At 37.0% G+C, this 62,314-nt stretch overlaps 4 protein-coding genes across 4 annotated transcripts; all 4 read right to left on the bottom strand.

Annotated features, from left to right (window-relative positions):
- Window positions 1-21,217: 21,217 nt before the first annotated feature.
- On the bottom strand, window positions 21,218-35,402 carry LOC122089275 (homeobox-DDT domain protein RLT1-like). The gene is made up of 9 exons (XM_042658872.1): window positions 35,147-35,402; window positions 29,998-30,105; window positions 29,210-29,875; window positions 27,738-27,820; window positions 23,415-23,879; window positions 23,268-23,318; window positions 22,863-22,963; window positions 22,071-22,135; window positions 21,218-21,637 (listed from the first exon to the last, which is right to left on the bottom strand). The coding sequence occupies exons 1-9, from the start codon at window positions 35,151-35,153 to the stop codon at window positions 21,621-21,623; spliced, it is 1,563 nt and encodes a 520-aa protein (XP_042514806.1). The 5' UTR covers window positions 35,154-35,402; the 3' UTR covers window positions 21,218-21,620.
- A 4,173-nt stretch (window positions 35,403-39,575) lies between these two features.
- On the bottom strand, window positions 39,576-40,943 carry LOC122089829 (two-component response regulator ORR9-like). Its single transcript, XM_042659537.1, has 5 exons — window positions 40,554-40,943; window positions 40,331-40,431; window positions 40,157-40,234; window positions 39,965-40,035; window positions 39,576-39,828 (listed from the first exon to the last, which is right to left on the bottom strand). The coding sequence occupies exons 1-5, from the start codon at window positions 40,654-40,656 to the stop codon at window positions 39,612-39,614; spliced, it is 570 nt and encodes a 189-aa protein (XP_042515471.1). The 5' UTR covers window positions 40,657-40,943; the 3' UTR covers window positions 39,576-39,611.
- Window positions 40,944-45,564: 4,621 nt separating this feature from the next.
- LOC122088710 lies at window positions 45,565-49,261 on the bottom strand. Its single transcript, XM_042658031.1, has 3 exons — window positions 49,140-49,261; window positions 48,702-48,877; window positions 45,565-47,723 (listed from the first exon to the last, which is right to left on the bottom strand). The coding sequence occupies exons 1-3, from the start codon at window positions 49,150-49,152 to the stop codon at window positions 45,780-45,782; spliced, it is 2,133 nt and encodes a 710-aa protein (XP_042513965.1). The 5' UTR covers window positions 49,153-49,261; the 3' UTR covers window positions 45,565-45,779.
- A 6,864-nt stretch (window positions 49,262-56,125) lies between these two features.
- On the bottom strand, window positions 56,126-60,667 carry LOC122088767 (probable disease resistance RPP8-like protein 4). Its single transcript, XM_042658093.1, has 2 exons — window positions 57,104-60,667; window positions 56,126-56,376 (listed from the first exon to the last, which is right to left on the bottom strand). The coding sequence occupies exons 1-2, from the start codon at window positions 60,319-60,321 to the stop codon at window positions 56,325-56,327; spliced, it is 3,270 nt and encodes a 1,089-aa protein (XP_042514027.1). The 5' UTR covers window positions 60,322-60,667; the 3' UTR covers window positions 56,126-56,324.
- Between the last annotated feature and the right edge of the window lie 1,647 nt (window positions 60,668-62,314).

Consider the following 62,314-nt stretch of genomic DNA (forward strand, 5'->3'; position numbering starts at 1 on the left):
AATCTATATCCATATAATGACCTATCTAAAGAAATGAGATAGAAAAATAATAAATAACCAAAGCAAATGGAGAATTAAAAATTTTCATGCAAATTAACAATAATAACACAAAAACAACAAAGGTCTCTCTCTATATACCTGATAAATATGGTAGTTTGCTTTAAGTCTAATTAATAATATCACTATCACCAATAATAATCAAAGTTAGACTTAGGGCGGGTTAAGGTCGGGCTGGGTTTTCTATGCCTCAACCTAAGCCTGACCCAACCCCACACAGGGTTGGGTTGGGTTAGGTCGGGTTGGCCCTCATAGTCGGGTTAGACAGGATTCAGGCTCAGGGTGAATTAGGATGGATTTGGATCGTCAAGGCTAAACTTACACCCTTAAAAAATTTTCCTCATATGTGTAACTTCTTATGATTTCTTTTTTTCTTTTTGAAATTTCTATCTCTAAATTGTTGCCTACATTACCAGAATTTGTGATTTGATATACATATAGTCTTCAGGAAGAACCTTGAATCTTTGAAGCTCTGCCTCCTTTCTCTTCTAATAAATTTTCTAGAAAGATATTTTTTATGATTTCATGAATTCGGTTCCAGCCCACTCACCCGATTAAAAGATGGGATCACAGTTAATTCTCCCATTATACAGGTTTAATCGGTGCAACTATGAATTTTTATACTAGACATTGACAACTATTGATGATTGTACTTTTTCTTCAAGAGCCACTTGAAGGAAAACTTCCTCCATATTTATTTATGAGATCAAACTTGGACTAATTTTTAGACCAGTCTACCTTTTTTGAAATCAGTCGAAATCAACATAACCAAATCCGTATTTTAAAACCTTTATGTGAGCTTTGATGGGTTTTAATTAACTTCTGCTCATTTTGATATGTAGATTGTGCAAATAAGATACATGTGAGTGCTACACCAAACTCATCTACATACTATTCACCAAAAAAATTCTCATGCAGATAAGGATTTCTAGGTTCTCTAAATTGATCACATATATAGGCACACCATTCCAATCACTTGTAATTAAATTGTCCGGTTTGTAGTTTCTGTCAATCGAATCATTGACTGGGGAATGTATACCATTTAGATTCAATTGGAAATCCATCTGTTTAATGAGAAAATCATATTATAACCATAGTGGAGGATTAAGAAGTTGTAATTTATTTATTTATACATTTTTTAAAAAAGATCATGTTTTTTCAATGAGGATAAATCTTGTCATAAAAAAAAAAAAAAAAAAAAACTATATTTGTTATGGCAAAATGTACCCACCAATATTGACGTGACATGTGGACCTAGTTGATGGGCAAGTCCTGAACCAACCAATCTCGGAACCAAATAAGACGATCGGGAAGGGTTCAACCATCTAATAGCCGAGCTACACCTACGCTCGAGGATCGGTAGATGAGCGATCGAGCTACAACCCCATGTTATGACCACTGCCTGGATCGGGTGCGATATGGCCAACCTATGTCTATGTCGATAGGATGGCCACAGAGTGACTGAAGTATGTCCACACATATAGGTCAGAAAACCAGCATTCAAGTAGACATGCCACATTCGAGCCACCAGGAGCAATGACCGAGCTATCGAACTACAACTACATCTATGGGCATGACAGGTAGAAGAGAAGAAAGCCACCGGGAACTTAATATAAGTAGCTCGGTGACTGAGTTACTAAACCATTGACGCTCAGCCACCCTCGCTTGGTTTATCCCTGGAAAGAGAAAGCTTGTTTAATATAAGGAAATTCACTCTTAATCTAATACATAACCTCCCAACGAGGAGCGGACCTATCCTAATCAGGAAAAATCACCTACAAAGACTCCATATCTTCCCCAGAAAGAAGGAGATCTCCCTCATCATCCGAGATATAGAACTTCCTATAACTGGAATATCTACCATCTACACTCCTATGGCCCCTACTATACTCAACTCCTATCAGAATTAGGTGACTGGCCTAATTGGGAGTCTTCATGACCGCAACTCTACAGATATAAATACCAGGTAAGCTCCACTTCTTAGGGATTGAAACTTTTCTATTCTATTTGGAATTGTTGTTTGCAGAAGGATTTTACTTAGGCATCAGAGAATCTCTTGCTGAAGCAGTCCGACGCTCACTCTCTTGTGTTTGTTTTTCTGTGCAAAACATACAAGAAGCCTATTGAGATTTCTTGCTGCAACAATATTAAACAACTTTCAATGTTTTGAAAATATTTTTTTATCAATATTGTATTAAATTATTGAGAAAATTGCATTGCCACCCCCTGAACTTCGGTCCTTATTCAACGCCACCCCCTAGACTTTTCGAAAAGTCAAAGCCACCCCCTAAAAATTCAAAAAATACCAAATCGGTCCCTGCCGTTAGTCGACCGTGATAAATAAATGAAAACCGGTTAGTTTTTTTATAATATACCCAAAATACCCCCATCTCTCATCTCTCATCTCTCATCTCTCATCTCTCATCTCACTCCTCTCACTCACTCGGCCGGACAAGAAGAAGAAGACGACGACAGTACGCCACCCCCTGCAACTCGATTCTCTTCCCTCCGGTGTGCGATTCTCCCCCCTTTGGCGTGCAAAGCTCTCCCCCCTCCAGCGTCCGAACTTCTCTTCCAAGGTATGTAGGGTTTGGCTTCCTTGGTTAATCTAGGGTTTATATCCAATTCTCGATCTCTGATTGTATACTCTTCGTCGTCGGAATGGTTCATCTCAAATTCTCAATATCCTTTTGGTTTTGAAAGTTGGAGCTGTTTCTGATTCCAATTTCGGTTTTCCCAATTCCTGAAACCTTTAAATCTTAAAACGTTCATCTCTACTTTTCCATTGTTTCTTGTCTTCCCTTATAAAGAAATTGACGGTTCGTTTGGTTTCAATTTTTTGGTATTTAGGTGGATTGGTTCTGAATGTATTAGGGTTTTATCTATCGGAGTTGGGATTCTTCAGTTTTCTGAGTTGGGGAAGAAACGATGGACGAGAAAACGGATAACAGTGGTGCGAAGAAGGTCATGTTTCCTTGCGACGTTGAAGCTTTGAAGAAGTGTTTGGAGGAGAACAAGGGCGATCACCTGAAATGCCAGTCACAATTGGAAGCTTTCAGGTCTTCGTGTTCTATCAAGAAACCAACTTCGACCCCTCAACCCTCTCCCAAGCTCATACGTGGTTCCATGTCCCATCTTTGAAAACCGGAAAAAGGTGGCCTTTATGAGTGGGACTCACTAGTCCCTTACAGGGTATAGACAGAAGATTATATATGTACTTGTAATTGCAAATATGATCTTGCTCTGAAATCTATTTGGTATTCTCTGAATTCTTCCTAATCAATCCTAGATGAAAAATTAAAGAAAAATCCCCATCTCCAGTATTCAGAACCGGAAATGGGTTTAGAAGATGAAAATAAAAGAGAGGGTAATATTGTCCTCTCGCTTTGGATCGGTTTTTTAAACCGGTATGGAGCCAATAGGAAACAACCAAATGATGAATTGTTGAACTTCGGTTTCTCACGGTCGACTAACGGTAGGGACCGATTTGGAATTTTTTGAATTTTTAAGGGGTGGCTTTGACGTTTTGAAAAGTCCAGGGGGTGGCGTTGAATAAGGACCGAAGTTCAGGGGGTGGCAATGCAATTTTCTCTAAATTATTTTTCAAATAATATAAAATACAATTAAAATAAATTGCAGTTTCAGTTCACCACTTTGATGAAAGTAAGTTGGAACCTTGCTTTATTCATAACGTCTATCATTTAAGTTCATTTCAGAAGTCAATTATAATGCTGTTTAACTTCAGAAAATTATCATGGATCGAGCTTTGTTTCTTTTGTCAAGAAACAGTAAACAACAGTTGTATGCCTTATAATGGCTCCCCTTGAAGCAAACTTCAAGGAACAAGCCTTTAAGCAAGGTTGAAATGTCATATTGTAAGGCATTTGACCCTAAAGCCTTGTATACCAGGAAAGTTAACAGTCATACCCTTAAATTATCATTTATCCGATGTCTATGAAGAGATAGACCTCTTAGGTTATAATTTGTCATCATCAAGAAATTATTTTTGGTAAAGTTTTTCGGGGTTAATTCGCCAATGGAAGTTTTCATGTAGCTATAATTTAATGTATCATATGTGGAAGGATGATTTGACTAATTTGATAACTAAATTGGAAGAGTATTATCTTCCTGGTTGCATGTCAATTTTCATAGTGAAACATAATTAATTATTCTCATGTATTACCATTTTTTTCTTTTTTTATGCCGATCAATCTAGATTGGTTATCAGTAACGGTTGATGGGTAAAATAGTAAAAATTGTGTACTTTTTGTGTAAAGTAAGGGCAAAACTGATCGGTACATATTGATCCGATTTGAACCGGATCAATATCAAATCGGTATTGATCTCTAGTATCAGTAAAGACCGATATCAATACTATTATCGATACTGAAAACTAAATCCTTACTTAGAAGTTTTATAGTACCACAGTATGGCCAATTCTATCTGAGTTCAAATTTAACAATTAATCAAGGTACAATAAGATCTATGTGTCGGCAAAATTTGGAGTCCACATTCTCTGTAGTGAGCAGTGAGATGCAGTGAGTATCGGACTGCTGAGAGCATCTGAGCACACGCCTCAAGGAGTTTCTAACCATCCGATGCTCACTGCACCAGTGCAGTGCCTACAGACGATTTCAAAACCAAAATTTAGGCCCTAAATAATATGTCACACCGTATGGCCTAGATATTAAGGCCACCTAACATCTTATGGTTGGATAGACCACAAATCAGCTTTTTTTTTTTTTTCATTTGGCAAATGTTCTCCATACATTTTTTTAATTTGTACAAAAATAAAGTATTGGAGTATTTCCTAACCTAATATATGGTCATGCTTGTGATGTTTACACCTAATCTTCTATGTGTAACTAAATCAAGAGTGAGGCTCAGCTCGACGGTTTTAAAAGTGAAATAAACTAATGGGTCATGGAGTTGATAAAAATTCAAGTATTTTATATATGAAAATCCTATCAAAAACTATAATATCTCGATCTGGGTGCAAGGAAATAAAGCTGAGAAAATAAAATAAAAATTAAATCAAATCATAACATGAGTATGTAACTAACTCCAATTCTAATGTGATTATTAAATTTTCCACCCAGTTGGGTACCTCTCCACTAAACACAGGGAGTAACGAAAAGACCACCTTACCTCACAGAGAGCCGCACACCGAAGTTTTGTTACACTGAGCCAATCTCGGGGAATCTTCTGAAACTGCTCTCATCGTACGGCCATAGAAACTCACAGGAAATTGTGGAGAGGCCCTTGCACAAAGTTTCGCTCGCATCAAGGGGCTAGATTATTAAAGAATTATTTTTATAAATCTCTGACAAGACGGTCACAGAAGCTTGCGAAATTCAACACCAAAATTTTGGCGAAGTCCTTTGAACCACAACAGCTGTTCGACAAAAGGCCAAGCACATCCGCTGCAAACGGGAGCCTCAAGGCTGGCCCTTGCACCCTTGCGCTAAACTATGGCTGCACTCATGCGCGGCATAATGACACTCCCGCCTGCTGTTGGCCCACCATATGCACACACACAAAACAAAAGGCCTGGGCAGCCTTGTCATATGGCCTTAGCCGACACCCATGGCCCTTGGCGGATTGCTTGCATTGGGCACCTAGTGTCGAGAGTCGAGACCCTTTTGCTGCCCCTTTGTGTGTCAATCGGGCATGCCAGACAAGGTTGGCTGCCTTGGTGCAGCACCATGTGTCATGCACACTGGCCACATCAAATAAGCCATCTGCCAATTTGCCAACTCAATAGGCCATATCATCAGCCACAACATCAACCACCACAGCACGACCCTAACGGAGCGTACAAAAACGTTATTCAACCAAACACATCCGAACTCAATTAGGACATATTTTACACATCCAACTCATTACTACGAATCTTGGCACATCCCCGAACGAGCTCAAATATGCTGCGCTTGAGCATATCCAAAACCATCCGAAACCATCACACAAGCTATGTTGCAAAGAATGACAATAATACTGCACTGAATACAACTCCGCCAACATCAGCACCAAATGTCAACACAATAAGCTGCGGATCTTCTTGCAATTATCTAGGACTTTCTAGAAGGCTGAGTCAGCCTGATGTTATAATATGCATATAATAATATGCCAACTTCGTAAGTATGATCCCACCCTGTCCCTTATGGTTAGGGGTGTCAATTCGTGGCCTGACCCGACTAAATCGATCGGGACCGATTGTTTATAGACCGACTCGGCCCGGACCATTTATTAAACGTGTTGGGCTTGAGCCTGGACCGTTTATTAAACGTGTCGGGCTTGAGCCCGGCCCGTTTATTAAACGTGTCGGGCTTGAGCCCGGCCCGTTTATAAATTATCGGTCTCGGTTTTGCTACTTGGACCGTTGGGCGTCCGACCGAGACCGATCGAATAACACCCGATCGAGACCGGCCTATTGTGCACCGGCTTGGCCCGACCCTTTAATGATTGTAGAATACCTATTTTACCCCCCAAATTAAAGAGTAAAAACTAAAAAATAAAGACATGTTCACATTTTAAATAATGGTTATATTTTATATCATTTATTGATTTATTGTAATTTTTTTGGATTTACATGAGTGGGCCGGAATATAAGAGTACATTTTAAAGAGTGCCTGTTTAAAAAGTGGTTAAAGCCCGTTTAACATTAAACATGTCCATAGCCCGATTAAGGCCCGACTAAAGCCCGATTAAGGTAGCCCGATTATAGCCCGAGGCTGATCGACCGAATATAAAGTGTACCATGCCCTCAATAACTAAGCCCGATTAGTTAAATGGGCGGACACGGTGTAGCCTTTGAAAGTTTATAAGCCCAATTAAGCCCGACTGAAACCGAACCAGCCCGACCGGTTGACACCCCTACTTATGGTGGTTATGGTATGAACTTTACTCCTTCCAGTTATATGAAGCCAAAAACAAAAAAAAAAAGATTATTCTAGACTTTTTCTGAATGGTAGAGCATTATTCTTTGCAGCTATCACAAGCAAATAAAAATTGAGAACTGTTATATAGACTTGACAGTTTCCAATAACTATAAATAAATAATTAACCTGTTATACTCAAGCATAATCTGTCAGTAGGACTGGAGTCAGCCCTCAAAGTGGAATACAATCCGGAAATCTTAAGAGCAAGAATTAATCACCAATGCTGCATTCCAGTAAGTTGCATTATGGCTCTCCATTAATTTACTTCCATCTTTCTTTCTATATAGTTATATGTTTATTTCTTCCACTTAGTTATTCTAGTGATGAGTAGATTACAAAACTGCATTAGAAAATGACTCTTGCTTTTATACTAATCATTTCAATTAATGAGATTCTTGTGAAGATTCTTTATGGGTAAAGTTGGCATCTTAAAAATTAATATTAATAATGACACCTATACTCATATTTGAGATGTTATGACACAAGATCATCCCACGTTGTTTGTACATGTTGATGGTTTATTAATTATTTTCATCATAGTTTTAATGAAATCCAGTTTTGGAGTCTAATAATTGTATAGACCATAAATAGTTTATGCAAATGGAATAAAAAATTGTTTAATTTTGATTTCTTGAAATGACTTCTGAAATCTGTTTATACTGTTGACTATTTTGGCCCTGTTTATTCAAGTCAACAGTTAGATCTAGTTCTAATATGAGCTGATATTGACTCTTATAAATGGTACTTTTATTAGGTCATCTAGTCTTACTCTCTTATATTAGTGGGAGAATAAATTATTATCCTATTGAGGGTGATAGATGTATTATACATGTTTTATTATGTATACTACACTTGTCGTTTCATGAATTTTAAGTCAATCTGGGGTATTTTGATATTTTCTTCGATGTTATATTTATCATCTGTGACATCATGTTTCATCATGAGACACATAATTATGAGTTTTGACATCTATTTATGATTCAAAATATTACAAGTACATTGTTTAAGTAAATATTTCTTTGAATTATATGTCATATTTGTACTTATGATAAAGTTCAATTTTATCATCGAGATAAAACAGATATATTATATTTGAATCATTTAAATGAACCCATTGAAGTTTTAGTGGCTTATGGTATAAAGTCTATGAAATTATTTATACTTACTATGGATCTAAGCTCACATTACTTTCATTTATAAGGACTATTGTTATTTTGGCCTATAAATTATTTGATTCATGTGCTCTATTAGTTAATGATTTTTTTTTATTTAAAGAAATAGGTCTTTATTGTGATTGACTTTAAAGTTTATGGGCTAATATTTATGTTGGATATTAAAGTCATTTGGGTTGAAAGTTCATATTTGTATACAACTTTGTATATCTAATGAATTATGGATAAAGTAACATATTTCATGTGTTTTTTGTTATCATGAATAAATGTTATGAACTTTCATATTTAGCATGTTGTCATTATAGAAAATGTCATATTTAGATTTTTATTTATTTATGGTAATGGCTGGAAGTACAAAACTGTCATATTAAGAATGTACTCACTTTGATAACTGTTAAATTATTGTGTTATCATATTGACTATTAGGGTTTATAATGGGTTACTTTTGTTGGCTTATATTGAATATTTTATTAATTAAATACTGAAATAGTTCATCTTATTGTTTGCACCCAAAATCTAAACCCACGGGCATTTGGTAGCAATCCAAGTCTATAAGTTTTCATAATTTCAGTGATTATGCTTCCACTTAGTGGGCTAGTTACTGAGATTGTAAAATTAATATTGACTATTCAGGATGGGTTGCAGTCAAGGAGACTATATGGCGAATGATGTGTTCTTGCCACCACATGTGAGTCTTCATTTGGTCGGTTTCGCTTGATAGTGTGAGGGTGACATTTTGGCCTTCATAGCTTTGGAGGTTCTTGTCTTGCCACCACAGGTGACGGAATCTTCACAATGGTATTGTTTCGAGCGTCTCGCCTTGCATGTGAAAGATTTCACTACGTGTTGGGCGATCTTACCACCACAGGTGTGGCCCCGATGACGTCGGATCTTTTCCCAGTTTCTGTTTTCCTACAGTTATTGAAAACAATACTGGGATAAATCTGATTAATATCCCAATTAGTCAGATTTAATTATATTGTTGGAAAGTTTAATATGCCTTCTGTTCTTGCATATTGTATATTTTGGTAAATATGTATGATTATATTTGTCAGCTTTGACTTCTCAGCTATTTTTTGTTAAAAAAGTTTGAATGGTTCCAATTTTAAGGAATGGAACTAATCCTTTAATATTTCTCTGGCTATTATGATAATAAATTTTAATCTTGAATTGATGAGCCTCCTAAGCCAGTGGTTGTTAATTATGTTCAATCTAAGGTTCTTTATGAAAATGGGAGGAATCGAATAGGTCTATCTAAAGATCAGTGGAAGTAAACTCATGAATCATAAATTTCTGTAGAACTACATTATTACAAATTGTTGACTTTATATCTAAACCATTGAGGATGTTCTGTGACAACTGCGCTGCGGTTCGTTTCTCTCATAACCGTAAAGGTACTTCAGACTCTAAATACATTGATATTAAGTAATTTTTTGTCAGAGAGAAATTTCAAGAGTAACAGATTACAATGGAATAGATTGCTACAGAAAATATGATTGCAGATCATCTTACTAAGGGCTTGACTCCAAAAGTCTTTCAAAAGCATATCACTAATATGTGACTTGTTAATTCTATTGATGTATTTTATTAGTGGGAGTTTTGCTTAATATGTTTGCATTTGACTTTCAGTTTTAGTTTATACATATGATGCATTATTATTCTTCTCAAGAATATATATGCATTTTTATTATGACCATTTTTTTATATGTATACACTTATTTATTTGTCTCCTACAGAAAATTGAGGTTATATGAAGTGTATTTACCTCATTCAGTAGCTGAGGTTCCAGTCAATACACACACATCCAGTCGCTAACAAAGCCTCATTTGATTGAGGTCTAGTGCTAGTGTTGTGGGACATCCGGACCCAGTCACAATGAACTTCTTTGATTGAAGCTTGAGCGTTTGGGAGACGCTTGTAGTTAATGAGACCTTCGGTATCTGTCTCATAGGGCTCATTTGGTTTTCGAGCCAGGACTAATTTGGAAATAGACATGATGATCACTATTACATGTTATTTCCATACCACACTTTCATACTGTTCAGCCCAAGTCGGTGATGTTATGAGCACTTTGATGTGTGTAGTCTCATATCGCTTTAGATGTGATGATCAATACGATTGGGTGTTTATAATTCTCATTCGGACCAAGGCATTTGGTTTAAGGTGCACTCCATTCGACACTATTTTGTTTGTGGCCACATTCAGTTTATCTAAATCGAAAATTCGTTTTAAATAAATTTTAAAATCTAAAACTTGTGACATATGCTGCCCAAATGGGAGATTGTAAGATTTCCTATTAGGTGGGCTAGCATAGTCAAATATTTGTTTTCAAAATCGGTTTAGTGGTGTTGACTACAGATGGAGTAAACAGAAAGAATCCAATATTATTGGTAAGTGATCTCTATGGAGATATTGGATTCTATTAGCACACCTTAATGGTATGAAATATTTATTACTATGTGTGGACCTAAGGTATTGTTTCCTTAATGGGGAGGAAACCCTAATTTTATTACAGGGTTGGTCCCTACCCTCACCCCTATATATAGTTATCACTGACTATTAAATGATGCTAGCGGCCAAAAGCATAAGGAAAAAAGGGTAGACCAGACCAACATTGATCGTGTTATACGAAGAGCATACAAAAAGATATTGAGGAGTTCTTATTCTTCAGCCATGGATTCAGGTATGCCTAAAACTTGTCTTTGTAGTGTTTATCGTGCATGCTCATTGATCTCCATGAATCGATTTCGTATTTATTTTCTTTCACTCCTAACTAACATTCCAAGTTCTCAGTCATTAGCAGTGACTTCTTTCATGGCATTGAGGAAAGGGTTGAGCATCTCTGGAACATATGGGAGCTCCGATCGGTTGTTCTACTCAACCTCTTCTTTCAAATCCTTCTCATCTTCTTGGGGGACCAAAGAAGGCACATCTATAAGAAGTAGGTACAAATCATTCTATGGATTGCTTACTTGTGTTCTGACTATATTGCAGCCATTGCTCTTGGCATCCTCTCCCGCAGTATACTGTTGTTTTATGGTTGTCCTTGTTGGCAACTCGGCCACGTGGCGGTGATGACGTGGCCAGTTTGGGTGACGTGGATGAAAATGATGACATGGCAGTATCCAGTGTCACCGATGAGATAACAGAGCAGCTTGGTATGCATGGAGTGGTTTAATACATCATTAATAGGTGGTGCGGGTTTCTGGGTCAAAACTGGCAAAATTGGCCTATTTACGATCGAGGGCATTTTCGGTAATGAAAATGACATTTTTGGAAGATCGGTTCTTCATGAAAAAGATAGATTGTAATTTTCCTAGTCCAGTGCATTTGATTTCGTCACATTCCGATACCGTATGAAGAAGTTACGGCATTTATGGCAGTCAAGGGCAGTTTCGGCATTGAAGATGAATTTTTTAAAGGAAGCGTTCTACATGTAACAATACGACAAAAATACAATCTTTCCAACGGTTCTGATTTCATCGCATTCCGATTCTGTATGAGAAAGATACGTCATTGGAAAGGTGTAGGGGCATTTTGGTCTTTTTACATGGATGATTCAGATGATTGAGTCTTCTGAAAAGTCGTAGAGCATCCAGTTACGATTCTAACGCACTTCATTTCATCTCGATCGGATATCGTATGAAAAAGTTATAAGCGTTTCCGTAAAGTCGGTTCGAAAATCCAAACCGAAAATCCATCAGTTGCTCTCGGTGTTGGGTGGATTTTTCGGAATTTAATTTTGAAATTTGAAGGGCTTTTGTGTAATTTAAAGATTTTAAAGGTCTGAGTTGCAAGGGGTCTTTAAGCACTGAAACATATGGAGGCAGGGGCTTGATTGTAATAAAGAGGAGTCAAGGGAAGTGAAATGGACGGCCAAGATTCGACCACGTAGGCTTGATGCCCATCCAAAGGCTGCTGAGATTTTGGTGTGATATGGACGAGATAGATGCTTGCGCGTGGGATTTGATTGGTTAGATGCATAATTCTTGATGCACTGGCGCTACACTATATCAAGGTATATTATTGTGTTTCGCGCGTGTATAGAAGCTTTAAAAAGGATTCCGATCTTAATGATCTCATGAAATCTGATTAAAGCCATCATCGAAGATTCGGATCCAACGGTCAATATGCATTTTCACTTTTGTGAGTGGGAGACAAGCTCCCTTAAAATCCGGAAAAGCAACCAATCATAGATCGACAACTCTTCTGACGATGTCAGCGCTTACGTCATGATGACGTCATCAAGATTCAAATCTAACGGTTTGGATCTGTTGTCCGTTGGTTTAATCGGACGGCTTGGATTATAAGATCTCTTATATGAGATCTACGGTCAGATTTCGCCCCTGTTGCGCGCGCCGCCGGTGTAGCCTACGCCACTACGAAGATTCCATTTCGGGCTATCTCATTGCTCCAACTTCAAAAGGTCATAACTCCTTCATTTTAAGTCGGATTTGGGTGAACCAAGTTGCAGCTTCTTCGTTTTTTCAAGCCCTACACCATGGAAGCAAGAAAAATGGATTTTGAGTGAAAAAAGCCTACGGTTTTGGTAGGAGAAGCTTCCCCCTCTTTGTTGGTCCTTGAATGAACATACATTCTTGATGATAAATGTTCTTAGGCCATTAAAGGAGGTAAAAGAGGTGGTTGAAGTGTGTTAATGGTACATTAACTCAAAGCCAAGGAAGAAGAGAAGAAAGCAAGGATGTGTTTGCTTTGAAGAGCAAGAAGCCAAGGAGAGAGAAGGTGTGAGCACCAAACTTGTCAGTACAAGTTTCCAGTCATCCCAGGCAATCGGTTGTGAGATTCTCTAACCCTGGATTTTACATTACATATATGTATGTATGTTAGGGTTAGTTGTGGATGAATGTATACATGCTAGGTTAGTTGTGGATGAACTGTAAGCATGCTAGCTAGTTGTGGATGCATATGCTAGGCAGAGCTTGACTATAGGGCATTGATATAAGCCCAATTTAATTGTATTATTTATTGTGTGCTTAGTGGGTGCTAAGCACCGGGAGTGGGTGCTCCCGTGTAGTGGGTGCTACACATTGTATCGGCACTACGAGTGCCATCTCAGCTTCGGCTTGAGAAAATTGGGTGTGGGTGCTCCCGACTGTGGGTGCAGTCAAAAGTAGTGTATTGAGTAGGTACGAAGCCTTTACATGCACTACTCCGGGGATGTAGGCAAATTGCCGAACCTCGTAAAAATCCTGTGTTGTGGGTGTTTATTGTTTGCATTTGATATTGAAGTGCGTGGAATGTGGAATGGGTGTGCATACTTGGAAGTGCCTATGAGAGGCTGAGTGTGCATACGACTGTGTGCAAACAGGGACAGGTACATCAGGTTTTTTCTTGGCCAGACATCGGACAGGTTTTTAGGTATCGGAATTGAACTCACTGATTCACCCCCCCTCTCAGTGACTGCCGGGTTACAACATATACAACAACCCAAAGCCAACAATTTGCCACCCTTCTGGGCACCGTTTCTTCTTTTGCACCTCGGTGGTCCAGAAACTATCATTGCCTTCTCCTTAGAAGATGATGAGCTATGGTTAAGGCACTTACTTGGACTTGGAGTCCAAGGCGGCATCACCTCTTATGTCACCATCAGGTCATGGACGGCTACTCGGCTCTCATTTCTTTCACTTCTCATGTATGTTCCTGCAATTATTAAGTATGGGGAGAGGACCTGGGTTCTTAGTTCTGCAAGCAAGGAGCGCTTAAGAGACTCTATGCTTCGTCCCCCTGAAGCCAGCCCAATTTATGCCTATTTCATGGATGAATATGACTCTAAGAAGGAGGAAGGGTTTCGAGTGACCATTGGAAGTATCGAAGAAGAAGAAGAAACTCCAACAGTGGATCAATCCGGCAGTCACCACCACCATCAAACCCATAACACTACTGGCGGAGACAGCGGCAAGGATGATAGAGATGATAATGATGCCGATGAGAATTTGGTTAAAGCACATTACTTCTTGGAGATATACAAGTGTCTCTTTGCATTTCTCATCCTCAACTATGAGGATTGGGAAGAAAGCAAATCATACTTTCCAAAAATTTCTTACACAAAAGCTTTCAAACTAGTCAAAATTGAACTTGGATTTATGTTTGATGCACTTTACACCAAGAAAGCAGCAGTTTTTCTAGGTTCAGAAATCCCTATTCTGTTTTTCACTTGCTTTAACTTTAACTTCTCTTTGATAATGTCACGTTTGGGTGAACCTTGCTACCAACCATTATTCTCTGTCTTTTCAAACAAAGAAGACATTTGATTTGTATTCTATTACAATAAGGTTGAACTTTACCACTTTGGTGGATTCCATCCAATCTTACTGTAATAGTTTACAAATTCATTTCGACAACTAAAAGTGGGGTTGTTTAAGCATGAATAAAAAAATATTCATAAATAATAGCATGAACTATCATTACCAATAATAAACAAGTTCATATTCTGATATGCAAGTAATGTATGAGTTGATTTTCTTTTATTTCTTCCAATTAATAGGAAAATTATGAAAAATCATAAAACACTCATACTTGTAACTTATACAAAAAAGACCATAAAAGTTTATCAAAACTAGGTTTATAATATATCAAAATGAAGAGCAAGAAAAAATGGACTCAACGCAAAAAACCAAGGTGAAAAATTCTTCACCATTTGCCTGTATGAGCCATTTGAAGTTGCAGAAAAAAATGGATCAAAATCAATCTGATTTGCCCAAACCAACCGGTTCGGCCAATCGATCTAATCCAGTTCTGACATATTAGTTCCGGATCAAAATTTGGGTCTTCGGGTCGATTGGTCAACCTTTGACCAAGTCAAACAGGGTTGGCCATGGGTTGAACCACTGCACCTCCAGGTTAACTCGGAAATCCTACCGAGTTGACTTGGGCGATGACTCACCGCTGCAGTTTTTTTTTTTATAAAATTTTTTCTCCTCCGGCATCCTATTTCCACAGGGGCATGCCGGCGATTCCAGAGATTTTCGACAATGTGCGGCATATCGCCATGACCGTCTTCTCGTCCTCTATAACTTTCGTGAAGAAAGTTTTTTAATTTGAGATTTTTAAATTATGGTAAAATTATGATTTATATAATTTGGGACTCAAACCCTATACAAAATCAATTTTTCTTTGATTTTTCTTGATTCCAACACCATAAGGATTGTCTTTGATACCAATTGTTTGGGATTCTTTACCATAGAATTATATGAATAACCACATTGATGTTAGAATACAAAATTCATAAACCAATCATTAAAGATTAACCATGAGTGTAGTCCCTAAACCAAGAACAGACAAACATATAGATTTACCCCATACATGATAATCAATTGGAGTAGAAGAATATATGTGTGTAAATTTAGAAGTTCCATAAGTATTAATCATATAACTCTCTCCTATGTGCTTGAAGATTAGTCTCATAAAGACTGTAACAAAAAACTACACAATGGAGTCCCAGCCACTAAGATCTTCTGCAACCTTTCACCCTTGGAATACTCTCACATGCACTATTCTTGTGGGGGAGTATGTGCTTCCAAAACCATGAAGGTGTTAAAGTGACGGCTGCAGGGACCTTTAGTTTCTATTTATAATAGAATCCCTAGAACCCTAATTCATTCCCACAATGGATTGGGTTAAGAGTTTCCTAATCAGAGTGGGTCTATAATTGCTTGGGCCCAATGGATCAATCAATATCAGTTAAGCCCACATAAAAATCCTAATACTTCTCACTCATGTGTGGCTTCTCATGGCACATCTTCGTATAACAAAACAATTCAAAATGCAGACGGTTGCGAATAAGTAGATCTGCAGCTAATGAGGCTCCGATTATAGAATCCGAATCTTTTCCTATACTTAGTAATTACTTTTCAAGTATTCTGTATTGCTACCTTGTGTCCTAATGTGAGTCCGGATCCCCTCCCCATGTTGGGAGAAGAGTTACCATCCCTCTTACCTCTATAAGGGGGCCAATAAGAGTACATATAGGGACATCAACATCAATGGGATTTTTTCTTTCACCAGAGTGTCCAGATGCAGAGGCCACACAACCAACGGCTTTCATTTTTTCAATAACCTATTAATGTCAGTTTATCACAATGGTTTCCAAACATAGCAAATGAGAACCAAGAGAGAAGAAAGGGTCTCGAAATAGCTCGGTTAAAACGTATGGTGATGATGTAGATCACATTGTGCAAAATCCACGAGGAGAAAAAAAAATGGTTGTAAACTATGGATCTCAAACATGAATAAGACTTTACCAAAAAAAAAAAACATAAATAAGACATTTAAAGAGTTAGAGATCCTCTTGGCTTTACTTAATCACTCACCATGTCGTTCCTTGAGATCCTTTCTTTCTATTTGGTGCAAGACCTACACTAGGGCTAGATAGGGACCCACTAGGGGCCAAACAGGGGGCCACTAAGCCACACTTATTTTTAACTACTAACCTACTACTAGTATATTTGACGAAGGTAGGAGTAGGAGGGTCGTGATAGCAATCTACCTTGGACTAACGCTAGAGCCCAACTACCTAGCTACTTGCCACTGAGCTAGAAGCTCATCCCCCTGTCGATCCATCAAAATGTTCGCATTCTATCTCTTAGAGCTTATAATTATAATTTCTTTGAACATCCAAAATCAGTTTATCGACTTTATTCATAATGCCACTCCAAATGCCAAGCCAAGGCCAAAAAAGAGGGGGGGGGGAAACGCATTGAGCGACAATGAAAATATATGGCAAAAGTTTTCTTCAACAATTGGATGGAAAGAATCCATGCCTACAGGTGATGTGATCATAAGGTGTGATTCTTGTTCTGTTAATAAACTCTCATCCCCTATTGATGAATTCGAAAATATCTTTCCCCTTAGTCATCTAACGGTACAAAGCTATAAAATCATTACCTTAATCATGCGAAAAATAAGAAATGAAGTAAAAAACACATCAATAGGGGAAAAAATCTCTCAAGCATGCCATCAAAGAATTTCCAACATTCATTCTTGAGCAGGGAGTGAGTTCAAGACCAAAAAAAGATCGCGTCTCTTCCTTTTTCGCCTTTCCTCTAGGGCTTACGGGCTATGGGCACAATTGAACAAGGCTCATATTCAAATATTACACTTGAAGAAGAAGTTGAAAAGGGAAGGATCAATCTCTCTCTCTCTCTCCATTTCTTCCATTTTTAAGTAAAAAAACACATGAAGTGATGAGATTTTACCCACACAAAAAAGAAAAAACACTGAGGCAAAAAAAATGTTGCAAATTATTTTGAAAACCATTTTACCTTTGACTTAAAACTTTGGAGGATAAGAAAATGGCAATCATAAGAAAGCTGCACATTTTAAATACAACCCTCAATTCAACTCGGCCTTGTCCCAACTACATGGGGTCTGTCACAAGGATCTTATTTCTCCATTCAATTCTATGCAAAGCCATACAAGATTCCAATTCTATGTTATGCAAGTCATTCCTCACTTCTTTTATGGTTATTTTAAGCCTACATCTAACTTTTGTAGCTCCCTTCGATTTGTAATAAATCACTCCTTTGTATTGAGCATTCAAAGACTTCAATTGCACGTGTCTATGACACCTTAGATGAGTCTCACAATTTATCATGGATATGGGCAACGCCCAGGTTTACTCCAATTTGTTCATTTTTTGTTTTACCTTTTCGAGTTTACCACTCATCTATCAACACATCCTCATTTTCGCCATATTAAATTTGTCTAAATGTTTTTTTTCTTTACCATTTAACATTTAGCCACATACGTTATTGCTGATCATACAACACTCATAATGCACTCCTCCATTTCATCCACCCTATTCTAATTTTTTGTAGAATATCATCCTCTATTTCGACTTCTTTGTCCATGAGTGAACCTAAGTATCTAAAGTTCTCACTTTGATGTGACTCCCTGTCATCAATTTTCATCACCCCTCTATGTGACCCATTTTTACTAAAGTTACACATCATATACTCTATTTTTTGTTCTATTATCTTAAAACATTTTTATTCTAAGGTTGATTGCCACGAAACTAACTATGCATAGAGAAGTCCTAGTTATTAAATTCTCTGAATTATTCGCGAATAATTCGGCCGAACAGAATTTTACCAAATTTTAAGAATAATTCTGTTCGAATTCGAATCAAATACAAAATTCTAAAAAAAAAAATCTTTAATTTTAGAGATTTTTTTAAAATTCATGAATAATTCGGCCGAACCTAATTTTATCTGGATTATAACTGAATTTTATCCTATGTAAAATTTTTAAAAAAAAATTTATCTTGAATAAGTCAATAAGCCTTTAGAAATAAGTGTGATTATTATGCATTTATTATCCTAATGTTACTTTTCTTAATTTTTTCAACAGAAACCGAGAATGCTTATCTTTCCTGAGGTAATCTCTCAAGCTTCTACAAAAAATAAACAAATAAATAAATCTCTCACCCCATTTTGGTTTGACTATGCCTTACAATCGTTACTCTCTCTCTCTCTCTCTCTATATATATATATATATATATATATATCTAGTCTTTTAGGTGAATATGCATGGTGGGTGATGTGGGTATAGCTAAGGGTGTCAAATTGGAACCGGAACCAAAGACCAAATCCAGTTCCGGACCAAATACCCTGAACCAAATCCAACCCATTATAATATGGTTAAATCCCGGATCTAAAATAAGTATTTATAAATCGATTCGGTCCAGATCAAGATTTATGCCAAGAAGTGGAGGTTCTAACCGAAACCGAACTGAATAACTTAATGTCATTTTTTCCTCTTTAACTAAAAACTTAACGTAACTTAAATAGAAACCCAATATAATCATAATCAATCGCCTAAATGATAAATCATCTAATACAATTTCAATTATAGACCAATTCTAAAACCCCTTGTCTATCAATTATCATTTAGGAGATTGATTGCTAAGGATCATTAACGATATTTAGTTTCAATCACCTAAATGATAAATCATCTAATAGAGTTTCAAGTAGTGAAATTAACGATACTAGAAGTTCAATAGATGATCGATTGTTCACGATCATTCGACATGGATACATGTCCATTGATAGCTCATGATTTTTTGTTCATTCTTTTATTGGAGAAGACCAATAACCTAGTGAATGAGCATTTATATTTTGTCTTCTGAATAGCAGCTGCATAAAAAAAATTGAATTTGAAATTGGATACTGGAACCAAATAAGAACCAAATACAAAACCTGAATAGGAACCAGAATCGAATAGGTCGGGTACGAGTACCAATTTTCAGAACCTAAACAAGACTTGGTCTGGTTCTGGATCACACAACACTCCTTGGAACCAAAATCGAAACCGGACTGAATACTTGGTTCTGGACCGATTGACACCCTTAGGTATAGTTAAATCTGTGCTCAATCCCCCCTCTCAGTCTCTTTTTCTCTGATTCAATTATTTTAGTAATAGGAAATGAGTATTAAAGAGAGAGAGAGAGAGAGAGAGAGAGAGAGAGAGAGAGAGAGCTAAATATAATATTTTTATCTTTAAAATTTTAAATTTTAACTTTTATATCATTTGTATGCTATGTCCATATGATAATTGATAGATAAAATGAACAAGTATTACAAATATTAAAAAAAACATCCGAATTTGTGTTTGCTTTTTATTTCTGTAAATGAATAATTCTTGAATTTGAACTCGAATTTTATTACCTCTGTTTTTTTTATAGGTATTTTGACCGAATCATTGAATTAATGAAACTAATTCATCCGAATAATTCCCGAATCCAAATTTAATAACTATGAGAGAAGTGCAAAAATTGTGACCTTACTTTGCTCTTCTTGTGTTACATAATTCCATTTTTAATGATAAATTGTATCATTTCACATGAGTACTCAAATAGTGTGCAATCAAACTCTTGAGAATGACATAACTATAAATCATTATCAAATTATTTTGAAAACCCTTTTCATCTCACTTGTAAAACTTTGGCCCTCTTTATTTGAAGGATAGAAAAGGGTGTGAGAAACTTGTGAGAATGATACCACATGTTGTGACATAAATTTTATTGGAGTGGAATTCTAAAAGAAATAGAGAAATGAAAGTATATAAAGTGAAATTCTATGGAAAATAAAGGAAATAGGAGGAAAGAGATGGACGGAAAACAAATTTTCCATGAAGTACACATTAGCACACAACAATTATTACATTTAATGACCTTGTCTGGTAAGTTACTCACCTCTCTTATCCAAACACTCATATTTGTGATAGTTTGTGAAAAACAAGTACAAGTTTCCAATCCCTTCTTACCTTTTTTTTAACTTTTCTCCATTAAATATATAGGGCCTTTGGGAACAAGACAGAAAGCAATAGCCAATCAAAAGAAGATTGCAACTTATCAATTAACCACTTAGTTTACAACATGCTTTTTTTTTTTATTCAACAAGAAGATGCATTTGTACATTCATGATTCAATTACACAGCAAACATAAAAAGGATAAAGAGAGAATTTCCGCATTTCTTTTAATTATATTTCCTAATAAATAATGAGAAAAAACCTTATTGTAACCAATATTGTAAACTTACATTTTGCCTTCTAGTAAACATTTTATTTTTCAATAAAGGTTAAATCCTATCATCTCACATAAAAACGGCATTAAATAACACTCAACTCTTTCAAAACACTTTTTCCATCCCTACATTAAATACTGTATTAAATAACTATTAAAAATAAAACAAGCGCAATTAAAAGAAAGTTAAAACATCTTAATGCGCCACATTGGCGACAATAAGGTGTTCTATAAATGCTACTCAAAACTATAGTATATAAGTTCCTCTAAAAGGGCTCTCAAACTCTTGAGAAATATTCCCATTAAACGCTCTCATGCCCTCAATCTCACTCTCACTCTCACTCTCACTCTCACTCTCACTCCTGCTCTACACTTTGGACGCTAGAGCCAATATGAAAAACCAAGGGCCAGGTCCTGACCCAGGCCAACTCCGGGGCTCTCCCTAAACTCAAGAAATCAGGGCTTATCCACCAAGAAATCAAGAAAAGGGCAGTAGTGGTGACAATTATTGTTTCATAGACCAGGAAGTGCTTGAGATGGCAAGATGAATAACGTCCACTGTGAACCCTGGGACTAAATTTAATCTCCAGGTTGGCCAATCGAGAAAAGTATTAATTATAATTACATACGACCTTGTCCCCATACAACATGCAGGGGCTGGATGGATGGTCAAAAGATGCAAAGTTGTTATGGTTATGTTACAATCAAATAACAGATAGAAAAGTACCTAGAACAGTGAATGATGAGGAAAGTACAAGAACATTCCTTACAGCATTCTAAGAAGCAAGTCTGCCACCGATCAAATGCCGAAGTCAGCAAATCTGAGTTCTCTGAACGATGGATCCCTTGGTAAGCCTCTGCAATTTCATGCGTCAATGTCTGAATAGAGATGGCATGGTTGTGAAACAGCTTCATAATTTGACCTTGGCTGTAAAGGTACAACCATAAATGAACTGATTTTGTTCCAGAAATACCAGCAAATCACTATATACATACTCACAGAAAGGGTGGGTGGAGAGGTGAACGAAAAAGGAGGGGGTGGAATGAAATAAAAAGCCATCAAGAATAGGGGCAGAAGGGCACACATTACTTCGCTGCGATGAATTGCAATGTTTCTCTCTTAGCTTCAAAAATGACATGCAAAAGCACCCAATGTAGGGATGGAAACATCTTATGGTTTTCCAATTCAACAAGCTACAATCCCATAAATACCCTTTCTTTTCCTACCATCCATGTCCTCTCTTTGGTTCTGGTCTAGAAAAACTGTCAAGGTTACTAACCCTACCAACCCTCATGTTGACACTGTTTACACATTATACAATGCTGGTGGGGATTTCAAAAAACTGCAGGTTCTTCCTAACCTGTGGAAGAACTAGCTTCCTCGGTTTCATCCTCACTGAAACTGGTTGGGGTCTCCACAGCAGACCTAGAAGATTTGAAGCTTCAATGTCAGAATCAAAGAAAAAGAAAATTTAAGTAATATATCTTGGGATATGAGATCTAAGGATTAAACACAGAAAGAAATCTGAGGCCATAGTCAACTAGAAGCAGGATAAGTTATAACTGGTTCTGAAAGATTTTTTTTACCAATGACATACCATTTCCTTTTTCCAGTATCTAAAACTTTACAAATAGAGAGGAGCAATCACTGCATATAACAAATTAGTTTTACAAGAACATATCAGATTACTCAAACTTGTAAAGGTTCTCATTTTTCAGATTGTAATTGGGGCATCACGGTCGAAGTATGAGTTCAGTGCAAGGTTAGGCATCCACAATAATATTTAATTACATACAAGAATTTAAATTTGATTGCACCATACCCTATTGGAAGTATTTCAGAATTGGTAGGTGAAATAGCAAAATGTATGTTGGAAGCACCTTGAGTGTTCATTTTGAAGGAGATTGTTTTCTGTACTATGGTCTATCATCTTTCACATCCCTCATCTATGTGGGTCTTTTTTCATTTTAATAAATTTCTTTAACCACCAATCTAAAACGAACTCTCAGAATAGGAAGTATATGGTAGTTTAGTTTAGTTTAGTTTTGTCCCACTAATCCATTGGAAAGAATATAGACAAAACATAAGCACAAGTACATAGAATGTACGATCAACTTATAACTCTATTAAGTTCCCTGCTTGTGACACTAACCCTTTTATCTGGTTTGCCCATGGCAGCAATGCCCGAGGAGATGGTGTTTCCGATACATTGTCTCGTGGCAAAAATTCATCATGTCTGATTGTCCTAGCAATCTTCACATATACAGGAAAAACAGGTGTCAGAAGAAAAACCAAATAAATAAATAACTGAAATAGGTTCTAAAAGGAGACAACCAGTGCACAGGGCTCCCTCCACTGCGGGGTCTGGGGAGGGTCATAATTTATGCAGCCTAATCCTTGCCTCACGGAGAGGCTGTTTCCTGACTTGAACTTATGATCACTTGGTCAATATGGAGCAACCTTACCGTTGCACCAGGGTCCACCCTCAATTAGGTTCTGAACCCCAGAACACATATCATAAGCAAATTTAGTTTTTTGGCTGCATGATTAATTGAACCTGATTGCCATACTCCTTACTCGTCCTCCTTTCTCCATAGACCCTTTCATCCTGCATGGAAACAGAACAGAAATGACCCACTATGAAACCAAACATTCTTGTCATGAAACGTCTGTAACTGAATAAAAGCGAAGTGTAATGTAATACCCGGAATTTTGGCATCTTAGACTTTCCTCTGTCTATATTATCAAGAGATTCATTGCCTACAAGTTCCAAATTGGAAGGCTTAGACTCAAAGTATTCCCTCCTCTGAAACAAATGAGGGCTAGCACTATCATAGTTATCCAACCGAGGATATGATGATTCACTTGTGATGACTTTTTCTCTGTAAAGGTGAAGATGTTGATCTGTGGCAAAATTTGATCTCATTCCCTCCATGACATGCTTAGACCTAATCCCATGGTCCCTCCTGCAGCTAAAACCAGAGGTTTCCCCAATGGAATCTTCATCAAAATCCAAGGCAGAATTCCAGGCAGGGGCATGATTACTGCAATTGGTGACAGAAGACTTCGGTTTCAGTGGCCTGGGATCAGACTCCCACACGTTTCTTCTAAGTTGGGCTCCTTGATATGGACCTTGATTATGCAACTTGGAATTGTATCTGTCACATCTCTGGAGGATTAGAGAAACTGAAAAGTCAGTTGATATAATACATGCCATCTGAGAACAAAAAAAATGTTGTAGAAAATAAGACACCAGTAGTGCAATGATTAGATATACAATTAAACAGAAATTAACCCATAAATGGTTTTGACAAGACAACTTATTAGATATGATGCAAGCCAGCAGTTAACAAGAATATATAAGTTGCTTCATAACGTCCAGATGTCATCAGTCCAAGCAAGCCCCCAAAAATTCAGCTTTGAAAAAGAACCAACTATAATTTGTGGCACCACATTATCATCCAGAAGAGAATTAATTTTAAAAAGTTTTAAAATTAATGCATCTAAATGTTTTCTCAAATTCCATCTGAGCCATGGCAATACAACTCAAACAAAGATTTGAACAGAATATCCAATCGAGCAAACATGAAAAATAAGCCATGCAGAAAAGTAGGGTGACAGAGGGCCGGTAAGGGAAGGGAAGAAATCCCTGATAAAAATCAAAGTTGTAGGGGAGAGGGAGAAATCGCACCAAGAAAGAGAGGGGGTGGAAGGAGAATCGCACACACGGCTCACAAACACTCAACTCAATTCATCTTTCATTCTCTCTATCTTTCTCAATCAATTACAAGCATATAAATAGGAAAATAAAAAACTCTAACATAGAAACAAATCCTAAAATGAAACTAGGAAACCAACTCTATTAAACCAACGTATCCTACTTTCTAAAATGAAGTGAAGTGAATCAAATAAAAATAAAATATATTATATTCCTAAATCCTACTAGATTACAAAACCTCAAATATGGATTTGGTTCATCTATGTCTGGATACCTAGATGGGTTTGAATCGATCCATGGGTGTGCATCAACATCAACTCCCTAGGTGTTGAAAAAAACTTGTCCACGAGTTCTGTAGAAGGGTAACAATAAAAGCTCACGAGTGGTGGTGAATTGCTCTGTGCCTACAACACGAATAAAATCCAAGATATGATGAAGTTGTGGAGGTGTATTCAAGTCGGGAAAATCATGGGGGAGAACAAACTCATGATGGGGAATAGCTGGCTCTATACCGATGTCCATCATTACTTCTTGATCCACGATCTTCTCATTTTCCGGTGCCTCTACTATTCCACAACTAGATGGTCTTCCTCTTGTGTTGACTCATTCAATTCTTCCCGTGGTTGCATTGTTGGTACCACCTTCTTTGAGTCAACCGATCCATGAAGAACAAATTTTTGAAGCATGTGGAAAGGCCGGATGGTGCACAAATTTTTATCACAATCAAGGATGCCATGTTGTTCTTCTAACCAACCTCAGCTTGACTTAATAATATGCTGAAAAGAATCAAACACTTCACAAAAAGCACCGTCAAAATATTGAGAAACAGAGAACTCAATGAATACATCATCCTCTGAGTCGACGATGATCTGATTTGTCTTTGACAGCATATTCACCACAGATCTTGAGACGAAATTGCCAGTTAGTCATTCGTCAATCAAAAAAGTAGCAAGTTTTCCATTGGGCAATCGAACTTTGAACTTGAACACAAAAGATTCCGTGGCCAAAGTTGGTGTAGAATTACTATGGGCCTCACAAAAGAAGACACAAATCCACTACGCAAGTGGGTGGTAGAACTATAAATATGGAGGTGCACTTTTTCTTTTTTCCTTTTAAAGGATGGCAGAATTTGGAGTGGATTGGAAAGCACAATGGTTATGTAAGGAGGGGAGGGGCAAATTTGGAAGCCAAAGAAAAAAATAGGACCAAGGTGAATAAGATGCAATAGGTAAGGGTAACCAAGGAAAAGAAAATTGGTTGATGATGTAATCAAGTAAAAGGGAGTTGGGGCTAATGTACCGACAAAAGGAATTTCTCCACTTAGAGACGAGAGACCAGCAAGGGCCTTCTGCTCTGTCGAAGGAAACCGAAGCCAGGAACTGTGGTGCAAGAGGTTCGATGAAGCTGCCGCGTGGAAAAACTGACCAAGGAACTTCGATGATCAGTGTGGGGTTGCGACTTCGATGGAGGTGGCGCCTCGCAGCTGGAACTTCAAAACCAGCTATGTCTTTGTTTCTCTCTCTCTCTCTCTCTTCTCGTCTTCTCTTTTTCTAATTCTCTTTCTTTTCTTTTGCCTCTGCCTCTCTTTTCTCTCTATTTCTCTCGCTTCTCCTTTTTTTTTTTCTCTCTTTTTTTTTGCTGACGGAACCCTGAGAAGGGGTTCGATCGAAAGAAGTCGGGATAAAGAGGAGGGCGATGAGAAAGGGATGGTCGACTCTTCTCTGGACAGAATAAATTCTCTTTTTTTTTTTTCTAATTCTCTTTCTTTTCTTTTGTCTTCTTGGGGAGGGAAGAAGAGAGGTGGAAGGTGAAAGAATGGACATCCTTTGGCTCTAATACGAAGTTGACGGAGGGGCTGGTAGGGGAAAGGAAGAAACCCCTGAGAAAACTCAGAGTTGCATGGGAGAGGGACAAATTGCACTAAGAAAAGGGGGGGGGGGGGGGGAAGGAGAATCACACACACTCTCACAAACACTCAACTCAATTCAACTTTCATTCTCTCTATCTTTCTCAATCAATTACAAGCATATAAATAGGTAAATAAAAGACTCTAACGTGGAAACAAATCCTAAAAGGAAACTAGGAAATCAACTCTATTATAACCAACCTATCTTACTTTCTAAAATAAAGTGAAGTGAATGAAATAAAAATAAAATATATTATATTCCTAAATCCTACTAGATTCCAAACACTCAAATATGGATCCGGTTCATCTCTGTTTAGATACCCAGATGGGTTTGAATTGGTCCATGGGTGTGCATCTGCATCAAGGGCATCCGGGTTTGTTTGATAATGCTGACTCCTAGGCTCATCTAGAACTTTGATGACAGAGACAAATCCTAGCTGTAAGGTTCTTGAGTAGAAAATGTCAACCCCAAGTTCTGCTGATCACTAAAAATCACTACATTAATGCATTTCCATAAGTTCACATGGGTAACTAATGACAAAGAAATTGTTCCATAACATGAAAAGGTTTTTGGTCATGCAAAGATCTCATAATGTCATTCGAAGCTGGGTTAAGAAATCTTCAATCCACAAGCAAACATATTTTTCGACTTAGGGCCATCTACAAGGATCTAACATTCCAATTGCGACAAGGCTGAATTATGAGAAGACATCCATTAGTTCTTTGGAAATGCATAGCAAAAATTTGAGATTTGATAAGAGGGCGGGCCTCAATGCAACAGTAAGGTTGCTCCATTGCAACTTTGAGTAGGGAAACAGCCTCTTCGCAAAGCGGGAGTAATGTTGCATACATTATTGACCCTCTCCAGACCCCACAGTGGCGGGAGCCTCATGCACTGGGTACGCCCTTCTGAGAGAGAAGCAATCATATTAAGTTGAATAGGCCATCTAGAAGACGAAAATTTTAGCTTTGATAAAACACACTCCTTATTCTTTACTTCTGTGTCCTTCAGCTATACAATGCAGAGTATTATGCTTCTTCAGTTGAAGCACCCAAGAGTATTGAAAAGGGGGGACAAAAAATTCCATACTTCTGCCACCTTTACAGAAGACTCGATAAGTACATGCATTCTTCTAAGAATGGTATGGTTGAAATCTATCAAAAATGTGGAGGGAGGAGGGAGCAAAGAACAAATGTGATTGAAAATGAGGAGCATCCACTGATACAAAACAAGACTGATGTTAATGTAAAGAAAGTTGCTTCTGCCAAGTAACAAAGCATCACAATTTTAAGTATGTGATTGCTTTCATGAAGTACGATGTGTTTACTAAATCACATAAAGAAAGTCATTTCATACACATTCAACAAAAGTACAAGAAGAACCTCATAGAAGGTGCACTTACCATGTTAAGACCATGTTCTTTGATAGAGGTTCTTCGAATGCTCTGAGAATCCCGTTGAACGGGATCACTGACATTAAATGGTTCTGCAAAGAGTATAAATACAAGAAATATATGAAACCCAGAAACCTTTTACATTAGGAATTCATATTTGAGATACAAGTAAGAAAAACGTGACCTTTGGGTCAAGGAAAATGGGGAGAAAAAAATGTGCAGTTCCTAAGCTGTCTTTCATTTTTTTTTTTTTTTTTTTTCAAATGTAAGTCTATACATAGAACATGAACATCATGGTTATACAGAAATACATTGTAATTGTATTGCAAGTGAGGGTCTTTTGCTGTAATTGTAGTAAAGTTCTTGTGGATTTGCCTTACCTTGGAGGTTTGGTATTCTTTGTCAATATAAATTGTTACATATCCCCCCCCCCAACCACCCACCACCCCGAAAAATAAAATCTAATACTCGTATATGTTTAAATGATTCTAAAACTGTGACAAAGAAAAGAATCAGTTTTAAAAAATATATATGATAAATTAGAATGTAAGGGCAAAATATGTAGGTATCGCCACTGATTTGCAATTAAGGACTCCTACTGCGACTCAGAAATCAATTCAATTAATAAACTACACAGAGGACCCAACCTTTGATGGACCAAACATATAACAAAACCCAAACAGCCAAACCAACCCCCTGAACTATTTCAGCAGCCTACCATATGTTATTGTGCTCTCCAATATGGGATGACGCAACTGGATCCACCAGCAATACCATGTGGAGCCGATCGAGAATAAAGGGAGTACCCAGTGCACGAGGCTCCCGCCAATGTGGGGTCTTGGGCGGGTCAGAATGTACGCAACTTACCCTCGCTTAGCAGAGAGGCTGTTTCCCAACTCAAACCCGTGACCACTAGGTCACAATGGAGCAACCTACCATTGCGCCCGAGTAGGGACCCATCGAGAACCAACCCAAAAAAAATTTCCAGACCTGCTTTGTCAACCCCATTGCAAAGCCACAAGTTATTATCACAGATATTTCTTGCTTTTGGATCTTGTAAGCTCTAATATTTAGTTTCAATGTTATTTCAATCTATAAATACATCTTAAATTTTTAAGTATTAACTTAAACTAGACATTCCTGCTGCCCAGCTTACTGAAACAAATTGTTCTCAGCACTCTAATGAACATAGACCTGCCTCAATTTCCCTTTGTTCAGCTGGGAGTGCGACTCACTACATTCAAGAAGCAAGAAGTCCAATTACTTCCCCATGACACAACAGATACAACATAGAAACATAAAGTTCCTTTAATGGCAATTAATAACACAAAGTTACATGATGGTAACATCAAACGCAATCAAAGCAGTGATGACAGAACGGAACGAGGTAAAAAAATTCAACTTCTAATAAACGTGAAAAGTCTGGAACTCCTATGTAAGGGAGTATTACATGTGATTCCATCAAAAGAATGTTTTATTACCATGGACTGTATCACTAACTGGTATCTCAAATGCACCAGGAGGAAGAGGCTGAAATTCAATACCAAGCTGTGGACCATCTTCCTGGTACTGCCTACCCAATTGTCTCTTAACAGCCGTGATAGCAGCATGCTCAACCTCATCCTGCAAGTTCAAATATCCTGACTCCAACTTATATCCTCTGTTCTGCACACCCCTCATCCCCATCAAGATATAGTTACTATTCCATGAATGGTATCTTGATGGTTCAATATCATATGGATCCCCTCTAACAGGAAGTAACCTGTCCTGTGAAGCTGAGCTACTTCCCGAAGATGTATTGTCCCCTGTACCATAATGTCCAGTTCGCATATTTTGACCCCTAGTCTTGTAATTGATGTCTGTTGCTGGAAAATCCTGGCCATAGAGCCTTCGACTTTCCACTTCCCTTGGGTCAAAATGCCTATGGTCACCTTGCTTGGTGCTGCTGCATGAATCCTGCCTAAGTGCACTACCATGCTCCTGTATAACACCACTTGAAAGATCTTGTCTTCCATTGGCACATGCTTCCTCTCTTAATTTTTTATCCTTCAACCTTCTGTGGCAAAACCATCCAGATACCTGTTTCTCTGACAATCCTATTTCTTCTGCAAGCTGCGCCTTTATCGACTCAGTGGGATATTTATGTTCTGGAAAACATAAAAATGTTTGTGTCTAAGTTTGTCTTGATAATAAGGCCACAATTTTAACACTAACACAGTAGATAAAATTATAGATACATATAAAAGAGAAAAAGGAGGAGCATCAATACCACTATATATATTCTCTAAAGCCTCAAGCTGGGATGGCGTCTTGACCTTTCTTTTCTTATTCTTGTCTGGAAGGACTCTCTCCTCTTCAGAATGAGTATCACCGGACTCTGAAATGTTGATAATGGAAATCAAACGAGTAAAACATTGAAAAAAACAATGGTGCCAGGAAAAATAAAAAGAGTAATTTCTCTGGCCTTTCTGTTGAGTGTCAGATAGATGGTATCCAATGAAATCACAAATTTTAGGAAAAATAAAAGATGGGGGAAGAATGGTCTCCTCGGAGGACACAGACATGAAAGATCATATGAGAAATTTAGTCAATAATATGCAGAGGAAATGCATGGATATTGATTCCCTAATTTTGGAATTTCTATAGATAAATGATGACGTTATTGTGTCTCTTTGAGCTATCTTTGCAAATGCATTGATTTGACTCAAGGATGTTTGTTGGGTTCTTCGGTTGGCTTGGGCTATTTCTCATGTTCTTAATTCTTATAGAGTTGAATATACACAATCCTATGTATCCTATTCTTCCTCTATATTATATATCATGATCTTAGTACTGATAGAAGAATGAAGTAGCAAGGCATTAGAGGCATCACACAAGAAATGGATCCGAATTGCAAGAACAGTTTATCCCAACTTACTTTTCACAAGTACTCCTATTTAACTAGTCAGATCAGATCAGGAGACTGTGCAACCTATTTATTTGTTTCGATATTTACTAACTGCTCATGAATTCTTCCCATTTTAACATGTCCTTTAAGGGCTGGATTCAAATAGATTAGTGGCCTCTAGAGAAGCCCATAATTTTTTGGACTGGATCTATTGCCCATGCATTGATTTTATGATTTAAAAAAAAAAAAAAAGAATTGTTTCAAAGGCAAGTTGCCCAAACCCACCAATTTTGAATTGGCTTGGTTACAGCAGCTACCCTACCCTACCCTACCCTACCCTACCCTACCCTACCCAATTAATAATTAGGCACCTTTGGGCAAGGTACATGGGCTGAGACCCTTAGCTTAAAGCACACAAACCAACATTAATGCTAGTATCCCCTATCTTCATCAACATTATCAAGTAGTAAAGATACTCCATTCATAAGTCTTCGAAATTGACAACAACTCAGCCTATAATGATAATAATAAAAGGAAAGGGACACAACAATCACTCAAAAAAGAAGGGACACAACAATCACTCAATAAAATCCCACCTAAATGGGGTCGGCTACATGGATCCTTACCCTCCAATCAGCTCTATTCGAGGTCATACTTGAGACATTGCAAGGACAAAAAATAATGATAATAATAAAAGGAAAGGGACACAACAATCACTCAATAAAATCCCACCTAAATGGGGTCGGCTACATGGATCCTTACCCTCCAATCAGCTCTATTCGAGGTCATACTTGAGACAGGACCTAAACTTATGCATGGCTTTCCTCACTACTTCTCCTACGGTCAATTTAGGCCTGCCCCTAACTCTTTTAGTTCCTTCAATCTAAAACAGATCACTCCTCCTTACTGGCGCATCCCAAGGCCTACATTGAATATGGTCATGCCACCTCAAATGACTTTCTCAGAGCTTATTATGAATTAGGGCAACTCCCAAAGCAGCTCTAATATGGCCATTCCTTATTTTATTCTTCCTAGTTTTTTCCGCACATCTTTCAACATCCTCGTCTCTGCTACACTTAGCTTATCTATATGACGCTCCTTAACTACCTAAGTACCCAACATTCCGCCCCATACATCATAGTCGGTCAAACGACTGTCCTATAGAATTTTCCTTCAATTTTAAAGGAAATCATCGGGTCACACAACACTTCGAAGACACCTCTTCCCTTCATCCATCCCACTTTAAGTCCCCTAAATTGAATACCCAAGAAAATGTCAAATATAGAACAATCCACAGTTGTTTTCGACCAACTTGCTTATGCTGATTTTCATATGTTTGTTGAACTCTAAGTTAACGTCTTGAAAAACTTAGGCTCTGAACTATCTTTAATGTTTGTGCATCTTCTACGTATCTCAACAAATTCATAGTTTAGAGTGCCAGGATTATTAATCCCACACCAAAGTTTATGCTTATTTTTCTTTTAATTTTAGATGTTTTCGGCTCCTCTCAGACAATATTTTCCTAAGTATAAAAATGGGATATCACCTAAGCTATCTCTAAAGGATCTTGAAATGCTGCGACGCCTAGGCGTCCAAGTAGTTTGCCTGGGGCCTAGGCGACAGTCGCCTTATTGCACTGCATATCGCCTTATGTTTTGGCACTTATTTATGCCAAATATCATTTAAATAAATGCTTTTTATATTTGTTATTTCATTTACTTAAGATATTATTCATAAATAAGAAAATACCCCCTATTTGAATCCAATAAAAATAGTTTAAAAATCAAATTCCAAAAGGATAAAAAGTCAACCCCCCCAGTACAAAAAGAAAAACTGGATTTTGGTTATAGGGGCGATTTTCAACTTTTAAATGCTAGAGTTTTTCTCAATTATGAAAATTTTATAAATTCTATCATGTTAAAACATTGCTAAAAACCAAAAGTCCGGTAAAATAATTTTTTGTTTTGATATCCATAAGATTATTTTCGTTCAGGCGATTTTAACAGCATTCGCGCACTTAAAAATAAGTTTGACTGGAACATAACTTTGTCATTACAACTTAGATTTAAGTAATCTTAGACTTGTTGGAAAGCTGGTTTTATATTATAACTGATACAAAAAGTCTCATGTAAAAATAATATCATTTGACCAGTCAAACTTATTATAGAACCAGAGCATTCCTCTAAATTTTGATTTTTTATAACTTAATATGACTTAATGTTAATTTTTTATGATTTAATACGGCTAAATGTTGATTTTTAATGATTTGATGTTGCATAATTTTGATTTTTTATGATACAAGGTATATATAGCTTACTAAATAATGTTAGAAAATAAGAAAAATAAAAAATAACAATTGGTCGCCTTGCTCACCTCAAGGCGTGCGCCTTCTCGCCTAAGCGCTTGGACAACCCTCCACCGCCTTGGTTCGCCTTGTCGCCGTGACAACTATGGCTGAGAGGACCAGGATTAACAAGGAACATCAAATTTTAAATTCGAAGATCGATGGAAGAGGTTACAAACTCCATTAGGTGCAGCAAAAAAAAATGTACGGTCAGGATACAGTGTACCTCCTTGTGAGAATTCACCTTTGGTGATCCCACTAAAAAGTTTCATCATAGCAAAGCCAAAGGCCCTGCTAGACGCCTAGATCTGTTGATGGAGTCTCAAGAAATTCTATAACTCCTCCTTTTCAGATATATTCCACTGTACATTTAACTATAATTCATTTATAAATTAATTGGCTCTATTCCCAAGGCAAACAAAATACAGAATCATTAAATTATCTCATGTATGTTTCTAACTTTCAAGTACACAGTACAACCAAAAGCTTCACAGTCAACTGTCTCCATATCGGCAACACAGATTGCAACATACTCAAAGATCAGTTCTCCATGCATGTTGCATCTCCTCCAAATCATGTCAGATGTTTTAGTAATTGAGTTCATGTTCCCCCCCGCCAGCCATCCTGAAGCCCCTTGATGTAACTAACAATCTCCTTCCCAGACAGAAAAATTGCACACAAGCCCTTCATTTGAATCATAATAGTTCCCTTGTGATAGCTGAAACTTTTCATGATATGGTGGAAATGCATGGGTTTTCACTGCATAGAGCAGGAGACACGATCTAGCAACTCAGTTGTCTACCATATCCCTTCCACTTCTCATGTATTTCAGGGACTCGGGTTTTAAGGCATGTTGCCCCTCTTCTTCAGAGTCAAGTAGCATAATGCTAATCATTAGCCTACACAATCATGCATGGTACTTCAAATTTTCCAATATAATATCATAAAACTAGGTGACAATTCTAAAACCATTTACAGATGACTTGAGGAGGCTGGATGTGGGAAAGAATATCATAGTCCACATGTTCTTTAGCTGATATTTTCTGTATAGGTAAGATGGTCAGCAGTAAGCTGTTAGATGTTTTCTACCCAAAAAAAAAGTGGTTAGATGTTAGAGGTGAAGATAGGATCCGATCCACTTCCAGGGTACAACTCCGCAGATTGTACTAGAAGAAGCACAATCTAATGCTTATACCTCTGTAAGCTTCGAACCTTTTTTGGTTCATACTCTGACGATGTTCAAATGATTCTTCAAAACATAATTTCCTATATGAAATTCATGCAATTGAGCCACAATCCTGAAGAGTGTTCAGGTCTAAAAATTTAGCTATAGCAAATGCTGAGAAGTGCCATTGCTAAAAGGTACACAGGCAAAAGAAGGTTTGATAAGGTAATATATTTAGTAATATATTTATTCAGGTAATGCTCTTTCCTAAGCTCATTCTCCCTCTGACAACAATAAGCAGCATTCTAATTGAATGGAAAAAAAATAATTTTCCAACAACCAAACCCTTCTTCTCATTCAACAGATAAGAGACATCCAAATATGCAGTGATGTAGAAATTATTTTATCTAAACAGATCTCCACAAGCTCCAGTTTCATAACCACCACCCAACCATTTCACCAATTCAATCAAAGTGACAACCCATCATGCAAGTTTCCAATCAGGTGCCACTGCTAAAACAAATGCCATTCATGCCATGGAATAAATGGTTTCCGGGGACAAAGTAACAGAGATTATCCAAAATCACTTGACGCAACAACAACAGCAATCTCCCTATTTTTCTGTCTTATCGCTAATGAACCCCCTCCCCAAAACATAATATAGGTAAGATCCCATGTGCTCATCACAAAAACAAAACAAAGTTATGATTCCATGTGCTGATCATCAAAACGATTTGGAGAATACTTGAGCATAAGCACCCAGAAATCAGCTATGGTAATAAGAACCAGGAGAGGGTAAATCAAACGAAATCAAACTTGTAAGATGACTAAAGGGTATCAAAAGAAGAAATGGAAGTTCGTAACATTGAACTATCCAATTTACAGAAAATCAAACAGAAAGTGAGAAGCATAACTTAACGAATGGAATGCAAACTCCTAACTTGAGAAATTTAAAACGACAATGTCAAGAATACTAATACGAGGACAAGGAGATCACAGATTGAAAAGAACAAGATAAATACCTCCCATCTTTGAAAGTTTCTAGGGCTTCCCTCCTCCGTTCTAGGTTGAATCTACGTTGTCTCTAGCTTCAATAGATTAAACAACTAAACGTCATGCATAAGAAGATTATAGCAAAGAGAGAGACAGACTACATCAACCCTTTTTGGCGTTACAAGAATACAAGTTATTACTCTTAACTCTTCCTCTTCAGAGACAGAGAGAGAGAGAGAGAGAGAGAGAGAGAGAGAGAGAGAGAGAGAAAGAATCTTTTCTTCCTTTCATTTTTTTTTTTTTAGACCAAAATTAGAAATAACAAATAAGGAGAATGAAGGATTACAAGAAATTTTGTGTTTTCTAGGTAAGAAATAATGGCCATTTAAATGTAATTCTTCCCACTATAAAGAAAAAAAAATAAAAAAAATTAATTCTCCTATTCCTACCTTCAAAACCCTCTTCATTGTTTTTTTTTTTTTTTTTTTCTCATGGTCTCTTTTTTTTTATTATTATTTCTTGCCAAGACACAAAAGGGTATGAAAAGACCTCACTACACCCCCATGCCTTCCCGCATGATTCTCCTTTAGCCTGTGTGGTGGCACAGTGGCAACAAGCAAATAGAGTTCTTTGGCCCCTTTTTTCATTAAACTTAAGAAATCGACGATGATGCACGAGGGAATAGAGATCTAAGTATTGATATTAGATATATTCAATTAGCTGAGACCGATATTGATAATTGATACCTAGTCAATTTTATATATATATATATATATAATAAAACTAACTAATCAAGGCAGTTAGAGACTGATCCAAAATGTGTATCAATCTCCATACCAATCTAATGCCCAAGATTTAAAAATCCCTAGCCAAGAAGCTTCATGGATTATGAGTTTTGTTTATTTTAATAAAATTTTATGAATTATGGTGTGAATGGGCGACGGAGCATTTCTACGAAAAACAAAAAAAAGAGCCATGGAACTTCAACCAACCAACCAACCAATTTTTCATGCAATAGTTTTCTGTCATCATCTCCAATCTCAAACTGCGAAAGGAAAATTATCCAAGAAATCTTAACACCAAAGAAAGAATGAAGTCCTTGTCCTCTCTGACTTTGTTGCTACATTACGGCACAGTTTTTGATAACGTTATGTTTCTATCATTCTGCGTTTTCTTGTTCCCAAAAATGAAAAAACAGCCTAAAAGATTGATAAAATTGTTCCATTTCACCCGTTTCTAGAAACATAAACCAAAATTTATATCTATTTACAATTCTAAAATCAACTTTGATGAAATAAGTCAGACTTGTTTCGTCATTTTAAGAAACGAATTTGAGAGAAAAAATAAATTTGTTGTGCCCGATAATTCTCTCAACTAGTTAAACCTAAAAAGAGGCAATAGAACACTCTCAACTATTTATACTACATACACGTTCGTAAGACCTTTTTTTTTTTTTTAATCACTTTTCCAATTTTCTTCATAGTTTTAAATTTTATTTTTTATTTTTTCATCATCTTTGTTTTTTCTAATTTCTTTGACTCTTTTTTATTTATTTTTATTTTTTTATTTTTCTTTGCAAGGGGCTCACTAGAGGTTATACAAGAGCCCTACAAAGCAGTTAAGGAGTCAAGAAATGATTCACCGAGGGCCAGAAGGGACCAAGAGGACCACTAACTCCTTTTGGTTGCAAAGGAAATTAAAAATAAGGCAACAGAGAATTTAAATCATTACCCAACGTGATTGTTTGAATTGCTTAAATTTTTTATCATAATTAATAATGATATTTTTTAGATATAATTTTTATTTCACTTTTCAATCCCTTGATATAAGGTAAAATGATTTATAACAAAAAATAAATATAAAATAAAATGAAATTTAATAACCGAAAATAGAATGATTTGAAGTTAAAATATTAAACATGATGGAGAATAATTACAAAAAAAAAAATCTTTTTCAAATTAAATTTTTACTTTTCGTTACTTTCCCTTGCAACTAAATGCAGCCATTGTTCCTGCTATTCTGCAACCTAAGGCGTAGAATCCCATGTCTGCCACAAGCCTGTCCTAAATTTCCGAGAATATTGGGTCGAGGTATTACAGCCCATGATAGAAGTTCACGTTCAAAAATATAAGCTTGTGGTTTATTCGGCCCACTCCACCAAGCCCACCTGAAAAAGACATGCGTGCATGCATGCAGCCATGCAAGATGGGATATATCACATTTATCATTGATTAAGCCATGGTTTGTGTTGCAGAATTGGATATTTCTTCAATCATTCTTAAGTTTGATCAAGTGAAAAATCTCTCATTATTTCAGAGAAGCTAATTCAATTATGATTTGCATGCAAAATTAGCAGCGAAAAAGACAATTTCAACCACTATGGTTGAATGAATCTCAGATGTTGGAGGAACTCAAGATGAATTATCAATGTAAGGCCTAGATATAGGTTCTCTAGGGTAGTCTTGTGTTATTTGCTTATTGGAAAGTGCTCTCCTGTTGATGGCAATGCCAATGGTAGGGGGTGCTTCCTAAACTTGTGTTGGAGTTACTTCTTCTATTTTCTTCTTAATATAATTAATCTTTTTGCAAAAAAAAATGCTTGCTTTTGTGCATTGTGGATACAATAATTCTATAATCCTACTCTTTCAACTTTGATTGTTTATTCATGTCTCTAGGTTATTTACATAATTTTATATTCAAATGAGATTATTTCATTTTTTGTTTTAGGAAAAAGTTTTTCTCCATCAGTAGAATCCTTCACCCAACCATCTAAGAACATTATTACTCAACCACTTACTATACTAAGTCCATATCCTCGCTTTTTTCGAAATCCATCCCAAGACTCTCAAAGCCATTGATAGACAAATGATTTTCCTTTCGATATTGGTGAAGAGAAACAACCCTCCTTTGTCTTATATTAAACTTGGTTATTTGTTATGGATTATATATAACCTTATCTAGTGATCTTTTAATTAAAAAATAATATATAAATAAATAACTATATTTCAATGAAAAATCTTTGGTAAAGGATAGTTTCAAGTTTATGTAACCAAAACAATGTCGGACTTTGCTCCTGACCCGGGCTTTAGACAGTCAGCCAAACTTTTCCCAACAAATTTTTGATTAATGGTGATATGGAAAATAACTTATATAAAAAGAAAATGAAAACGGCTGAGTTGTTCGTTCATCCATGAATAAGGCCCTTTCAAAAAAAAAATTTTTATTCGTCAAATTATAATCATTAAATTTAGGCCATTGAATATGAGGCCATATATTCTACCTCCCCCACCCACCCCCACACCATCTCTCCCGCGCACCCAAAAAAAAAAAAAGGAGCACATGTACTTTTATAAGATATAATGTAAGTATGCTATATACTAACATGTATATAGCATGTCTACACATAGATATACTCAATAAAAACCCTTTTTCTCCCTATTGTACTTCTAATGTTGTGTTGGTGTTTTTAGATGGAGCCTAGAATTCAAAGTCCAAGAAAAGAGGAAGAGGAGCTATCATTTTTCATAGAGGTAAAAATTTTATTGCGGCAAAATGCAAATTTGGTTGGGAGATCTTCAACAGCTCTAATTGAAGTTGAAGGAGTTTAGGATGCCCTACAGCTTGCCCAAAGTGCTGGTTTCTTAAAAGTTGCATTGTTTTCAGACTGCAAAGGTCTAATTGGGGCCCTGATGGGATGTCCTCGTCATTGGATTAGACAATATGCTCCATTATGAATGATATCTAGCTTTAACTTTAGATTTTACTTATGTTCAGTTCAATTTCATTCCTAGATCCTCCAATAAGGAAGCACATTCTTTTGCAAGTGGAATTCCACCTCTCTAGAACATGGTGACCTACCCCCCCCCCCCCCACTCCACCCTCCACCCTCCACCCTCCACCCTCCACCCTTTTATTTCCTGTAAACTTATCTTTCCTCAACAAGAATTATTCCATAGCTTGAGTTTGCTTAATAAATTTAGTTTTTGGCAAAAAAAAAAAAATAATAAAATAAAATATAACCTATATATCATTGGATAAAATATAGAAAATATAGTAAACTGTATAATCCTAAATACAATATGGATTGAATCCAAAATAAGAAAATTTCATACATCAATTATAGAAATCACAATCTTCTATAATGTAAGTTACTTTCAATTTGATATTACTACCACAATTTCTTTGCAGTACAAGTAAGTTTTAATTTAAAATTATTAACACAAGATTGAAGATAAGGAAGCGTGATATTTCAATGTAAGCATTATTGATCTGGGTCAGCAAAAGACAATTTTGTTGGAATTTTAGCCAAAATTTGGCATGGAAAATATATGCAGAGGGAAATCTCTCTCTCTCTCTCTCTCTCTCTCTCTCTCTCTCTCTCTACTTGTGACTTGTGTTATCAAGCATGAAGAAAAACGAAAAAAGTAGTGTGGGAAAAAAATTTATGGGCCTTCCTCCTTGTAGTAAAAAGAAAATTCCAGTACTATTTATTGGTCAGACAACCATCAAGCCACTGTATCTTAGCCTAGTTCTGTCATGTGAAAGGCCACCTGAAAGACCTTCCATGGCCTTTCTCTTGTTCTTGGGCTGTTGTTGTGATTGTTGTTGTAGCTCCCTAAACTTCCCCTTAAGAAGATGAGGCCGAAGCTTTTTCATATCTGATAACTGTACTGGTTTAAGAAAGAATTCCTCTGCTCCTTCTTCTAAGCATCTGATCATTACCCACAAAATATAATTGCAGTTTAGTAATCTTCTTCAACTTCTACACCAATTTCCCTTTCAAAAATTTAAGTTTCTAAACTCAAATTAGAAAGGCTTAAGAGAGCGAAGCTTGAGTTGCATTTTACCTGTTAATCCTAGATGGTACATCCTCAGAGGACATGATAATAACTGGAATGTCTTTCAGGGATGAAGAATCCTGTAGAACAGAACCATAGAAAATATATTTAGCTTCTTTAGATAAGACTTATGAGGTTGGAAAGATTTACAGATCTGATAGTACAAAACGCAAGAATGAGAACAAGTGAAACAACACATACCTTGATTCTTTTGAGCAAATCATAGCCTGTCATTCCAGGCATAGAGTAGTCTGTTATGATGAGATTTATTTCCATTTCCTGTGAAAACAAAAATTCAAACATTAGTCATCTAGACCCAATAGGGGGGAGGGGGGAGATCCAGGCTTTCTCAGAAGGTTAGAGACAAATTTAAACCTGATTCTGGGAAGAAACAGAAGGTGGGTTTGAGTTTCTTTGGTTATCCTCATGTAAACCCAGAAACTCTAAAGCTTTGCTCCCAGAATCCACTGTAGTAACTGCACAAAATCACAAAACCCAGAAGAAAAAACAATCAAAATCCAATGTTCAGTAGGGAAGAACTCAGAAATGAAACCCTCTGTTTCCTCTTTTTTCTTTCCTCAAGATTTCATCGACATACCATCATATGATGAGTTCTTCAGGAGCCTCTCTATCACTTTTCTGTCTATGAGGCTATCATCAACTGCTAAAACATGAAACTGAGCTTCTGCTGCTAAAACCATCTCAGTGATAAAAAGATCCAAATAACAGAGACTAGAGGAAGAACAGAGGAATAATAAGGGGAAGAGGAAGAAATTAGACTTGATTGAATGGCTCCGATGTGTTCTAGGAGAGAAGTGAAGAATCTATTTGTGCTGAAATACTACCCATATAAAATCCACAGCCTAGAAAGCAAGATCTGACCAGATTTCATCCCAAATCTCACCAAATCTTCCAACTTGATTTTTGAATTAGCGAGCTAGCAAGGGACCCTCTTTTCTATATATTTTTTTCTTTCTCAAAACAAGAAATAATAATAAACCTGTGAGTTTTTTAATTCTTAATTCTCAAACTTTTCCCCAACCAGTCCCTGTGATGGCTTTGTTGGGTTTTTATTATAAGTTTTACTTCAGAAAAATCAAAATCATATCTGTTTTGGACTGGAAGCATAGGGTTGGGGGCCGTGTGGGGACCTGATCCCCACCCGGAGTGGGAGGTGGTGCTGCATCCCACCAAAATCCCTCAAAGAGATACTGTGACGTCAAGGATCCTTTTCCTCGAATCAGACAAGGACAGTGCTGCCGGCCAACCAATATGCACTGGAGAGGATTTGGATCCTTGCCCTTTCGGAACTGGTGGAATCATGTAAAGTGCCGCTATGCAAAGAAATCTATGATTTTTTTATTTCAAAACAATAATATTAAATTAAAAGGTGACTTCGGAACATAGTTTGTGATCTTTTCTATCCATAATTTTGATCTTTTCTATCCATAATTTTGTAGGCTATGATCTTAAGTTTACTAAGTAGGTTGTTGTTAGGTTTTACCAAAATTTGACATTTGCACCAAAAAATTAGAATTTTCTAAAAAATGAGAGAGGTAATTCATGAACTCCAAAAAGAAGTTCCGAAGCCTTCAATGTCACTCCAGATCTCATGGACATCCCCCATCCTCCTTCCATGGCCTTCCTCAAGCCGGGAGAAGGCCCCCATGCTGCTGCATCCATCCCATTTCATCCAAACTTTCTCCTACCAATCTAGGCCTTTCTTATCTCTTCTAAACTAATCACCTCTTGACATTAATAACCCATGCATCTAATGTTATGGGGTTCCACCAGCTTGTTTCTTCCTCCTCCCTTTCTCCCATCAAGATCTTCTTTGTTATTGAGGTCAACACTAAGTTTTGATTTTCAAAGATCCGAAGGAGGGACCCTTTTGATGTTATAAAGATGAACTGATTGATAGCTTCCGATTAAACCCACCATTCTTCTTCTTCTTTCTTTTTTCAAGTTTAAAGCCAAGTTCAAAGGCATATTGGCCATTACATAGTAGACCACATAAAATAAGAAAATTTGTACAAACTAAATACCGATACACTTGAGAGGAGTTGATCAAGTGATTAATCAGGCATGTATTTCACTAAGCATTGCAAACTGCCAGGCCAAAGTCCAAGTGTACCACCGACCCTTTCAATGTGCGCTATCAACCTTCATTATGTTTGATCTTCAAATCTAAATAAGATCCATAGTATACCTATGTAAAAGATTAAGAGGATGACAAATTCCATTTCTAGAGGTTGCCATCTTTTTCCCTTCTAGATTTTTTTTTTAATTGGCATTTTATTTGTATAAACGAGGGAGCAAGGTCCCACTACAATCATGAAAAAGAAGATGAGAGATACATGTAGGGGGAGAAGAGTTCCAATCCAAGTTATACTGTTACATAGCTCTCCAGGAGGCAAGTTTGGCTGCAACACCATTTCATTCTCTTAGAGGGTGGCAGTAGTATTCAGTAGTATGAAACTTGTGGTGTAATTCCGAACAATCCGATTTAGATCTCTCTTGTTAAAAACAAATATGATTTGATGATCAAAACCTTTGATTTATTGAAATCTTATTGATGAGAGAGAGAGAGAGAGAGAGAGAGAGCAATGACTACTATGTAATCTGACTTTGAATAGCATATTTAGTCAAATGATTTCAACCATCTGATTTATGATACTTGATGATACTCAACTCGTGGTCCAAAATCTAGAAAGGTCCAAGCAGAAGATCAACAAAATCATGGTTATCATTGGCCCTTACTTTTCTCATTGACCTCAATGAATTTTAAAAATGTATTTGGTTTTGAGAGATGGAGCAAGTTCTTATTTTGGCATTTATCAATTTGATGAGAAAATGGCCCAAAGGTTTACTTCCTCTTGTTAAGTTTGAACCCTCTCTCCATGCACCCGGACTGGGGATGGAAGGACACATGGTAAAGTAGAAGTGAAGGAAAAGGAGAATTACTCTTATAAAGATTAGTAATCTAAAAGATAATACTAGCTAGATTTGGCAATCCCTTTGAAAAATAAAAGCAGATCTTGTAATTCTTTGGTGAACGATTAGATTTGACTTGGAAGAATAATGTTTGTAATTGTTGGATTTTGAAATGGCTGGACCACACCATTCTCTGTCTAAGAGATAGTTTAAAGGGGAAAAGTCAATCAATCAATAAAGAATTTACATGGCTATAGAATGAGATCAAGGAACAGATTTTTTCATATGGGTGGATGTATTTTATGTGTAAAATATAAATGGGCGCTCGTTAGAAAAAAAGCTAATGCGTTGTTTAAAAATGCCCCTGTAGAGCTTATTTGTTGTAGTGTTTATTAGTCAGTTTAAAGGTGTCAATTTCAAATCAAAATTGAGCTAAATTAATCGAATCGAAATCAAATCAAACCAAATTTATTCGGTTCAAATTCTATTTGAATATGTGAGAATGTTATTTGATTCGGCTTGATTTCGGTTCAAGGTGTCAAAAACCATTGGTTCGAATCGAAACAAAACTGAATTGCTCTTATCATTCAAGATTGTTTTTTATAAGCTCTTTTTATTTATTTATTTATTTATGTGGTAAGTGTTTTTTACAATTTATCATCACATATTTACAAGCATATTTATAAGGTAAAATAATTTTGGAGTTAGCAATGGCCATAAGGCCCATAACTTGTACCCATTATGGCCTTTGGTCAATCACAGTCACGGTTCAAAAGTGGAACCGTTTTCATAATCAAATTAAAACCGATGTATAAAACTACATATCATAACTGAATTGGAACCGAAATCAAATTGAGTCAAATTGAATCGGTTTGAATATCTAAATACGGAACCAAATCGATTCTCAATTCGATTATGGTTCACCTTATCAGCATTTGGAACCGAATCGAAACCAAACAAAATAATTGAAACCAGACTGATTGACACCTTAGGACAGTCCTTACTTCAAAATGAACAAATTTTTAAATTTGCCTCTCTCAAACCCAGGCTTATCCCTAACCAAGTCGGGATTGGGTTCTCATACGAGATGTTGATCTTGGGTTTTCATACGCTACTAATTCGATGTATGACAACCTAGAGTGGATATGTGGATTTTTACTACGAATGCTTAATTGGATATTCCATAGGTGCGGATCCTCTATGCCATACATCGTGTAGCGTGATATGGAAGAGTGACACGTGGAGGTTATGTGATCTTGTCACTTGGTTCGATGCTGCCTCAAAAAACTCATACATGCATGCTACAAATTATCCCGTTAAGATAAAAAACCCTTTATTCCCAAAATCGAAGAAGGTGCGAACTTTGTCCCCAAATCCAACTTCCACCCTAAATGTGAGAAAATAAATAAATAAATAAATTAATTAATTAATAACCCTTAAGGCATTGAAACATAGTCAAGAAATAGAGAACAGGGTATGTTTAGATCGTGTGTTTGTAAAGCCTATCGCTGTTGAACAGAAGTTTGGGTTGCTATTAGAGTGTGATCATCTCTGAGGGAAAAGTATCCATCAATCCATTATAAAATCAAACTTCTCTGTACACTATCAATCCACTATGATTTTGTTGATGGTTCAGAAGTTTGGGTTATTACCAGAGTGTGATCATCCCTCTGTTCATGATTTCGTTGTGGATAGGTAATTGAAAGAGAACACTGAAAAGTATCCATCAATCCACTATAAAAGATGAAAACTATGAATCTAGTAAGCTGCATAAAGTGACCCCAATTTGATGTATCATCAACAAAAGATCTTAAAATAATAGAATAAAAAATCTTAAAAAAGAAAAATAAAAAATCTGAACAGGGGAGTAAGGGTGAGGAACAGGGGAAGAAAAGAATTGAGATATGTCAGGAAGGTGTTGAGACTTGAGATTGAGAAACTTTCATTATCAATTCCATTGCTTTCAAAGTAACCAAATCAGACAAAAGCTTCCCTAAGGAAAAATTATGCACTTTGAATTTAAGGAATTTTGATAAGAAGGAGGAGATGTACATAATGCCATTGATTCTGAATTTTAAAGTACTTACCATTCTAAATGTTTTATTGATTCTGAAGTTCCAAGGATCAATTAACTATTTTGCTTCAGTTACTAATTTGAAAGTCGCGGCAACCGCGAGAAAAGTGTTTTGTCACAGTTCGCAGCTCACTTGGTTCCAAGGAGAAGTGACCGACGATATCGATGAGATAGTGGGATGAAAGTCTGATTTGGAGACGAAGAGCATGTTTGATACAGCACTGTCACAATTGACCACATCCGATACAGCAATGGTCAGTGTGACCTTGGTGACTAGCAAATCAGAGAACCACCCTCCATACCCAAAACAAAATTAGCATTTTCTTCAGTACAGTCTGCATATCCTTAGCTCCTCTATAAAGCCTGAAATGAACTGACAGAGACCATAGGAACGGCCCTTAATACCTAGAGCAGCTGCACTTTACTGAGAGAATATAAGACACAATGCAACTATTTTAAGATGCATTACTAGAATACTAGAGTTCTTTTCCCTGACATTCTTTTCCTTTTATATAGGTAGGGAGGGTGGGGAAGTAGATAACAGTCAAGAGGTTTGAACTTGAGACCTCTTGGTGAGCATAGGCTTTTCGGAATCTACAAATTTCGATATCTATGGTAATTCCCTTTATTTGGTTATTTATAATAAGCAAATGAGACATTCTGTTTACTTGAGAGAGATGTTACAGTACATTAAAACACACCATAAGTACACCAAGCAAGATCCTAAACTCACTTGGCAAGAAGCTGACATATAAAAGATTAATGAGGAGAATTCAAAATCAAACTCAAACTCAAAACTCAAAATAGCCTAACCATCTATATGTATGTCAACTTCCTGGCAAAGCCCGTAGGCATTTGGAATTGTTCTGTTATACCCAGATGTGCCATAAGAAGCCAAACGTGAGTCAGAAGTTCTCCACCTTGTCCAAGTTGTTGAGCATGATTTGGTCCTTTGCATTGAACTGCAGCATATGATAGCATCTCCACCCACACACAACTAATTATCTTCCATTTATCTTTTATTTTCTCACCCTTTTGTAACTGATTGGCAAGCCTACATGCATCAAATAGTACAGACTTGCTTTTGGGACCTTTCACTTCAATAGGTGCAATATCTGTCTTCACTTCCAGTAACACTTGAGAAGGTCTTTTCCTTTTGAGATCTTCTTTTTTCTCACTGAAGAAATTCATGGCTTCTGCCTCGGTATCTAGATACCTGATCTCCCCAATCCCTTCAGGCAACATAAAAGGACACACTATTAGAAGGTACAACATATAATCTGATAATAGCTTGCTTATCTCTCTTTCTTTGTTATATGTAGAATCAGATCTGGACTGATCATAGCAGAGATCTGTAGCAATGTGCCAAATAAGAATACTTTGATCAAATTCCACATCATCGATACTCCACTTGAGCAAACCATGGACATCCATGGACCTTAGTACCTCACCACCTCTACATTTGCATAGCTCCTTTGCTGCTGTGAAATTGATGGCCTTGTCTGATTTGATGCGGAGCTGTTGGAAGATAAATTCTTTCAAATCATCTGGGACCTTCTTATAGGTTGTATAACGGTACTTCTTTAGCTTTTTGTGGATGGGCAAGGCCTTCAATAGCTTGTTAAAGTACTTACAAATTCTGTTATCTAACAATACTGCAGGTTTATCATCCTTGAGCCAAACGCGTAACAGATTGTATTGTTTGACAGAATTAGACCACCTTGTCCTTCTGCACCGGCAATATTTCAGGAGTAAGTTAGCTGGACGCTTACCCAGCAAGCCTCTCTCATTTAGCCAGAGTAATGCCGAATCGGAGGAAATTAGTCTGATGGCGGCATAAATCTCAAGAACAATGGCCAGAGAGAGCAATAAATATGTTATAATCACCTCGGAGGGTGGATGATGGTGCTTGTCAAGATACATGAACATAACAAACACAATGATGGTAAGGGTGAAACTAATTGACCGTAGAATGGAGCCTGTGATAGAATAAGCTACGGGTGCCTTGGTGTAAAGCACATCGAACATGAATCCCAGTTCAATATCGATCAAGTTGAAAGCCTCCTTATAAGAAATTTGTTGGAAGAATGATTTGCTTTCTTCCCAATCATCGAAGCTGAGAATGAGAAATGCAAAGAGACGCCTGTATATCTCAAAGAACTTATGTGCTGTAACCAAAATCTCGACATCAACATCGTTGTCATTGCTATCATTTTTGGTTGTTGAGGAGGTGCTGGGAGGGCTGACTCGATCATCAGTTGCCGGCGGGGTCTGTGGACTTTCTTCAGTTCTTCCATTAATGGTCACTCGAAACCCATCCTCCTCCTTACAATTGTATTCATCCATGAATTTGGCATAACTTGGGCCTGGATCAGGGGGACTAAGCATAGAGTCTCTAAGGTGCTCCTTGCTTGCTGAACTAAGAACCCATGTCCTCTCACCATACTTGACAATTGCAGGAACATACATGAGGACTGAAAGAATTGAGATCAGAGTACCAGTCCAGGACCTGTAGGAGACGTAAGATGCGATGCTGCCTTGGACGCCAAGTCCAAGTAAGTGCCTTAACCACAGCTCATTATCTTCTAAGGAGAAGGCAGTGATGGTGTCTGGACCGCCTAGGTGCAATAGAAGAAATGGTGCCCAGAAGGGTGGCAGTAAGTTGGCTTCGGTTTGGTCTGTACTGTGGGAGAGGATGCCAAGGGCAACAGCTGCAACCCAGTCCGCACACAAGTAGGCGATCCATAGAACGATTTGTACCTGTTGGAAGCTAGCATTGTTATTTTTCTGTATAGAACAATGTGAAGTCATGGAAAGTGGATCAGGTTCTCGTATGAAAACCATTCTCTGTACGGGACTGATCTACACACATAGAATCCACACAAGAAAAAGCTGGGTGGATGATTCTATATGCGTGGAGTAGATCGTACAAGAAAGGAAAGGTTCTCATACGAGAACCTAATCCACACTCAAAGTCTTGTGTGTATCTAGAATTATTTGAGCCTAAAGGCTCTCCCCATATAGTCACTTTCTTACATGGAATTCTACCATCTATGAATTATCCGATCACGAGTCAATGGTGCATTATGACTCATGGTACGAATACCATAAAAGACTATCTTTACAAGAATAGAAAAAATGATTCTATGTGAGGAGTTGATCCAGACTCCAATATTCTAGTGTACTCCCATTTTATATGTTGATATCTTATAATGAAATATTAAATAATGTGTGAGTCGGTTGTGTAGTGAGTTGCTTTTATTTATATATATATATATATATATAAACCTATAAATAGGCATAGCCTCACACAAAGGAGGATCGAGCAAGTAAGCCTATCCAAAGGCTTACTAGTCCAACATAAGAGGTAAAACCCATGGGGTTCCATCTCGAAGGAAGTAAGGGGGGAGCCCATAGGACCAAAGGAGGAGTAGATGCAGCCCATAGGGAATTTTCTACTCCATCCATGGAGAAAACTGATGGAGAGAAAATCATATATACCACTCCAAATCAGAGAATAAATGAAATCAAATGAAATGTCTATGTACTAATTTATCAATTAATGCCCCAACACTAGCTTGGCCTTGTGGTGGTAACTTCAACGTCCACTTAGGGGAGGAAGTTGTGGGATAAACTCTCTCGTATGCATGTGTTAGAGATTGAATGTGTAAGAAGTAGATGTGACCATTGGCCATTTGAAAAAAAAAAAAATCAATTTAAAAATTTTTTTAACTGTACCCAAAGTCTTTTGTTGTTCCTTCTGCTATCGCCCAACAAGATGAGAAGGATTTGAAAGAAGAGGCTAAGTAGAACTGCCAAACGAAGCTCCCATCTGTTCCAGAGCTTCTGAGCCTTTGCTGAGAGGGTGGAAATTAACCGACTTCTCTTCTCCACAAGGAGCTGAGTGCTAATAACTGAAAACTCATTAAAATGTTGGTCAAGTTGCATATGAGAAATTAAAGAAGAGAGATAAAAAATGGATCTCATCAATTACAAAGTCTAGTATACACTCAAGACCTATTGATTAGAGGACACATCTAGGTGAATATATATGAACTACAAAGATGTATTAGTCTGGGTTCAGGATATCAATTTATAAAAAGGAACATATAGATAGATGGATAGATATGATGTAAAATGGAGAATGGATCATCATAAATTCATAATGCAACTTACGGGTGTACAACATTGTTAGTTTCTGCCCTTCTTCAGATATCAATCAGATTGCATTCCTCACTTTGAGGATGGTCTCTAGTAGTCCTAACTTCCACAGATCATATGCTTAGTTATTCTACGAGTGTTCAAGGTTTTATAGTTTTATTTCATTATTTTTTTGCAATTATTAGAAACTGTAAAGGCTAGAACAGTTGCCAGCATTTTATTTGCTTCTGATAGCTGCAAAGAATAATGCTCAATGATCAGTAAAAAGTTGTAGCTTCAGTTAACTGCAAAGAATAATGCTAGATTTTATGCTCCTTTTCTTAACTAGATTTAATTACATGTGACCAAACCAGAAAAGAAAAGGTTAATGAGTTAAAGAAAACCTGTTGCAGCTAGTTATCTCTTTCTGATAAAGAAAATCTGTTGCATCTCTCTCTCTCTCTCTTTCTCTCCCCCCTATGGGATATCACATAGATGTACATCTACAGCAAGTTCCAACATACTTTAGAGAGAATTACATTATTAAAACACACTTAAACTTCTAACACTGATTACAAAACCGGTCCCATACACCACTTTTAAGCCCTTGTACTCAAGCCAGAATCCAACAACCAAAACAATGTGTAACATGTGCTCAGTAGATTGACAATATCAGAAAATACGTCTTCTGAAGACTCCAATTCTGACTCGTCACTAGATAGATCAGCAACATGACGCTTTGCAACTACAGGAGGTGGCGGCTGCGGTGGTGAATGCATTACCAAAGACAGCCTCAATCTCTGATCCTGCATGCGATTAAACACATTGCTAGCTGGTCAGACACGTGGTTTAGCCAAGAGACCACCTGGCCTGGTTGGATGCTTGTGCATTTTCCTTGATTGATACCCATTAACACAGTGACTATGTGACCAGGTAATCCCCAGCCCAAAAGAAGTGGCAAACGATAGCGGAGTAGAAAGATGGTAGAGTGCAATGATGAAGAAAGGGCAAATCGCGATGAAGAAAGAGGTTCTCTTTAACCTTTTAGGGCTAGCTTATTTCATATGGAAAGGGTAATTTCATATCACTTAATAGGGTTATCTAACGAAAGGGGTACACAATTGAAAGAATCTTCGAACTAAAGGGGAAGGGTTTGGTATTTATAAAAGTATGTGGCTAGAACTTGCTATTAGGCCATAGTGCAGGGGAGGGGAATGCAATTTCCTCTTAGAATTATTTCATTCCTCCAATTGATGAGCTAAATTAAAAATGGAAGAAAAAAAAAAAAAAAAAAAAAAAAAGACAAAACTGCATATCAAGTAAAGGCATATGGTACTCTGTTGAAGCAGTAAAAAGAAAATGCATCTCATTCACCGTTAATTACTTGATAATAGAAAATTCTGTTGAAACAGGCATCAGGGGTCTCCTACTGGGAACATGGCAGACACAAATGAAAAGATGAAGTATCAAGGAAGTTTGGAGTAATTCTAAAGTGTAATATCTTTTTTGATCTTATACCCACCTCATGGCCTTGGAGCATTGTTCCCTTCTTACTAAATGTCTATAGCACTCTCTTTATTCTTTCTTTTTTGGCCAAATTAGCTTACATTAATGCTATGGTTAACAAAAAATTTCTATCTATCTTTAACTCTTTACTTTAATTTATTCTCTTCTGTCTAATAAAATAAATAAATAAATAAAGACATAGAAGTTCTTTAACTTTAGTTATTGTCTCCCTGTTGCTTTATCTCCAATAAAAAAATGCTTTCTCTTTACATCCTTTACATGTCCATGCATGTTCACAATATTTCAATCATTACCTTACACTATCTCATAGTATTGAATGCTTCAAAACTCTACTTTGCCACTTGGATGTTAAGATACGTATCAAGATAAGAGGATTTGTCCGGTTTGTCCCTATCTTATATGTTAGTTTAGTTAATAGTTGGGTCTTAGACTCTTAAGTGAAGTCTAATTTGTGTCTAGTTTTATTTGCTATTCCTATTGTGTTTTTACTTTGACCATGAGTAAGAATTCCTACTGAGAACCTGTCACCTTCATATAAATAGAACGTGGCATCACCATGGTAGACAAATTGGATCTATCGTATTCCATCAACAGTTCTATTCTCTCCTTCGTCCATTCTTCTCTCCGTTCATTTCTTTTTCAGATTTTTTTTTTAAAGAAAATCTAGCATTAATTGTCTAAAATATTTAGATTTTGGTGATGAGATTTTATGACAGTGGCAAGCTCCGATTATACTGAAATTTGACATGTTATCGTAGCAAACCTAGGGGTTCTACCTAACTATCCAATGTCCCAACCATTTGGTTGAAACCCCAAGGACTCCATTGTCCATTAGTGTCAGTCCCTTAATTATGGCCATACCAATAGACCGAGACCCTCTATAAAAAATAAAAAATAAATAAAAATTAGGTTGCAACCCTAAAATCATGGTTTCTTGTATTTGCTGTAAATTTATGTACTCTATTTGCTTTGTATTCAGACTTCAGATTTGAAATTTTCTTTTATTTCATATGAAAATTATAAGTTTTAGAGCATAGATAGAGGCTTTACTGGCCCGTTTACTCATCAGAAGTGGGAACTTTTAACGATTGAGCACGAAGCAAATCAAGGATAGGTAAGGCATGAGAAGTAGTGTGTCACACTATAACACTATCTCTCAGAATGTTCTATAGAAACCAAACCACTGGAGTCTAATGAACCACCGATCTCTTTGATCACATCAGCTCCCATGCAGAAAGAGAAGAAAATCTCCCAGACGAGGAGGTGGTCCAACAAATTAGATCACCCCTACCCTGAGGTCCACTTCTAATGGAGGGGAGAGCAGCCCAAGCAGTTTGCAAGAACGGGGATGGCGTAGGCCTAGGGTGACATACACATATAGTTGGATCAAACAAATAAGAGCCATTTTGTCTGCGCACCTAAATTATATCTGATACGTTTCCTAAAAAATTTTCATGAAAAAACAACTTATTTTAAACAAGAGAGCAAACGAGGGAGATAACTTGCTTAGCCTAGCACCATGGGCCATCTCCACAAAACATAACAAGAGAGGATTAGAGTCCACATTTATACACATAAGTTAGAGAGCAAAATTTAGTATAGATTTCCCATAAGATATGAAAAGAAAGAAGCGGCCAAGACATGTGGGAAGACTGTGGAATATGTTGAAGTAAATCCTTGTATGAGAACCATACTTCACCGATAGTCCACCCCTTAGATGCTGCTAGCTGAAGTCCCTTCAATACACAAAAAGCTTCTGTCTCCACTATGGAGGTAGTAGTATAAGTCCCGAATTGTAACAGTTGAAATTCCCCTTGCAGCACAATACCTAGAACCCATCCTGAAGATTTGACCAAACCATTAGTAATACCAACACAAACTAATATTCGTTTGTTCAAAAAAGGGGGAGGTGGATACCAAGCTAAGATGTTTGCAGGATCGATCATCTGCAATTGGGTGCACAATATCAGCTTGATTAGTAAAAGGAAATAATTATAAAGAAGAAATCCAATGAATAATATCGCGCATGATGATGCCCGGATTGGGACTGGACTTTTGATTAAGTACACTATTTCTTTGCATCCAAATGAAATATATTGTAATGGCCATAACGCTAAAGCCCCAAGTCCGATCCAAATTTAAATGATTCGCATTGATGAAAAGATAGGAGACAACATCCAACAAACTATTCAGCACAAGAAATTTCGGTCTCATTGGCTCAAATTCTGTCAACAAGAACAGGTGAGAAACAGATTCACTTTTTCTTCCCTGTTGACCGAACCACATAATCTTTCTATTTATTTCTTTTCCATCTACCTCTTATTCTTATTTTCCAATCACTTTCTTTCTTTTTCGTCATTTTTTCCAACCCAACGTTCTTTTCTATCCACTATTTCTATTGATTCTTTGCTGAGGCATCTCAAAGTCCCAAATGGTGTGAAGTTATCGCTGTAAAGATCTAGGCTCTTGAACTTAATCAAACTCGGTCTTTGCAACTATTTTCCCCTTGAAAGGATGTCCAATGTAAGTTGGTATACAAAAAAAAAAAGGTGAGTTGATGATGTCATTGAACGGTATAAGGCTCGTTTAGTTGCTAAAGAGTTCACGTAGGCTGATGGTGTTGATTACCAAGAAAAATTTCCGCAATTAGAAATTTATTATTGTGAGATATCTCTTTGTCATTGTTTTCATTAAAAGTGTTAGCCTCTTTTTCAGATGAAATTTAACAATATTTTTTCTTCAGGGTGATATTGATAAAGAGGTTTACTTGTTTTTGCTGCTTGGTCCGAAAAGTGGAGTGTAATCTAGTTTGTTGTTTTTGCAAGTCCATGTATGGTTTGAAATAGACTTCCCACAATTGGTTTTCCAAATTTAGATGTGCTTTATAGCTTTTCGAATTTATGCAATCCTTAGTTGATTACACCTTGTTCAAATCTTCTAGTGGATCTACCATCACAATTGTTTTAATATACATTTATAATTATTTTTGTAAAAGATATATATAGTTGCTATCTATGCTTTGAAATTGTTTCTATGTAATCCCCTTTATATCAAAGACTTGGGCTAGCTATTTATTGTTCTTTCTTAGCATTGAGGTTCTTTCATCAACTAAAGCTATATCTTTTATTTAAAAAAAAAAAAAAAAACCTTAACATTGGAGATGCTTAATGATGATATAGGTTTACTTGGATCCAAGCCATAATTTTTCTACGGAGAAATTTTTTAAATTGAATAATAAAGATAGTGAACTTATTTTCAAACCAACAAAATATCATATACTCGTTAGAAGATTGATATATCTCATAGTAACAATGCATGACATTGTTTGTGTTGAACAAGTTATTAGACAATATTTATGGAGAAACCTTGAAAATCTCATCTAAATGTTGCATTGGGGTTTTGTGCTTTTGTCCAGGGAAAGATATTTTATTGTCGTCTACTAGCAGCCTTCATATAAGTGCACATTATGACTCGGATTGGGTTAGTTGCGCCACTTCTTGACATTCTATTACAGGATATATTGTGTCTTTATTGGATCAAGTCTTGTCTTTTTGAAAAGCAAAAGTTATCAATTGCTTCACAATCTTCTGCTGAAGCTGATTTAAAACAATGGTAACTCTGACTTGTGAATTGGCTTTTTTAAGTAAATTTGTTAAGGACTTAAGGATATTACATACAAAGCTTATGGGTTTATATTGTGACAATGAGGTATTCATACACATTGTAGCAAATACAGTCTTTTATCAACAAAAGAATGATATTGAAATTGACTGTGATGTGGTCCATGAAAAACTTTAGGCTCAACAAATTTAAGTAGGTTATGTTTCCTCCAACCAACAAGTGGTAGATAGTTTTTACTAAAGTCCTTAGTCAAGAGCAATAACATTTTCCTCTTTGCAAGTTGGACATTCATGATGCTCGCACTCTAACTTGAGGGGGAGTGTTGAATTGTATCAAATCGGATCATAAAAAGTACCTAGGGAGAAAGATGAGTCGGTGAGGTCAACTATGTGTGTGACCGAACCACATAACTCTGGATTCTTTCTTTCTTATTACCATATTTAACACTCATTGGCTTTATTACAATTCGAAGAATTAGTCACCGAAGGCCTTACAGGCTAATGGTTCACAACTTCTACTACCTTTGATTGGTCCTTCTCAAGCACCCAACTCAAGTATCATAACATTAGGGTTAGGGATGCATAAGGGGGAGGGAATCATGCTATTTTCATTTCTTTACATCCCACCCAACCCAGCTATGGTGTCTCATAGATAGCATAATAAGTAATTATTGCTCGTTAAAAGGAAAGGGTGGTCTATGATCACATCGACCAGCCTGATACGGGCGAAAGGAGATGAAGATGAAGAAGTAAAATCTGACGTAGATCGCCAAAGGTCAAGCCTTAACATTTTCATTTGGCGTGTAATGTAATTTATGAATTAGATTTAAAAATGGTCAATTGCATGGTAAATTGACTTTTACATCATCTTGTTTTGGTAATGTTTCTTAAATGACCATCATTGAGTACTACTCGGAAAAAATAATGTGACAATCCCAATTGCTTGATGGATGATCCATATGTAAAATTTTAGCTACTAATTCAATTAAATACTTTCTCTTATATTCTAATGTATCTCTATGTACATCCATGCATTTCTTTGGTATTCCGACATTATTGTACATTCTCTGATTATAATGGGTCTTCAATGCTCTATAATTATATTTTATCTCTTGACACTTTGATCGGGCTGAAAATTGATTTATGAGTAGGGAACCTATGGGTATAGCCATTCACAAAATTTGTGCATCATCTAATTTGCCACGTGACAAATTTTTAAGAACATTTAGGCAAGGATTCCTAAGTGGACCATACATGAAACCTTTATAACGAAATTTGGGTCCACACAAATAGAGGGGTATCTTTAGACTTCACTCAGTCACCACCATGTGGTAGGTCATATGGTGTTGAAATGTTGTGAATATTAAGTAGAGTCTAAAATGTATTATTCACATAATCACATGTCAAGTTTTAACCCAAAAAGAGTCGGCCACCTAGCAAAGTGAAGCAGCCAATGACCTTATGAACCTCTTGGCACTTTTTCTACACTGCCTCTAATGGAGAGGCTCAAGTTCAAGTCTTGTTTGCACAACTACAAGTTGGTTGCTACTTATCACAGTGCCACGGTTGGCAAAGGATGACTAGATGTCCCTTCATTCAACCCTCCCTCACACCCCACCCCATCCTCACTCTTCAACTTCCAAAGAAAAGGAAACAGATCAGGTTCACATATGACTATATGAGAATGTTCTAGTACGTCCCTAATCCATAGATATAGAATCTATTAAATGAAAAAAGAGAGTGGATTCTAAATCGATGGATCAGAAACGTACAAGAATATTCTATTCTCATATGTGAGTCAGATCTGCTGTCCAAAGAAAATTTTATTAATAAAGCATCATAAAGAAGTTGCAACTTGATATAAAAAGTGCGTAGCCAAAATTAATATAGTAAATGCAATAGAAGTGAATGGAAAAGAAATAATAATCATCCTTTCAGAAAACAACAAATCAAATTAGCCAATTATAAGAAAACAAACTTCAGATATGTCTCCTTCACAAGCCACTTGATTCCAAAGCATTTCCTAATGGTTAACATAAAAAGAGAACTGTAAGACTTTATTTTAAGAGATTCTTCATTCCCCCCGCTTGCCCTTGAAGATTTGAGGGCGACCATTTTGCCTGCCACTACATAATCAGTTGAAAGTCAGACAAGATCTACCCAAAATGGAATACAAAATCTACAATAAACTATTTTGAGAAACAGAAACAGTATAAAAAGTTTATGGTGATAAATCAGAAACACCTCTCTAATTACAAATTTATTGGTATCATATATTTCTAATATATGATAAATTTTAATGAGAAATATGAATTATAAATCATATGGAATATGGAATACATCTATTTATGTTTCTGTAAAATAAAAATAAATTTTCAACTATACTAAAAGGAGTATAGTATTTCATTTTCATTTATATAGAGTTATTGTTCTATATATCTATATAATTTTTTTTATGAGAGAGTTTTTGCTTTATGAGTGTAAGAACAAGAGGTGACCATCGTACTTGGTTGACTCATAAAATAAGGTTTCATGCTCTTTTCCCCCCTCTACGAGAGGTTATGGAAGAAAAAAGTTGCCAATATAAATAGGATAACCTTATGTAGCAATTGCCACTGCCACCGCCACCGCATCGGTGCACTTGCCAATATAAGGGTATGTAGGAACATCTTCAGTGCATGGCACATGAGACAGTGTAATCTTTTTTGTGCCTATTGGGTCTAGGTGTAGAAATACAAAAGCTGGTGGCTTTTTTTTCCCCCAAAACATATATATTAAAGAAAGTATGACTTAAAACAAAATTAATTGGCATGAAAATACTGCTCACAATCAAAATAATATGCAAACAGAAACCTCACGATGCCTCGTTCTAACCGGAGCTGAAGCGGCGGATCCTTCCCGGCGCGTTTCTGACGAACCTCTTCTGCGTCTGTTTCAACTGATAGATCACCGTAGTGATACACCTCCAACTCCCTCAAAGTCTCGATTTTGTACAGAGCTTCTGATGGTAGACCCTGGAGAGCTCTACAATTTCTAATAATAACTATTTCTAGAGTTGGCATTGCTCCCACTGATAGATTCCACTTCCTAATATCCAATTTCTCAAATTTCAAGCATTTAAGCTTACGAAACCCAGAGGCATCAGTAGTACCATATAACTCATCTCCAACAACTGCATTTGATGATAACTTGAGGACCTGAAGATTTGGTAACTTCCCACCCAGAATTTTCATGGTGTCTCCCACTAGTCGTGTCCTCTTGAAGGTGAGGTGGGTGATGTTTTGCAGAGACGCACCCTCCCATTTGTGAAGAGATAAGGGATCATTCGTAGCTGAACCTTTCAACCCAAGTTTCTGAAGCCTCGTCAATACTTGAAGATTGCTGTACATTTCATTAATATGCCCTTGCAGTATAGACCCTCCAACACCCAGTTTAACCAAATTGGGTATTCTTGAGAAGAGATCCTTAGTACAACACTCAGCAGAGACATACTTCAGCATTTGGAGATTATCTCCAACAAAATCATCCTGAGGTGATGGTGGTGGTGGTGGTTGGGGAAGACGAATCACATCACTACACAAAATATGCATAAATTGTCTCATTCTCCAGAAATTTTCCAACTGGATTTCCGACGAAAGCCACCGGGAATTACTTCTCTTTACTCGGAGAAACTGTAGGTTCCACAGATTGAATATGGAAGGTGGAAGTCTTATATTTCCAAATTCCTTTAAATTCAGTCTCAGGTATCTTAGATGGACTAGACGACTACCAATATCACTTGGAATGTTATGGATCAAATCCACACCAAACAAATCTAACACTCTAAGAGATGAGTAATTGTTTAAAACAAAAACCCAATAACTTTCACTAAATATTCTCTCTGATGCCCACATTGTGGACTCCAGGATCAAAAGAGAACGGGGTTTCATTGTAGAAGAAGTACCTGGATTCTTGAGTTCAAAGAAATTCTCATGCTGCCATTGTAGGGCACCTCTGTTTGCTTCCTGAACAAGATTTTTATTCTCAGGGACTAAGAAATTCAGAAAATTTTCTTCTTTGGCCTTGGATATACAGAAATTCATCAACTGAAACCGTTTGGAAATGGCAATTTCTTTGATGCTTCCATCCCATTGCTTACTCACGACCTCAAACAGGTTCCTCTTAATGAGCTCAGTAACATATTCTTTTGCAATTATATCATAATCTTCCACTTCCCCTGCTATCTTCTGTCTTCGAACAGTTGTCATCCTTGGTGGTTGCACAAGGCCTTCTGCAATTATCAATTCCATAAATTGGGTATAGCGAAAAGAATTGATAACCCCCAAATAGAGCAGGCACGGCTTCAACTCATCTGGTAAGGAATTGTAAATCAATTCCCAAATTCCCTTGGAGAATCTTTCTTTGTCCTCCTTATCAACTGGTGAAGACGACTTTTGACGTTGATGTTCTTCTGCTAGTTTAACAATTGCAAGTGGTAGCCCACCACATGCATCTACCCATTCTTTCCATGGATGATTAGGCTCCGGCTGAGATTGGGATTGGGATTGGGATTCCACAGATGGTCCTCCACTGCTAGTGCTAGCAATATTGTCCCTGGATCTGGACGCTACCTTCTTGCAGAAAAGTTCCCAACTCTCCTCATTGTTCAAGGATGGTTTCAGATAAACAGGAGGCCTTCTTGGTCTTGCATATAAGGCCACTTCACTGTAGCGTGTAGTGAAAATTATCCTACCTCCTCCACCTCGAACATCGGGGAAGATCATATTAATATCAGTCCAGAATTGGGTTCTCCAAACATTGTCGAAAACAAAGAGGTACCTACCACAAGTTTTCAAAAGCTTGTAAGTTTGAATGGCCAAATCCCTAAGGATTTTCTTCTGTCCATGGTGATCGTTGTCTGCCACCACCGCCGCTGCCGCCACCGCTGCTGCTGCTTCTTCTCTTCTTCCAGGTAATTTTGAAAATTCACGAACCTCATCGATGATTTTCTTCAACAAATCTTTCATGGGCAAGGGGTAGTCATTAAATGCAGGAATCCATGCACGACAAGGGAAGTTCTTTCTTGTGGATGGGTGATTATAAACTCTGAAAGCTAGTGTTGTTTTACCAACACCTCCTGGCCCAACTATTGGAATGACATCAGGTCGAGGATCCTTATCGTTCAGCAGTTCAATCATCTTCTTTACCTCATCCTTCAGACCTACTACCTTGTCATCTTTGTCCTCAACCTGTGGGATGGAATCTGTGGAAGTAATTCTCTCACCTTTGTCCTCAACTTGTGGGGAGGAAGCCGTGGAAGTAGTTTTCTCTTCTATCTCATCCTTCTGGCCCTCTACATTGTCATCTTTGTCTTCAACATGTGGGGTGGAAGCGGAGGAAATGATACTTTCGTTTTCCTCATTCTTCATGCCTACTACCTTGTCATCTGTGTCCTCAACTTCGGAGGAGGAACCCTTCTGACCTACTACATTGTCGTCTTTGTCTTCAACCTGTGGGGATGAAACGGTGGAAGGAATTCTCTCTTTTACCTCATCCTTCTGGTCCTCTATCTTGTCTTCTTTGTCTTCAACCTGTGGGGAGGGAGCCCTGGAAGTAATTCTCTCATCTTTGTCTTCTTCAACCTGTGGGGTTGAAGTAGTTGTCTCATTTACCTCATCCTTCTGCCCTTCTACCTTCTTGTCTTTGTCCTCAAGGCAACGTGTGTGCCATTTCTTGAGTTCCAACTTGATGCGCTCAATTTTACCTGTAAGTGCTTCACCAGCCTTCTGATCGACGTCTTTATCCTTTGAGCTGCCAGAGATGTTTTCCGTTCGCCGAGGAGTGGTAGTGGTAATGTATATGTCGATAGCATCGTCAGCCTCATTGAGTAAACCTATGAAGTCCTTCATTAGCGGCTTCAATTTGTCTTCCCTTTGCCTTCTTTGGAGTTCCATTACAAAGGGCCTTAGCTTCTTTAGCATGAAAAGAAGAGACCAGACACGATCCTCCACCACTTCATGAAACAAATTCACATCTTCTAACAGCTTCCCGGTTAGTTTGTTCAGGAAAGAAGCCATTTCAGTGTATGCCATCTCTCTTTCTCACAAACAACGTACAAGACTTCCAGAATGAATTCCGTTAACCCTTGTGCTATGAGTGAAAATATAATCCAACAATAGGCTAGAACTTCTTGACCACGAAATTAGTATTCAAAATTAGTTTTCCCATTTTTATTGGGAGAGGGTTCCTTAAAAGAATGTGACCCCTAATTAATGAGAGGATTAGTAGGATCGAGCACAAGAGGAAGCATTAACAAAAATGGCACGTGAATTGTCCATGTAGCAAAAAAAAAAAGTAGCTAGGAATTGTTTCTTACCACAGGAACAGAAGAACCAATTGTCCCTTTAATCGTTTTCTTCATGAAAACAAAAGCTAATGTAATAGAGAAAAGAACAAGAACAAAAAGAGCAAAAATCTTTTTCTCTTGGAAGATTAGTATATGCTAGGAAGCACTTTTTATAAAGAAATGATTTAGAATCACAATGTTATGGTATTTTGAGTATCAATGATTAATCCATCATTATACTTGCTTGTTAAATAGGCAAGCGTTGAGTGGATAAAGGAAAAAAGAGAGTCCTTTTGCTTAATAAGAAAGATAAGTATAAATTAACTACTCATCACGCATGGAATAAAGAAAAAAATAAAAAGAACAAAAAGAACCCTCATCATATATCATATATAAGAAAGAAAAGAATAAACTACTCATTATATTTGGAAGAAAAAAAAGAACAAAGTGAACACCTTACTCTTGTCTAGGGTTCACAAGCCCGCTGCATTTGCACCCATAATATAGTGGACCTTCAGTCCCGATGCCCCTGAACCACATTCCTAGAGTGCCTGAGTTCGACTTAGATATCAAATTGTCACGGGTCGGAGTCCAGCCCAAAATTACACATGTTGGTGGTTTCCTTTCCTCACTTATAAGCCCAAGACCCTCCCAACTCCCAAGGCTAGTTCATGTGAGATAGAGAGAGAGGTACTCTATGAAGCCTGAAGTATCACTTTGGCTTAATAAAAATAAATTAATAAATAAATAAAAGAACCCAAAAAAAAAAAAATGTATTTACTATCAAACGCTTTTGAATGAAGAAATGATCCAGAACAATCGTGTGCCCATTTGGAATATCATGGAGCAATCCCACATTTGGAATAACAATGAGCAATCCCTGTATATTTTCTTTTTGTATGGAGAAACCAAATTGATTGGATAAGTAAAGGAGAAAGGATATCTACGACCCTTGGCTTGGTGCTAAGATCTCCAACTCTTGGTTCCAAAGAACAAAGATAAATTACTGCCTCATGTGAGACAGGGTTGGGTGGGGGATTTTAGGGTGAATAAATAATGCTCTTATATAAAGAAAAAAACAAAAAAGAAGAAGAAAGAAGGAAAAAGAAAAAAAAAAAAAAATATATATATATATATATATATACAACCATGGTACAATTTCAGTTAAGCAAATTGAATTTTGGGTAAGGCACCAATCACCCTGTGAAGGAAGATCAGGTAATATCTTTCTCATCTCAAAATACTATTTCAACCCCACCAACACTGAGCATGAATACACTTGTTATCTCTAGTGTAGCATATGTAAAAACAAATATGTCTGCATGGGCTAGTGTTCTTATCTCTCATAAACAAGATATCTTATGGGTAGCAAATTATGTTTTCACAGGAAAAAATGTTGAAGCGGAGGCCCTAGGTCTCTTGATAGGTTGGGGCGAGCAAGAACCTACAATTGGAAAGTGGACCAGGTGTGAAGCGACTCGGAGGTGATCAAACTTCTTTTTAATAAGAAATATGATAAAATACTAAATCTATGGCCAAGAACTCTAGTAATGTTGTGTTATGAGTTGGATAACCATCCCTATTATCCTCACTTTTGTAATATAAGCAAACATAGAGTTCTAGAAGATCTTAAGGAGATGGCCTATTAGACTCTAGCTAGTAGGACTGCTAATTACTGGATGAATATGGAATGTAATAGAACCAATATTATCTAATGCATTTGTTAAGCTTAGCTGATA

This window comes from Macadamia integrifolia, chromosome 9 (assembly GCF_013358625.1).
Source record: "Macadamia integrifolia cultivar HAES 741 chromosome 9, SCU_Mint_v3, whole genome shotgun sequence".
In the NCBI taxonomy this organism is placed as follows: Eukaryota; Viridiplantae; Streptophyta; class Magnoliopsida; order Proteales; family Proteaceae; genus Macadamia; species Macadamia integrifolia.

Coding starts and splice junctions, on each gene's coding strand:
- LOC122089275 (XM_042658872.1), bottom strand. Junction 27,821..29,209: donor AGTTAGTGATACAGTCCATG/GTAATAAAACAT, acceptor TACTCTTTGCAG/AACCATTTAATGTCAGTGAT. Junction 22,136..22,862: donor TGGGCAAACCAGATAAAAGG/GTTAGTGTCACA, acceptor CAAATCTTCTAG/GTCTGCTGTGGAGACCCCAA.
- LOC122089829 (XM_042659537.1), bottom strand. CDS start 40,656: ATGGTTTTAGCAGCAGAAGCTCAGTTTCATGTTTTAGCAGTTGATGAT. Junction 40,432..40,553: donor GAAGAACTCATCATATGATG/GTATGTCGATGA, acceptor GATTTTGTGCAG/TTACTACAGTGGATTCTGGG. Junction 40,036..40,156: donor ATTTGCTCAAAAGAATCAAG/GTATGTGTTGTT, acceptor TCTGTTCTACAG/GATTCTTCATCCCTGAAAGA.
- LOC122088710 (XM_042658031.1), bottom strand. Junction 47,724..48,701: donor GGAACAACAAAAGACTTTGG/GTACAGTTAAAA, acceptor AGCTTCCAACAG/GTACAAATCGTTCTATGGAT.
- LOC122088767 (XM_042658093.1), bottom strand. CDS start 60,321: ATGGCATACACTGAAATGGCTTCTTTCCTGAACAAACTAACCGGGAAG. Junction 56,377..57,103: donor TTAGAACGAGGCATCGTGAG/GTTTCTGTTTGC, acceptor CTGATTATGTAG/TGGCAGGCAAAATGGTCGCC.